At 37.0% G+C, this 72089-nt stretch overlaps 3 protein-coding genes across 3 annotated transcripts; 1 reads left to right on the top strand and 2 right to left on the bottom strand.

The window, feature by feature from the left end:
- Positions 1–31766: 31766 nt before the first annotated feature.
- Positions 31767–39750, bottom strand: LOC134651399 (uncharacterized). Its single transcript, XM_063506503.1, has 9 exons — positions 39455–39750; positions 39125–39271; positions 38741–38893; positions 37371–37533; positions 36659–36894; positions 35903–36020; positions 34714–34907; positions 32370–32499; positions 31767–32198 (listed from the first exon to the last, which is right to left on the bottom strand). The coding sequence occupies exons 1-9, from the start codon at positions 39587–39589 to the stop codon at positions 31795–31797; spliced, it is 1680 nt and encodes a 559-aa protein (XP_063362573.1). The 5' UTR covers positions 39590–39750; the 3' UTR covers positions 31767–31794.
- Positions 39751–39971: 221 nt separating this feature from the next.
- On the top strand, positions 39972–44224 carry LOC134653875 (protein YIPF6). The gene is made up of 6 exons (XM_063509239.1): positions 39972–40091; positions 40983–41102; positions 41454–41532; positions 42565–42739; positions 43593–43750; positions 43976–44224. Exons 1-6 carry the CDS (start codon positions 40065–40067, stop codon positions 44092–44094), a joined length of 678 nt encoding a protein of 225 aa, XP_063365309.1. The 5' UTR covers positions 39972–40064; the 3' UTR covers positions 44095–44224.
- A 2989-nt stretch (positions 44225–47213) lies between these two features.
- On the bottom strand, positions 47214–71217 carry LOC134651319 (uncharacterized). The gene is made up of 12 exons (XM_063506383.1): positions 70809–71217; positions 66429–66585; positions 63321–63593; positions 63066–63183; positions 62519–62966; positions 62155–62397; positions 61499–61693; positions 60826–61015; positions 50962–51099; positions 49948–50134; positions 48420–48526; positions 47214–47524 (listed from the first exon to the last, which is right to left on the bottom strand). Exons 1-12 carry the CDS (start codon positions 70934–70936, stop codon positions 47234–47236), a joined length of 2475 nt encoding a protein of 824 aa, XP_063362453.1. The 5' UTR covers positions 70937–71217; the 3' UTR covers positions 47214–47233.
- Positions 71218–72089: the final 872 nt, after the last annotated feature.

Here is a 72089-nt window from a genome sequence, read left to right as displayed (position 1 = left end):
TTGATCTCGGAAACCTTAGTATATACGATTCCGATGTCTTCGTGCGTCCCTACTTTAGGTCCAGTTCCTGAGCTGTCCTCTCTATGTGTTGTTTCTTCAGATCCAATACTTAAACTACCAGCTTCAACCTGTATCTCTCTGTCGTCAAGTTCTATTTCCATTGGAATGCTCGACAGACCCTCCCCAACCAAAAGAGAAGTGTTACTTGACGGACTGACAGGCCATTCTACTGGGTCTTTCGATAAGAACTCGGGTCCTGTCAACCATTTCTCCAGTTCCTCCCTTGGCTGTGTGGGCCTGGTAGCCACGTCCGCTGGGTTTAAATCCGTTGGAACATATCGTACTTTCAGTTCTTTATTTTTCTTCATTTCTTGTATTCTTCTTGATACGAACGGTGTTAGAAGTTTATCTGAGTAGTACCAACCGATTACAATCTGACTGTCCGTCCAGAGGATTTGTTCAGTTATTTCGCCTTGTAGTGACTTCTTAACGTACTGGATTAAACGATGACCTATAAGAGATGCGATAAGCTCTAATTTCGGGATCTTCAAATCATCTTGATCCTTAATAGGTATCAGTCTTGACTTTCCTATTAAGAAGTTTCTCTGGTTGCCCTGCACTATGTAGACAACCGCTGCATATGCTTTAGTAGAAGCATCTGTGAAGCAATGGATGGAGTAGCTCTTCTGCCGAAGGTTCTCTACACAGCACCGGGGAACACAGGTGTCCTTTAAGTTCTTAAGTTCTTTCTGTATGTCAATCCATCTCTTCGCTTCATCTCCAGTTAAAGGGTTATCCCATTTTGATTTAAGTTTCCACAAATCCTGTAGAAGAAGCTTCGCTGATAGTGTAGAGGGTGCTGCGTACCCACAAGGGTCGTACACTGACGCGATGCATTGTAGAACTCCTCTCTTTGTGCTAGGATACTCACGTTCCTTTAGTCGCAAGTGAAGTGTATCTGATTCTAAGTTCCAGTCCAGTCCGAGTACTTTAACTATTCTATCTTGACAGCTGTCTGGAACCTGTTCTATGAAGTCACGTGAGTTGGAGCTCCACTCCCTCAAGTTCATTGACATTCGTTGAAACTCTTGTTTTGTTGCGCTATATAAGTCTATAGCCTCTTCTACAGTATCTGTTCCAGTCACCATATTATCTACATAGATGTCATGAGCAACACGTTGTATACTTTCTAAACTAGATCTAGATAAATGGTATTTAATTGTGGCGTTCAGTAAGAACGGACTGCTGATCACACCGAATGGGACTCTACAGAATCTCATATGTATTAAATTGTTATTTTCTATTGGTTTATCTAGATCCTTGATCCAAAGGAATCTAGTTACGTCACGGTCTTTAACTTGTAAACCTATTTGTAGAAATGCTTTCTCGACATCTGCACAAATACCTATGTTATGTGATCTAAACTTCAACAATATTCCTGTTAACTCTTCCAGCATTAAGGGACCACAGTAAAGACACTGGTTTAAGCTCTTATTGTCCTTGATTTTAGATGACGCGTCGTATACTATGCGCGGAGGCTTATTCTTCTGTTTGACACAGTGATGTGGTAGGTAGTGAACGGGATGACTAGGGCTAATAACCTCTTCCTCCGGTACGACTTCTATTATACCTAATTTCTCTTGTTCCTTAATTAATTCGTCGTACGAAGTCAATGTGTCAGCATCTAGACGATTAATTAAACTGACAAGTCGTCCTAGTGCCAAACCGAAGTTAGGATCCAAGTCTGGAGGGTATTCTACCCATGGCCACGAGACTTGGTATCTGCCATGTTCAAACCGGGTCGTCTCGTTGAAATGACGTAAGGCTTCTTCCTCTCTGCTCTCTTTCGGAGAGTCCACGATGCCAATTGTTTCAAGATCCCATAGTTCCTTTAGGTTTACACCTTCTAATGGTAAGTCAGGTTTGTTTCTTCCTATATCCAAGTTAGTCTGACAATAGGTGATGATTTCCAAGTTATTATCTGTTTCTATCTCTGGTTTTCCACCGAAAGTCCATCCAAACTTGGTGTTAATCATGAAAAGATCTTCCTTTAATTCTATTATCTCGGGTAATAACAGAGATAGATAGTAGTCGTTACCCACTAAAAGGTCTATCCGGTCACCGAAGGATCCATCATCAGCTAACTTATATTCCGGATTCCATAATTTAAGGTCAGGTCCTAAGTATGGAACGCCTCTTGCAATCACAGGGATGACGTTGACATTAATTGAAACAATTTCACCGGTTTGTGTCACCATCTGTATCTTGACTTTGGGACTTTCCACTTCTTGAGGTGTATTGGTACCAAAAACAAATATGGTAAGATGACTATCTTCTATGGTTACCAAGTTGAGTTTCTTTGCGAAGTCCTTTGTAATGTAAGATCTCATGCTTCCTCCGTCAAGCATTACCCTACCCTTATGCCTGTTGTTATTTCCTTCAGCAGTTATCTCTATAATGGCTGTTTGCATAACGGTGGGTCGCACATCGTTCACTAAGCCTAGTCACAAAGGAATGGTAGGCCCGGAGGCTCCGTTGTTTTCCTGTTCATTTTTAGATGTTTCCGCTTTGTTCTTCTGTACTTCCGTTGTCTTTATCTGCTTATTTTCTGGAAGTAACCTTGGGCACAGAAGCAAGTGATGGTATCTGTCTCCACAGTGCGTGCAAGGTTTCCTTTCTCTGCACATTCGCCTCTGGTGCCCCCTTCTTATACATCTAAAACAACGAGTCCTAAGTCTATCCATTCTCCCTTTTATTGTCGTGTATCTGTTGCAATCTTGGGAGTTATGTTCTGCTTCACAGAAGATGCATGACTTCTTAAACCTCTTTCCAGATGGTTCCGTTGAAAATTTTCTTTCTTGATTATTTTCAAACTTCCTCTTCCGCCCCTGGTCTCTTGAAAGTGAAGTATAATTGTTTCGCTGTCTATTACCATTATTCTTAAATCTATAATTATTTCTTCCTCTTCCAAATCTAGGGTTATTAAATCTTTCACTGATGTGCAGTGTCTCAGTAGTGTAGTTGCCTGAAGTACTTTCACTTGTCTGAGACATAAATCGACTAGCATCTTCCTTGGCGGATATCAGCTTCTCTAGCTCCTTCCTTATTTCGGGTACCGAGTCATCCTGAACTCTTTTCTTCAACTCATAGACTATTTCTTCGGGGAATTTTTCCAGTATTACAAACCGAAGGTAGCTGTGTGTGTCGTCTTCGCCTAAGGAACTTAACACTCTAAGATGAGTCTCTATCTCGTTCAAAACCTTCCGGCAACTGCTAGTGGAACTGTCGGCAGGCTTGATCTTGCTTAAAGCAGAGTAATGTGCATCCTTAACAAGTTCCACGCGTCCATATCTTTCTTTCAAAGTGTTGACAGCAATGGCGTAGTTCCTGTTGGTGGTTCCTAGCCCTTCGATCAGCTTCTTGGCTTCTCCCTTAACAGCAGAATTGAGATACATGAATTTATCTACATCACTTAGTCTTCTACTATCAACTAAGGAGACGAACTGATCCCAAAACTGGTGCCAGGTTAGAATATCGCCGTGGTACTCTGGTAGATTCAATTTGGGTAACTTCCCCGAGACCGGCATGGTAGCTTCTTTTGATGTGGCTCGAGCTCTTCTAATCCGCACTTGGAGCTCACATAAATCTTCTTCAGCTGCCAGCTGGATCGTAGAAACCCTGGAGATCTCGTCGGCATCAGGCTGGTTAGCCATCTTAAAATAGTTGTTCATTTCGGCCTTTATCCTACTCAAGCTACTCTCTAGCTTGGAGATGACAATTTCTATTTCCAGAAGAAACTCGTCCGTAGGGGAACCAGGTATGATACTCAATATCTCCCTCGCCTTGACAGACAAACTTTCTAAATGGTTGGCAGTAAACCGAAGTGCAGTCTTCAAACCTTCCTCCATGTTGATTAGTAACGTAGATACCTGTAATATACACACACCAAAATAGTAGAACCACATTGCACACCGCTTAATGTACAATGTCCCAGGGAAAATAATTCGAGAAAAAGCATGAATTCTTTGGTTATTTGTAGTATAGCATCGTAGGCATATATTATTTAAAGTTATTCCATAAGCCTTGTATGTGTCCAGCATAACTCAAACTTTCACTTCATATAATTACTTAGATCTAAGGGTTCAACGTTAGTTGGTCGAGGTCGTATGCTGATAGCTCTTGGTAGGTCAATAATCGTTTCGTTTATTTTGTGTAAACAAACCTAGTTATCAATGCAAAATGGACTAAATGTTCCCAAATGTGGAATGTGTACCTATTCGAAATTAAGAAACTAATATTCTAAGGAAGTTTTAAATACTAGCAAATTTTCTAATAATTATTCATTAAGTCATCACCAAGTCTATTTGGAAATTAAAAGGCTAACTTATTAATCATGATTTGTGTATATTTTGTGTCAAAATAAATGAAGTTAAGTAATCATAGATTGAAAGTGTCTTTATGTTGTAAATGTCACTAAAGAAACCTTCCATCCAATAAAATTAATTTTGTCATTGATGTATATCTCAGGATTGGCCTTACGGGCAATAATATTGTCCACAAAGTTAGCTAACTTTCTTATGAATTTGTAATGCTGAATTAACACTGACTCTAATTTGCAATATTTATTCATTACTTAATTTGTGTATAAACTATTGATGTATAATAACTCTCAAAGAAAATCTATAATTTCAAAGTGTGTTCACTGTGTTTTAACAAAATCAAAAGTCAAGAAATATCTAACAAAGTATTTATATCACATAATGATAATCATAGTGTAATCGTTTAGTTTTAAGTTTGATATTTTATTTTAATTTTAAGTTTCACTTTATTTGTTTGTATTGTTCTTCAATTACTACAACCTACATCATGTATATATTGAAAAACACTGTCACATATAACCGCTGTAAATTAACACACAAAGCATTCACCAAATTATAAGCATGGGTAAACAGGGTATGGGGCATGGGTTTTGTAAAAAATCAACACACAAATATTTATTTAATCACACATAGCAGAAGCAGTTCTCTAAAATTTGTAAAACTCCAGGCGGCAGGCAATATAGAGAAATCTCAACGTTTGATGAAATTACTGGACTAAAGTTGAAATTCCTTTCCGTTCATATTTAATTTGTTTGAGCACATCTTTGAATTTACTTCTAAATAAGATATTATATCATGATATGAATATACTACTGATAGTCTGGAATATTATTTATTACTCTATCAAAATAATGTTGCTCCGATGATGGCTAGAATTTTACTATAAAGTTAAATTGATTATGATATTTAGTAAAAATATAGTGAAGTACTAATTTTATAAGAATTTACTTATATAATTAATCAAGTAATTAATTTGTTGGACGCATTATTAATTTTAGTTTCTAAACAAATGAAGGTAAATTAAGCAAATATATCACACAATTATATTCAAATGAATTACTCCTTTCACTAAAGTGCTCGTGAATCTCATATCAAGTATAGATAATATTTATTTAGCGGCGAAATAAGCCCCAAGCAAGGCATATAGTGTAGCAGGCACATGTCCCGGTATGCAGCAGCTTCTCGGTCTTCTCATGAACAAACGCTAGATGAATTTAGGTAGATAACATGTACTTACGGTAAAACAGATGAATCTCGCCTCAGATGACACCGGGCAGACGTCGCGCTGGCTCCGTGGGACGTAGGTTAGGTGGCAGCTATTAGCCTATGGATACCGGAATATTTTGTCAAAAAAACGCTAAAAACTAAGTTAGTCAGAGAGAGGGACCCTCCCTTTAACTAGATTTTGAAAGTTTTCTCACAAACAGGTCGAGTTCTAACTAGAAGTCTCAAAAGAGTTTGAAAAGGGAACGTGGATAATATATGGCGTCAACATTAATTGGGAAATCGCGTAAATATCTGGTGTCTACATGGTATCTTTATTTGATTCGCATTCTCTAATGAACAATCTAAAAATTTTCCTATTTTAAAATAACTAAAAGAACTTACCCCGCAACAAAAATATAATTATCAACTTTGTCACCGAGTTCTCGAAGTCGTAGTTGAACGAAAAAAGAAGATGGCTACCCACGCTGTGATGTTATGCGCTCGCTGAGTTGACAATACCAATTATACCAACACAACAAACTGAACCGCTTCCAATAATCGTAATTGTGTCGTAGTAAAATAAACCTTAGACTGATGAAAATAAAGCTCATAACGGTCTATTCTTTTAATTTACTTAAAGATGGAATAAAATATGAAAATATAATGATTATTAGGTTTTATACCTATTCAAGTTTATTAATCATTAAATTAATTAAGACGAATAAATAAATGTGTTCTAACATATTAGGTTGTGTTAAATGATTTTAAGATGAAAATAATACCAACGATTGACCAACCAAGCGCTCTACAGTTTACTTTCTCATAAACCCACGTAATTCTAACTTAAATACTATCACATCCATTTTACTCAATAATAATACATAATTAAATTTTCCACGCTATTTTTGACAATTTTCTTGAGTATATCCCTTTTTCCGAAATTAATTATATTTTTTGTACTCCGTGGTTGTTCCGGTCGTCGCTCTGTGTTGCCATTCTAAAATTTCTTCAGTATCGATGATTATGAATCGAATGAGTCAAACAACATTCGATCTCTTCATTGATCGAATCGAATGCTTATCGATTGATTATATTCGCAATTCGTCATTAAGTTTAAATCGGTTTCTTGTTGTTTCTCTTTTACACCTTAAGTAGAAATTAATACTTAGCTTATGAACTATGTATTAACCTAATCTCGTATCTGAAATGGACATTAAATAACAAACACATTATCAGTTATTCACCCGTTCTGATCAATGCGATCCTGGTATCTGAAATAAATTTCTTCTATTTCCTGAAAGCTCGAAGAACAACATCGACTATTTTTTGGCCCATATCACGAGTTTTAGGCATAGATTCATACATCTCAGCATCATTCCACCATGTCGCGACACGCCCTTGTCATTATGGGAATGTTATGTAACTACAGTGGTAGAGTGAATGAGACTTGACAAGGCGTCGCGATGGTATGAGATAAAGATGTTTGAATCTTACCTTTATCTCCTAGTATAAGCCTTGAGGTTCCCACGTCTATGCCCTCGGACAACTCGTGCTCCTCGCATGATAGGCCACGCCTGCGGGGTTCCAGCGCACCACCTAAGGGTTTTAAGTGATCTATGACATCACCGTTATCACTGAGTATCTCGGATATCTTTTGGGGTTTCACGAAGCTACTAATACAAGTTGGCATGATGAAGATATGGTGGGTACATGCGTCTAATAGAGATTCAGTCGGTCAGTAATGTCGTGGAGACTCTGCTAAGTTACTTGGTCAGTTAGTCCGTAATGTCCCGTAGATCATACACGCTGATTAGACTTCAAGGCATTAAACACCACAAGTGGTTGCCGTTACGGATAAGATACATTCGAGGCGTTAACACCACCAAATGGTCGCCGATATAGTCAAGGCGTGAACGCCGCACGGGCCGCCGTCATATAGATATGTCTCGTCAGACTTGTTCCAGGCATTAGCGCCCCCTTTACAGGCTGCCGATATTGAACCATTCTCCTCCTCCATCTCCTCGTCGACCCTATCTAAGTTGTGGTCACATCTATCCAGTTACGGGGACAAACATTATAGAAGTAATTCTCATGGAGGATCTTAGGTATCAAGAGTCAGGAAACTAGTAGTGAAACAAATTAGCTACATTATGAGTTCACATTACATGATCAGGATAGAGAGCAAAACAAATACAAACAAGTGGAGAATACTCAGCTTTAGGGGGACCAGCCCATGTGGTTCCCTGCTTCGTAGGATGAACATAACCTCTAACACACTTCACTGTTCCTCTCGGAATGGCGACAAAGTATGATATCTCATTAGCCACGTGTACGGAGACAGTGATGACCATAGAGACTTCCATAGACCATGAAGCTTGTTTACTCACCATAGATACACTACTCCCTGGTAGGGTTGCCAGCGGTGAATATTGCTGTTAAACGTCATCGCAGTGCCTGGCACTCGCGACAACCGATGCCCGGTAACACGATACATACATTTAGCGGAGGTATTCTATTTATTTATTATATATTATTATCATTCTCAAATAAGATCACACTTTTTCATTGACATGTTTATTTACATCTGCCATGACGTCAAATTATTTGAACATAGGTAGAGTCTTGAAAAGGAGTCCGCAACATAAATGTCAAATAACATTGAGTTTTTCTTTATTGATTTAAATGCCATTTAAATTATGAGTGGCCACCTTACGGGGCTTACGGTCACGTGATCGCCTTACGCCCCTTACGGTCACGTGATCGCCTTACGCTGCCTCGAGTTTATCATTTTTCCCCACCTCAAAAAGTGCCCAGCGCCGCTAAAGAAGTTTTCACTTCAAAGAAGAGTGCACAGGTTTCTGAAGTGTCGGTAACACGCATGTGGCCGGTAACAGTAGGTTACCATCATTCGACCCGTATGCTTGTATGCCAAGTAGACTTAGTGTATTGAAACGACCTTCTTTTTCAACATTCGTCTTAAGTATATCAGATGTTGCACGCTGAAGCTGATTGGTTATCGGCTTCAGCAGATACCTAATATTGCAAATTTCATATCGCACGGTGTGACAGGCTGACATTGGGTCGCGTTGTTGGAGCTATAATCCGAAACAAGTGGCTTTTTTGTCGTTCATTATGACATGGTCATAGCTTAGGTATATACCTATACAACTAAAGTACACCTAGCTGCAAAAGTGCATACCCAATTTATGGATTAACTTCATTCACTTTTGTAGCATACTTAACTTCATACAGTATTTTTACAGTAGGTACTTATACTTAACAAAGTGAAAAGGTGTCAAAAATTTCCTAGATTTTTACAACAATACAATAAGCACAATGCCTATGTGTTAAAATAGTACCTAGGTACCTATATAACATTCACTACCTACTGTGGAAAGATTAAACATGTGGATCGCGATTGCAACGAATAAACCCATGCAGTTGGGTATTTGCACCGATTTTCCATCTTAGACGAGTCGAAAGTTTTAGAGAGCGAATGCTGCTATGAACTTAATATCTATTAATCGTGGGTAATCGCAGAGCGCACATATACTAGTCTTTCGGAGCGTATGACTTGGAATAACACAATATGGCTATTAGCTCGCGTTAGTGGCCAACTAATTGGCAGATTTGAGTCAGTCAATAAAATAAATCAATAAACAAGGCGGTCGTGTTCTGAATGCTGTTCCAATCGCTTCGCAAACACTGGCGAGTCGAAAGCTCAAATGAACTATGTAGAAAAGTGTAGGTACTTGCTGTGGGTATCAAGATCGCTGGTTTTCTCGAAACCTCAATTCACCCTTGTTCGCGAAACAAACAATGCAAACACACGGTCTATCGGACACCTAAAAATTAAGAAACTATTTGCTCGATTTGTTGTAAATAGGTTGATACTAAATAGGCCACTGGGCTAAATTGATACTGCTCCTAAGTGGCGAGGCATCTGCAGTAACTACCTACTCGAATCCCATCGGAATTGTTAATAATTAAAGAATATAATTAATATGGTTAATTATTAATTATTGTACGGGTGATTGTTATGTTTTTTGTGACTTGTAAGAAATACCTACCTAGTTTACACTAAAAATATAGTAAATGACGCTATGCTTATAAAACATTTCTCCCAACGCCTAGGTAATTAATGTGTTCAGTGACCAGAGGGCTGGGGAGCATTTTTCATTTTTTGTAAAAATACTTATGTTCACTAGTCTTAAATTTTATATAATTGTTTTGTTTTTGCTGTGCCGCACCCAATTAATAAATAATTATTAAAATAGTCTTATTTAAATGAATTCTGACCATTCAAGAATCACCCACAATAAGTATATTGAATTATTGATTGTCTTGTAAAAATCCTAGTAGGTAATATGTATAGGTACACATAGTAACCGACGACGACGATCAAAAAACGACGCGAGGGTCGAGCATACAGCAGACATATGATTATCGACGTGACCAAGCAACTGTCACCTTTTAACACCGATTGATGTTATTTTCATGCTGTTACATGGATAACAGGGACCATCATATCCATACTGGCGGCCTAGCCAAGGTGACTATCGCTTGTGCTTCGCTATCGAATCGCTTTGTGTCCCTCTATCACTGTTGCGTTTCGTTCGCTACGTAGCGTTAGCGATTGGCATGTTGTCTACGAGGCCTGGACCTATTTTTTAAACTTAATAAATTAACATCTAATACCTACCTACCGGCTCACCCGTCAATATGTGGTTAAAGTATATTGGCTTATTAGGACCCACGATGTATTTATAACGCATTGTCTAAGGCAGTGGTCTTCAAACTACGGCCCGCTAACCGGATCAATTTGGCTAGTAAAAAAGCACCAATGAAACGTTGGGTGCTCGTTGATACTGATCAACGGACGTAGGCCACCATGATCTCTTACAATCGCGCGGTGTTGACACGTACTGTTGATCTGTCACGTCGATTACAGCATCCATCATATACCTAGCAATAGAAATACAGTCAGTTAGCAGTCTACTTGTATTCACAAGTATCGTGTACAACGTCACAATACATGACACAATTCGTGACTACACGACAACTCTGACAGGTAGGTGTAGTATTAAACAACTTTATTGCGGATTAGTTGGTATAAATCTGTTTCTAAACCGACATTGTGATTTACAGTCGCTGCTAATAAATATAACCTACAAGGACTTACGTCATCATTATTTTAGACTGAATTTTTTGATATTAACAAGTGTTTAAAAATATTTTATTACCTATTAAATATATAAGTACAGTCAACAGCAGAAGTTGTTAAGCGGGCTAGGTATTCAAAATTACCTTGATGCGCTCTTATTTTCTTAACAATAAAGTCGCGTCAAGATCATTTTGAACACCTCGCCCGCTTAGCAACTATTGCTGCTGACTGTACATACTATATCAAAATTTCATTGATTGTATATGTAAAGTCTAAGTAAAAGTCGTACCGACACGGGTTTGATGGCTGGCTAAAGAATTGTCAAACTTCCACTTTCGACAAGCAGAGACCAGAGTTACCGCGTAATGTATGGAGCCGTATAGCACCATCTAAATTAGCTGTCAAAAGTTCGTGCTTCAACGAACTTGTCTTAGAAATTAAATTTTGACCCCTGTACAATTAAAGAAAAAACTTAAATCTTAAACTCTCTATACGTTGCAGATATAGAGAAAAGATCCATCGAACCAGCATGGCTTCTTATCCTAGCCCCCGGGGCCCCAATTTAATAAGTTATAATTAAACTGTTAAAATTAATCCTATTCGCACTTGACCAATAAAGACCAGCCGATGTTGATTTAGACTTGTACAATTGTAATTTGTTGTTTCATCGAACTACACATCTTTGGACCTACCTTTATACTTTGATAAGTGCTGAGCTACATGAACATGACAAAGCATAGACGCCATAGGTGTGTCCATTGCCTCACAATTAATAATAGAATCGGAATCGCCACAGCTAATTACCCGGCGCTACTTCCTCGTTAGTCATGTCCATGTCACGAGGAATACCAAATAATATATATAGGTACCTAACAAACACCCAAAAGAAAAAAGCGGCCAAGTGCGAGTCGGACTCGCCCATGAAGGGTTCCGTATTTAGGGTATTTATGACGTATTAAAAAAAACTACTAACTAGATCTCGTTCAAACCAATTTTCGGTGGAAGTTTGCATGGTAATGTACAATATATTTTTTATTTAGTTTTATCATTCTCTTATTTTAGAAGTTACACGGGGGGGACACACACATTTTACCACTTTGGAAGTGTCTCTCGCGCAAACTATTCAGTTTAGAAAAAAATGATATTAGAAACCTCAATATCATTTTTGAAGACCTATCCATAGATAACGTATGGGTTTGATGAAAAAAACTTTTTGAGTTTCAGTTCTAAGTATGGGGAACCCCCAAAATTTACTGTTTTTTTCTATTTTTGTGTGAAAATCTTAATGCGGTTCACAGAATACATCTACTTACCAAGTTTCAACAGTATAGTTCTTATAATTTCGGAAAAAAGTGGCTGTGACATACGGACGGACAGACAGACGGACAGACAGACAGACAGACAGACATGACGAATCCATAAGGGTTCCGTTTTTTGCCATTTGGCTACGGAACCCTAAAAACCGGCCAAATGCGAGTCGGACTCGCGTTCCAAGGGTTCCGTACATTAAGTCCGACTCACGCTTGACTGTACATTTCTAATAGGTTTTCCTGTCATCTATAGGTAAAGAACTATTTTGTGTATTTTTTCAAAATTTTAGGCCCAGTCGTTTCGGAGATAAAGTGAGGGGAATGGTCGGACAAACAGACAGACGAACGAGTGATCCTATAAAGGTTCCGCTTTTTCCTTTTTATTATGGTATAGAACCCTAAAAACGTAATTTATACTTTGGTTAATACAAGAGCTGCTACATACGTTCAGATCACCAGATGCACATATCTTTATAACATGGTAGTCTATAAAGATATGTAATCTATGCAAATCACAGCGCGTGGCGTAGCATAGGTACATTGTATATATGACTAGACATGCAAAACTTCGAAATCTTTTTTCTGACGCACCCAGTAAATTTTAGTAATTTAGTTTTGGGCCTCTGGTTAACTACACTCTGTAAATTGGAATCCAAACCTGACCTATTATCTGCTCAAAACTTCAAAATCTAAAATAAGGCATTTTTTATTAGTTTTAACGAGACCCCAAGAAATATTTTATGAAGGTATATTTCTAAGTGTACATTATATTTTAAAAATACTCGGGAAATACACGGAAAAATATTCCACAAATTATGCTATGAGAACTTCAAAGTATCTCAAATACAAATTAAAACTCTATAAAAATCTATAATAGTGAGAACTTGCATAAGTTATGAGTGTGATGACACTTTTGTGTTGGTAAATTTTATAGTCTCTCTGGGGTTTTCTCGAGGCTAAATCACATTTCTGAAATCTAAAAATAATTCGCAGAAAAGTAACTGTAACATAAATAAATATGGAAAACTCAGTATTAGATTTACAATAAAACTTGAAAATCCAAATTAACTCTATAACAAATCATAATCATTTACGATTACTAACTAGAGATCATTTTAGGAAACATAACTTTTTACCAATCATCATAAGTTGTTTACCAATAAAACAAGAACGAAATGTTTGCAATTTAATAAGCCGTCTCAAAATAATTCCCGTCGCCTAGGCCTATTTCGGACTCGTATAAATTGTAGGACCGTATGACGCGTATAGTTGTTATTTGGTCACTCAGACGGCCGTAAACCGTTCGCGTAACTTCCTTGGCGCCATCCTACAATGTGTCTTTACGACGTTATAACCTATAACTATGCCTACTTATTATTGTCTCATTTCAATAAACATAAGTACTAATTAGAGATATCTGTGATAGCACAATCTCGGCAAACGGTTTCGCCTTGATAATTGCTCCTGATGGTTTTATGTGTTCTTAATTGGGAATGGTAGTATGTGTTCTACGCGGCATAGATACAATATTGCCTAAAATAATACATGGTATACCTGGTTGTGAATTTTAAAAGAAATGGAATATCATAGTGCCTCAAAATCTGATAAGGCGTCCGTTAATAAAGGCTTGCGTGTTTGGTCGATTCTGAAAGCACTTTTCTCCCTCTCTCTCTCTCTCTTTCTCTCTCGCTCTTAGTTAGATTTAAGAATTAATTTTGTGCGGAAAGAGAAGTGTCGTGAATGTATGGGGCCCAATACATTCCACGACTCGGTTTTTAATTTTTACTTCGTTGTGGTCGTATCCGACATACGATAACGGATTGGATAATGTCAAAACGCTCTAAGACTAGATTCTAGCGTTTGATTTATGATAATTGATCACAAGATCACTTAAAATTTACGAGGCGTAGTTACAGTTATAAAGTCCGTCAACCAAATCTTGTCAGTAGTAAAAGGCGGCAAATTTGAAAAATCGCGGGTTAGCAACACTGTGTTCGAATAATTCCAAAATGCGTGTCATCTGTGTTTTATCTGTGGAATGTGGATCGTGAAATTCGTGAACGACAGCCGTCACCTTATTTGTTTTCATTTGGTTTTCATTCTGATTTCTGTTTCAAGAGATATTTCTGCTGTCACCATTAAATACCAATACATTAAATGAGAATAAGCAAAGCTAAGGGGCCTACAATGTACAATCATGCTCGTTGATGGTAAACATTACTAAAAATTGAGGTTATGACAAATACATGGAAGAACTCTTTCGAACTTTTAAGATTATGTTCAGTTTTTTGTTTTAGGGTTAAAAGGCATAAATAAAATTAAAACGTATGCCTAAATCTATCCAACAAGACCATAAATTGTGTCCTGGAAACCGTCCATAGGCCCACCTGTCTAATATTTTCAGCAATCAGTTGTGACTATTTACAAAGATGCAATGCAACAGAGTATTATGCTTGGTTGAAGTGACCCGGTAACATTGGTAACTTCATTATATTTTTTCAAATAATGACCTGAATTATAGTGTAAACTAAAGTGACCCTTAGCTTATTTACCTTTAAATTAAATAAACACCCAAATATCAGTTGTTTTATTTTCAATATGTAATCCTATTTTACAATATATACCAATCAAAAAAATTACACAGGTATGTCATATTCATCCAGAAGAGTACACTAATTTACATTAACAAGTGGCATATTATATTAACAAATATATGCACCATCTAATTATCTGCATTTTGATATGATTTTATTTTAGTAAACTTAGAAGACATAGATAGGGAACAAAGAGAATATAAGCACTACGACAGGGAGTTGTTTTTGATATCTTCAAATTTGTTCATCATTTTGATTAACATTGATTTAACATCGCTTTTAAATTGTCCGTCCGTTTCAAATTTTTTCAATAAACCGCAAGTGACAATTTGAATTGACGTACGCAGGGCGCGCTCAGCGGAAAAAAAAATTCTTTTGGTTCGACGTACATTGCTGCTTTTCTTAGCGCAATACTGCTCTTTGAGTGTTGCCCTACTTTAGTTTGCTTTACATTGCTACTGACAAGATTTGGTTGACGGACTATATATATAAGTTTTATTTTTCAAAGCAGGAATAAAACAAATAGGTAATAAAGCATTTATCAGTTGTATGTTTGTCTGTATAATGTCTTCTTATTTTTATGAATTATGATGCATTTGAAATAAATAATTTTCAGTTTGATTGATACATCTGTAACAATCAATTGAATCAATGGCAACTAATTATACGAGTATGTATGGAAAAATTACAAAAATAAAATAAAATAACATTTGACTACAGAAAGTAACAGAAGGTGTGTGTCATAAATGGCTACATCTATGGTTGTAAAGAAAGATACAATGTCACGGCCGACGTGTCGTACAAGCATTCCCACTCATCTAAAGTTAATGACTACATACTTACAAGTGCTAATAAATTCATTGAACTTGAATACATTTCATGTTATACTTAATGCATGAAAACAATAATGTAAGCAATATTTCAACCGAGAAGATTAAGACGATTTACCTAACGAGCCGCGACGACAGGTAAGTAATACGTTTATTATTTAGTTACATGAATTGATTAGACTTATATGGTTAATTAATGGGGTAACTTAAATAACCTATATAAGAACCTACCTACTTTTAACTTGTGATAAGTTTCTGCTGAACTAGAAAGAAGACTGTTTAGTTGAGACCATCATATCTCACTCGGATCTTATGATAGGATTTATATATGTAGTAGGTAATGAACCCAAAAATTTAAATTGTATTAATCAGCACGTACCTATTATTGGGTTATGCTATATGGACTTCTGAAGCAAATATACCAAAAATGTATCTTTAAAAAAAATACAACTTAATCTTAAAATGTTAACCAATATCTCACGAGTAATAAGATTTCCATGATAATTAAGTGCTTTTTAAGATGAAACCGGAGCTGAGATTTAAATATTTTAGGTAAATATACCCGTCTCGCTAACGGAAGTGGCTCCTAAAACTAGTGTGATAAGGACAAGGCGAAAAATCCGGCGTAAAAATCTCAATAATCGAGGTTTCGTACTCGACTGTTTCCTCCTCCAAAACTTAACCAATCATAACCAAATTTGGAAATCTAAATGATTATGAAATTATCTGTGTCGGACCGTTTTGCTTTTTTGGCTAATTGATATCAGTTTTGAATACCACGCCTCTCATTGCGGCATAGTCAATTAGGCCATTTTGGCCATTTTTGAAGGGCTCAGATAGCGCCTTAAAAAACAAAAATATCAAAAAGCAAAACGGTCCGACACAGATATTGACAATATTAATATGTGTTGAAAAAATCATTGCTCTAGCTTCAAAACCCACGGAGGAAACAGTCGAGTAGGTACGTTTGTATGGAGAAATAACCACTCCTGTTGGCTCTTAAGTAGTCTTTATTAAAAGTTAAGTGACAGAAAAAATACCTTTCATGAACAGTGGATCATTTTTCAACAAGCGTCACTACAAGCGGGACAGGCAGACGACCGGTTTGGGCAATGGATGAACTGAACACTATGCCGGGTACTACGGACGGACTCCGAGTGGTTTTGGCACACTTGATAAACTGTATTTTACCATAGAGAAATAAAGACAAGAGTGCTCACTCCATACATCAGTTCAGACTATTAATTTCAGTGTCTACATCTAGCATCGAGTAGCGGAACTATTAGTACTGCTACTTGACAACAGATGTAGCACCGACCGGAAAGTCTTATGCTGTTGAGATAAGACTTTCCGGTCGGTGCTACATCTATTGTCAAGTAGCAGTACTGATAGTTCCGCTACTCGATGCTAGATGCTAATAGTCTTTTTGGTACTAAAACTGATGTATGGAGTGAGCACTCTATGTATTTTTTTCTCTATGATTTTACTAAAGCACCTAGGTTCTAGGTACTGTTTAAGGATATCATTTATGTAGATGCAAACACGAGGTTACGAGTAGTTTAAATTTTTTTTATGTAAATACGTGTATATAGGTAGATAGTTTTCGTTAATTTTAATTTTGTAGGTATTATTTCTGTTTTTATATGTTTAATTGTTAGTAGAAATAAGTTAAGAAAATGTAAGTTAATCAAATTTAAAATTAGGAATACATAGTTTTAATGTTCATAAATTACCTAGATTTAAGATTTATTTGCAATGCCCTAACAGGGTGCCATGTGTTCTCACAACCATTGACTGTAACAACTATATGTACCATGGTTACGCAATAAATAATTCTATTCTAAAGAATTCTATTCCGGTACGAATTTGAATTGAGTACTAAATTGACGTATTATGATTATTGCACTTGTAGAAGGTGCTGAGAGCGTATAAGATCTTACCTGTTTATTTTTCAACATTCTAACTCGCGTTAACAAGTAGCTTGCCTTATACTCCATGAATATACGTAGGTAGAAGGTACAGTCAGCATCAAAAATAACATATTAGACTATGCGTCAAAAGTACCATTACTAATAGCTTAACATTAAGAAGTATGACTCTATAGGTCCGTAGAACAATTAGACTACGTCAGATAATGTTGAACGCGAACCGTAGAGATCTATTTGGCAAAGTATTCAAGAAGGAGTACCTATATACGTATCTGCCGATACTTTTGGCCCGTAGCTTCTTCCGACACTGACTGTATACTTGTATCTACCTACGCCTGCATGTGTGAGAGTAAAAATAAATGTAACCGCAAAACTTGATTGATCTGTGATGTCAATGGAAATACAGTGTATTTGTGGTAGCGCCGTTCAACAGATTCCAATTTTATTCAATTTAATGAAAGGCGAATTCGACTTAATTTAATGGCAGATCGTGACATGGTCTCTACATTGTGTTATAGATGAGCTTACAGTAGACAAGCAACGCGTTATTGCGTTGCGTTGTTATTAACCGTAAGTTAAATTGGAAAATAGTTTGGTGCTTTATTGTTACGCGTGGTGGAGCAGAATAAGGGAAGTAATGTATTTTTACAATGATACTAGCGACCGGCCCCGGCTTCGCACGGGTTACACAAAACCTTAACAAATTATACACCTAATCCTTCCTCAAGAAGCACTCTATTGATAGGTGAAAACCGCATGAAAATCCGTTCAGTGGTTTTTGAGTTTATCGCGAACATACATTATACGTATAAACAGACAGACGCGGCGGTTTGTTTTATAAGATGTAAGTGATTCCTCAAAGGGTAACATGCAAAACCCTATTAGTAATCCTCCGCTTTCCGTCCGTCAATATAACCGTCAGTCTATCAGCGGGTTATCTCAAAAACTTTTTTAATTATGTGCAGAAACAGAGCTGCCCACAAACAATATCGCTTTTATTTCGATATCGATGAACCTGGCTGATTGAGTAATATGTTCCGCGGCGCCGGCGCCGGCGGCCCACGTGGCGATGACGCCACGTAGGTGCTGATGAACTGCGGAAATTAGACATTCGACACGTGTGTGCGGTGATAGCCCTTTGTCAGGTGGGCGTGTTGTTTTTGTCATTGACCTCGATCAACTGCGTTTATCATATAAGCCGAAATTGGAGCCGAAGAACTGCTGGATTCAAGGATTGCCCTAAGCCCGGGGTTACCAAACTGGGCGCCGCGGCGCGCTGGTGTGCAATGGACAGTAAAGAGGGGCGCCGTGAGGCAATCGTCCTCACCATGTTACTTACCTATCTATTTCGAATAGCCTAACTAGGTTCAGGCGCCGAGATTAACTTTAAAACTTGCAAGTACCTACGCCTCGGACTGAAAAAGATTGGGAATCCCTGCCCTAAGCATTTCCACGACCACTACAAGCAGTCGTGCGCTACCCTCAGCCAATGGTTACCCGCTATATAGGTACCGTTACTGGTTGGTACCTATTGCCTTGGGTAGGTATCTCTGGCGAGCTCTCCGGTTCACGGTCACTGTTCTATAACCTTTCTGCCCAACGGCGGCGGGTTCTACAAGCAATGTAACCCGCCCACTGGCATTAAAAGTATAGCAACTGAATCCACTGTGTTAAGGACGTTAAGGTTTGCTTAAAGCTGGAGCAGTCATATTTACAATGAGTATCTCTCTAAATTTCTCACATTTTTTTAGATATACCGTTTCTACTCGACGCAGATCCCTGAGGATATTCTGAAAGTGTATAATTGTATATTTCAACACGAGCTTATTCCCAGTCAGTACCATTAGTAATCAATCAACGCAATGCGTGCATCGGGCATCGATGCCGTGTGTGTGAGCGGCAGGCGCTGTTCGCACGGTGCTTTCTCTATTTTTACTCTGACCGCAAAATATCATCTCCTTCGGCTAGCGTCTCGGCGGCGAGATAGCTTTATCCCTAAAGGAGCCATGTCGATTCAAAAGTAAAACTATCGAGTACCTACATACCTATATTATTACAACCTAATAACTGGGAAAAACTCTTTGAGTTATAGAGAGTGCTAAAAAATGGACATACAATCTCGGACACAAACCCCCGAAATCCATAATCCGAATTACATAACCCGCTTAATCCCTCATTGATCCTGTTCATGCTAGACCTTAAGAAATAGATTTATTTTAAATACCTACTTAACTATAATTTTACCAAATTTTATAAAAAAATTAGGAAAACTGACGTGCTATTTGCTGACAATGCATTCTGAGTTGAATGGAACTTCATTTCGCTTCGCTCACTCGTTCGATATAAAAAACATTAAAATTAATAATACTGGCGACCCGCCACTGCTTCGCACGGGTTAACAAATTATACATAATCCTTCCTCTTGAAACACTCTATCTATTAAAAAACACCGCATCAAGATCCGTGACGTAGTTTTAAAGATCTAAGCATACGGGGACTACAGACTAAGGGACAGACAGACAGCGGGAAGCGACTTTGTTTTATACTATGTAGTGATAAGGTCGGCTTCGGCGAGGTTTTGTTCCTTGGCGGAAAATTTTACAATACCTATTTCTTTGATAGGTAATCTGAAGACACGATAGGTTGCGTCAGTCTACTAATTAATATAAGTAATTCATGATTTCGTTAAATATGTTGTATTCTGAACCACCGTGATGTAAGCCTAAGCACCTATAGCACCCAAGGTAGTCAGTATGTGGTCAGGTGAAGCAGCACTCATGACTCATGAGCAGAGCTGATGCGGTTTCCTTATTTCGAGACACTTTCGCAGTCTCCAGAGGTTCTCTTTTGAACTAAAGTTGCACACGACTCTTCGTACACCTTCTTAAAATGTAAACACTCAAGCGGAGCACTAGAATATTCCGTGGCGTACAAATATGGCTTTCATATATTCTATGGAAACTGGTTACATATTACATAACGTTGTTCCCGTCTGATATGAGGGAACAGTATTAAATGGTTTGCGGTATGCAAGTATGACGCACGCTTGCGAATACGAGTACGCACCGCAATATATGAAAACTCCAGGGCGACCAACCAGTAATGATGATTTAATATAAAAACGTTTTTTTATTTTATTTCATTGAAAGCCCTAGTCTATTATCTCATCTCTGTTATCCTTTCAGCCTTGTAAGTTGTACAAAAAACACATCAGCGTGGCGATATTAATATTAGTTTAGTATCCATTAAGTTTATTTGATATATAGATAATAAGTATACTTAATCTAATTGATATTGATGCTTTGTTAATTTTGCCCGAATAAATGTTAGTGGTGGGTTTGAATTTATGTCATTTATAATGTCTACCCTACCCCCTACTTTTTAAAATTATGATTTAATAAGCTACTTAATCCGATTTTTTTCTAGGTGACTGATTAACCGCGTGTTGTAGATTAAGATTTAAATTCGCATATTTTATGGGTTTCCTCAGTCAAAGAATCTTGAGTTTTACCAATCTTACGCTCAATATTTTGCAATTCATCGATTTCTACCTCTCTCCTAATTTTTTGATGCTTTCTATAAACCAAACATAATATATAGGTATACGCTACAAATGCCGCTTCGTGATTCGCTGTTGCGACGATGAACGTCTGCCGTGTAATAATAGTATAGGAAAGAAATGCAACTATAGTTCGTTTTTTTAGCATCAGAAAAAGACTACGCGATCTTGACGTGTTTTTTAATTGAAAAACGCTTTTTAAAAATCAGTAACTATTACTTATGAAAGCAAAATAATGTAAATAATCGTATATGATTTATAATTGTTACATATTTGCCGTGACTTATTTTTCAAAAGCGTTTTTCAATAAAAAGACACGTTAAGATCGCGTAGTCTTTTTCTAATGCTAAAAAAACTAACTATAGTAGCGTAACTCGATAGTATATAGGTATAAACCGCGAAGTATATTGTACCTACATATATCTAAATTCTAAAGGGGGTGACATACGTACCTGCTTTAAAATTTCTCATTTTAGATTCGCGAACTTACTCGGCTTTATGATGTCAGTCACGCTCCGTGATTGTTGAGCCATTTAGGGTTCTAGCTAAATTGGTTGTTCAATAAGTACTACGCTATGGAATGTCTAATTTCAAAAATCACGGAGCATGAATTAATAAATTCGCGTTCGTAAACAAAACAACCGAAATAATCTCAAACGTCAAATGTCACGAGATTCGAATCGCGTACGTCACGTAACGCTATCGAATGAAATTTACACTAGGTCACGCAAAGCTTCTATGAACTTATGACGTATAATAACACTTGCACAGACCGGGCTATCAAAATCGCTGCCAGCTTAGCTTGGCCTAACTCTGCGAGCCACGGCGGGCTACGCTAAAATTTCTATCATACTGGGTCGTCGACAAACTATTATAATACTAACGACAGGCTATAAAGTCCGCGAACTTACTCGCCCGTCTGTCATCCCCTTAAAGCTTATCGTTTGCCAATAAATGCGCATCAATAAATAATTCACTATGTATTAATTATTCAGTGATTAGTAAAGGATATTTATAAACAATTACTCGCGCCCAATGGCCCTGGCTATACACCGTGACTTGAAATATGCATTATGAATTATGTAGGGGATATTTGCACATCCGCTTGTAATGTAAGTTACCTACTTGCGACACATGACCCCAAAGGCACGTTACTAAAGCAGACTAAAGATACAATAGTTATTTGTTTTACAAACACAAAATTTTTCACGACACCAACCCGAAGCAAATATTAAATGTAAAATATCAAAGAAAATCAAACCAAATCAAATCCAAATTAATGTTATTAAGTATTTATCATCCAAAATCATCATTTAAAAGTTAATTCTACCAGCAAACATAAAGGGGCCCACTGATTAACAGTCCGCCGGCCGGTATCGGCCTGTCAGTTGTTCGGAACTGTCAACTTTTTGTTGTAACTGACAAGCCGACACCGTCCGGCGGACTGTTAATCAGTGGGCCCCTTAAGAAAACAACTCAAAATTTGCATTTGATTACTTTGCCTCACATGTGAATAAAATGCAACTTTGCTATCAGTTTTTGAAGTGCAAAGTAAGCCTTTCCGAGCTGGTGTGGTGAAAAAATCATTACGTGCTGATGCTAACTTGACGAGATATCTTACTTATAGTGAAGGCACCCATTTCTGACGAGGTATTTCGGCGCTAGAACGGAATTTGAAATGTGCTTTCCACTCGAATGAAAACACTTCTTTTCGAATACCTAGGTATCTACGAGGAAAGTAAAATACATGTCACTAATAAAGACCTAATAAAACAAAGTCCGCCGCCGCGTCTGTCTGTAGGTATGTATGCTCGCGATAATTCAAAAACTACTGAACGGAATTTCATGCGATTTTCACCTATCAATAGAGTGATTCTTGAAGAAGGTTTAGGTGTATAATTTGTCAAGGTTTTGTGTAACCCCTGCGAAACCGGGGCGGGTCGCTAGTTTATTTTACAAATAAGTATCTATACACTTTTATAGGGTATTTAAGGGTAGGTACTTTCAACATTTTCATTATTTACGGGATCGGAAGTTAAATATCAGAATGAAAATTATACAATAAATCCATTAAGAACCGAGTTTTCATTGCTTATCTTAATAAAATGAAAAAAAAGTAAAACGCTCTACGGCAGAAACGTATAAATTTTAGAGCATGAAAACTTAAAATAATTAATAAGAGTACTATAACGGACTACTTATACCAGTAAATCCAATTTTTGTTTGTGCTTTACTTTGGTGACTCCATCCGCCTTATTTTCATTCAGTATTTTGTTCACTGGGGAGCAGGGACCGGAACCGGTTACCTTAACCGAGGTTTTTCATAGGGTTATTTTAGAAGTGGTTATAAAAACCCCTACCATAACGGTAACCGTCTGATAAGGTAACACTTTGATTCGGTAACCGTATCAGATCGAGTTAACCCCTGTTACCGGTAACCGAAATAAAAACCCAGACTATTCTGTTACCTCATAATAAGGTTTTGAACCAGTTCAAACGATTGTAATCTTTACGCAGACTTAAATTCAACTTATTATTGAATAACCGTGGTTAGCATGGGCGGTCTATGAAGCCTCCAGCACAAACAAGTTTTTTTGCCGGTAACTTCGCTTATTGTCAATTCAAACAATATTGTACTTTGAGTCCTTAAGCTAAAATTGAAAACATAAGTGAGCGACAGCCGCAGCGCGGCCATTCCTTTGTTTATTTTTATACCTGTGTGTTCCTTGTTTTTGTTAATTTCGGAGCAATTCTAGTTTAGAAATTTTTAGAAAAGGGGTTGCAAGTAAACAACATCATATCCTAGTAATATCTGCTATTATTTAGTTATATTTTATGCTACTTAGATTATTATTTTTATTTTCGGGTTCACACTTGGTACCTACAGATTAAAGACTGATTTAAAGAAAATTTTCACCTAACTAGTAATTTTACTGGTACCTAGTTAGGTATAATTTATCTTAAGTGATTTAAAAAAAATCACTTTGTGATAAAGATACATGCGCTAGCGGATTGTGGTAGATATTTTACCATTGTTAACAAATGACATATGTACTAGTTATTATGAGCTTATTTTATAATAAGCAATTAAAGTCTATTTTTTTATTCGGTAGACTAAAATGACATTTCATAGTATGAAATGAAATGACACATGATGTTCATACTATGAAATGTCATTTTAGTCTACCGAATAAAAAATAGACTTTAGTTTAAAATGTTTTCAGATGCGGTGAGTTGTATGAGCTAAAAGTCGTAATTTACCTTGTACCGCTTAATGCAGCGATCAGAAAATATATATCTATAGCAGTTATAAACTTATTTTAATACTACAAATCTTTCATTAATACCAGAATTCATTATACATATTCATTGGGTATCTATAACATTGGTAGGTGAAATAGTTTTGATTAAATTAAATAGATACATACATACTTAGTAAGCAGTGTTGGGCATTCAAGAATAAAGTCATTATTTAAATAAGAATTCCTAAGAATAAAATCATGTTGATTTTATTCCCGTCAAAATTATTCAAATAATTTTGATCGGAAATAATTCGTATGTGAAAAAATTGAATAAGAATAATCTCATTCTTAATCAAATAAATATAATCATGATTTTATATTCTAAATAATATTCCTGGATTAAACATGTAGTCTGGGTGCCGTATAGGCGTTACGTATAGATAGGAGTAAATTAGACAAGAAACTACTATGTTTCTTGACTAATTTATACCTGATTTTATGCAATAAAATCTTACAAATTTAATTTACTGCCGCATAGTCTTGGTATTGGACGATACCCGTATTTATTTTAATGTGATAACTAAATCATCAGGTACAATTCAGCTGCTCTGAACGGATGGTGGATAGCGAAACTCTTCAATGGCTCACTGTGCCTAAATTAATGTAAAAAATAAAAAACCGGCCAAGTGCGAGTCTGACTCGCGCAGGAAGGGTTCCGCACCATTACGCAAAAACCAGCAAATAAATCACGTTTGTTGTATGGGAGCCCCACTTAGATATTTATTATATGCTGTTTTTAGTATTTGTTGTAATAGCAGCAACAGAAATTAATTATTTGTGAAAATTTCAACTGCCTAGCTATCACGGTTCATGAGATACAGCCTGGTGACAGACAGACGGACAGAGGAGTCTTAGTAATAGGGTCCCGCTTATACCCTTTGGGTACGGAACCCTAAAAAAGATGTTTTTAAAGGTAGGATAAGGAATGGCTCGATATGGTGTATTCCTATTTCTCCCCGTCGGGCACAGATGGGAATAGGCGCTTCATTTGAATCATTCCCATATGTCCCCGCCTCATGTATCGCGGCGATCACGTTGGGCAGGAACAAATGGGGAAAATACTCATGATTTTTTTCTGTTTTCGAATTATGTTTATAGTTCGTTTTTTTTAGCATTAGAAAGAACTTGAAAGAAGGTAAGCGATTTTGACATGTCTTTTAATTGAAAAACACTTTTTAAAAACCATAACTATTACTTATGAAAGCAGAAGACTATAAAAGATCGTATTAGATTCCAGAGAATTGTTACATATTTATCGTAACTTATTTTTAAAATGTGCTTTTCAATTAAAAAAGAGACATCAAGATTGTTTACCTTATTTCTAATGCTAAAAAAAATGAACTATAGTATGTGGTTTCAGTATCCGAGTTACTACCAAGACTTATGGTGTTTTTAAAAGCTCTTCTGATATTTAAAATTTGCATTTATTATTTAGACGGAAATTAACAGGTATTAATATCGTTTGTCACAACGCTTGCCGTACGTGTTTAGCAAATGCTGACAAAGAATTCACCACGCCACGACTTAATCCTATTGTTATTGCCAATGAGTAATAAATGACGGTCTCAAGTGGAAACACGCCTGCAACTTTCTGCAAATCTATTTAATTATAGTGATAAGCGTAGGACTCTTTTCTTACCTGCAGTAATTTACTATCTCATTCACTTTCCGTAGGTGTGAAAGAGATAGCATACGAAAGACCTCAAGGCTGATAGGAATAATAAACAAAATACATACTTAATACGCAAAGAAATATACATTGAACCATCATAATTATAATTTCGCAGTTTACTTTCTATGTAGCTTCATTATGAAATTATCATCACTGTTTCGAAGGCTTCAAAAAATTCAAATCAATCCGACCATTGAAAAGAGGGGTGAAATTCATTTTACTATCTATATACATTGTACTGCATATAATATGACGTATAATATGACCAAATAAATGCCATTTAACCTTGTTACCACTAACTCATGTATCTACAATTACATCAATTAGTCATGACACGGCAGAGCACTGATAACAATACTGTAGTGTAGTACAATAATAAGGCTTTATTGTTGTCACTATGACTCTCACCGCATTCTGCTTAATCCTAAATATCCTAATACAATAGAAAACATTTAAACATTCGGTGCACTTGCGTTGTAGCGCGCGTGCCAGCGGAGCGCAGCGTTTCGATTTAAATACGCATGTTGCTTCGCTTGTGTAGGTATATTTATTATCTTCATGTTATTAGGTACTAGGAAGTGCAAATAATTGACTTCATACATGAAATATATTTTGCAGATTTTACAAACACGAGAGTAATCTAGAGCAGAGTTGGGCAAAAAATAACTTGAATAAGAATAAGAATAAAAACAGAAATTTCATTCTTATTCCAATCGATTTGAATAAGAATAATTCTTGCACTCGTTATTTTAGAATAACATGAAAGTGAATAAATCATGACACTTTTATTTTAAATGAAAAAGACAAAACGGAATATTTATTCCAGATGTAGGATTATACTAAATAACGTTTTATTCAATTAGAATGTTATTCTGAATTAATTTAACTTTTGTAGTTACTACTACTTTTAATTTTGTAAGTTTCTAAAATAAATAAAACAAATAAAATAGATAAAACAAATAAAATAAATGAAATAAATAAAATAAATTATATTATTTTCATCTATTTTATTAGTATTGCATTTTAGTTTTTATATAATATTATAAGTATTAGTTTAATTTTTAAGTAGGTTTATTTTCATTTTAGTTTAGGTTTTAAATTTTTAATACATAGTTAGTTGTAATGTTTTTTTATTATTACCTTTTAAGTTAAATAAATGAACTTTATCCTAATAAAATAAATAAGATAAATAAAATAAACAAAATAAATAAATAAAATAAACAAAATAAACAAAATAAACAAAATAAACGAAATAAACGAAATAAACGAAATAAACGAAATAAACGAAATAAACGAAATAAATTAAATAAATTAAATAAATGAAATAAATAAAATAAACAAAATAAACAAAATAAACAAAATAAACAAAATAAACGAAATAAATAAATAAACGAAATAAATAAATAAACGAAATAAATAATAAACGAAATAAACGAAATATATAAAATATATAAAAAAAAATAAAAAAAAATAAAAAAAAAATCAAAATAAATTATATAAATAAAATTAACAAAATTAATAACAAATAAAATAAATGAAATAAGTAAAATAAACAAAATAAAAAAATGAACAAAATAAACAAAATAAACAAAATAAGTAAAATAAACAAAAACATTAAAATAAACAAAACCATTAAAATAAGCAAAATTAAAAAAAAAATTGTCAAAAATAACAAAATAAACTATTAGTTCTATTAATAAATTAACTATTTCTTTTAGTAGGTATTTGACTGACGGGACATCACTAAATACGAATGTAGCAAACCAATAAGCAACCGATAATAAAGGTTACCATAACTGAATAAAAACCGGTTAAAAACCCCTAACAAAAACCCTAACGCGATGGGGTTTTGAGATTAACTCGGTTAAAGGTTAAGGTTACCGTTTCAATAAGCTTACCGTTACAATCAGGTAACAGTATGATAGGGTTACCGAATGATACGGTAACCGAATTGATTGGGTTACCGAATGGATAGGATTAAGCGTAAAGAGGGGTTTTCCGGTCCTTGCTGGGGAGACCACAATAAAAGTGTAACCGTATGTGGGTACCCACTTAGTTTTGTCAGCAAAACCCACGCGACAAAAGTATCGTCGAAGACAATATCTCCCTCCATCATCACATATCATTTTAAAATGCAAGAATATTTTTTGTCCGTGGTACCTACATCTTGCAATTTGTCACATTAGCATGAATTATTATTTGGTCGGCTACAACGAATTGTAGGTGTAATGCTTATTTTTGACTGAATAATGAAGTGTTATACAGTAAGTAGGTACAGTACAGTAAATTTAAAATATTTTTATATACTCTACGTAGTAACTCTCCCCGACGACATCTCAGATCTACAATGTAAGGGATCGTCCTAAAACAACGCGACTATCGCAATGTCACGCGCATTTTACTCGTGCGGACGCCCGATCAAACATATTTAACTCGAATACGTGTCTAATTCTTAATTGATAATCGCACGACTCGCGCGATAAAACTCTTTCATTCACCGATTACAGAGGCATAATTTGCGCAAAATTTTCGTCACAGCAAATTATTGCCTAGGTAGGTAGAGCCATAGAGAAATAAGTAAACTCAGGGACCTCTACATATTTCTCTATGGTAGAGCTCATCAGCTCATCACGTAGGTAACTACGGTTAAACGTAAGTATATGTTATCTAGATTGTTATCCGTTTCGTTTCCGTACCTAAAACCAGTGGTGCTGTGCTACCTTGGAAATATATATCGAAGTAGGTAATTAATAATGTATTTATATTGTACACAGGTAAAAAACATGGCTTTGGCAAATAATCCAAAAGCATTTTAGGATATAGGAAGTACACGGTGCGAGGAAGACGCCCGACTGTCGGCCGCCAAGATTTTTATTCACAACTCGCCCACCGTCTTCGAGACCAGCTAAGCCTGACCCTCAAAGACGCTGAATTGTTACAAATCTTGAAGTCAACGTAGGATTTAGGCCGCGGTCTAGACAAAATGTTTAGTGAACTCAGCAGACCGTAGTTGCGACGGCGGCGGCATATTTTCGTAAACAAAGTAATGATTATAATCACTTGGGAGAGTTGATCGCTTTAAGGAACTAGTATAATGTGGTATTAGTCGTAACAACAATGAAATCAATTTAACGTTACCGATAGGCTCAGGTCATGAGGTCAGATAGGAGCAGCTATGTGATTAGGTAATCCAATTGTAATATAAATATACAAACTGCGGATTATTTATGTGATTCATTCGGATCATTAGGTATTATTTAGGAAGATATAGATATACATATTACGGGTAGGTCTGCAAGACTGACCTACGGTTAAACCTGGTACATACTCGTAGGAACCTAATCACGGTCCGGATTGCTATAAATACCTAATAGTAAAACACTTATGTAAGTGCATTAAGTGTTTTTCACTCCGGATCACGATACATCTGACCGCTCAAGCATTTGACTCGCGCGACTATGGACTCATGGAGAATAACAGGACCTGTTTGGTTATTTCGCGACTTGCAAACTTCCGAATTTGGTTTAAAAACATTTGTCGATTTTAATCTGTTTACGTTTCTCAAGGATTATACAGTTTTGTTAAAAAAAACTCTTGTCCACGGACAGTCCGCGGCAGAAGTTACTAAGCGGACTATTTGCGTGTTTAAAAAGATATCACACGCTGTTCTTTGGGTTCCGTAGACAATTTGGCAAAAACGGAACCCTTATTAGTTTCGTCACGTCCGTTATGTCACAGACGTTTTACTCGAAAACTATAAGTTATACCTATTTTAATGAAATTTGAAACGTACCTATGTATGTGTATTTTGTGAGGCGCTATAGCATACAATAAGTACAATACACAATTACACATGTGTAAGTACTCTTCATTGCATACCTCAATAAAATAAAACATCAACACAAGCCGAGGTAAACTACAGGCGGTCTTATCGCTAAAAAGCAATCTCTCCCAGACAACCTTTAGTTCCTAAATTCAAATTTAAAACGATACCTATATATTATTTAGAGTGCACTCTATACATGTGCTAAATAACTAAAAGCAAATAAAACATATTTATAAAACTCAAAAAGCGGAACCAGGGTTTTTAAAAGTTAGATGGCGTTGCACGGTGCATTACGTTCTGTGATAAATGTTTTATTATTCCAGAAAGGGTATAGCCGGGTAAGCATGGCCAAACTGCCCTTAGCGAAAAAAACAATTTCCTTTTACTGGATTATTAACCTATATATAAGTAGAGCTTTCACCAAATATTAAGCCTCAAATGCTTCAGATTTCAAAAAAAAATGCAAAAAAAGAAAAATCATTTTTATTTTATTACAGCCAAAGTACTAATCCGATTTCTTTGTAATTTGGGTATGTTGTATATACAATTAAGGTCGCTTTCTGAAAACAAATATATTGAATTATCTCTTAAAATAATAGTAAAAAATTGAGATGAAAATTTTCAGAAAAATAAAAAATATACGTGCGAGATAGCGACAGTTATCAAATTTACATATTTTATGTAGAATTTAATAATGTTTAACATATATTTTTTTCAAAAATTAAAATCGGGATTAACAGTGTGAAAAACTCGAATTTGTAACATCCCATAATACTCTCTCTACATACAAGCAAAGCTACGTAAGTAGTCATAAACGAATGAAGTATAATATTGTGAACGCAGTCTTTACGAATTTGAATTTAGAATGTGACGTATTTTATTCATCAAAGGAACAGACATTTTTCAATCGTTAACGCTCTGTATAAAATTCGTGCCTATTTTCCTGTTCCCGCGCTTTTTAGGGTTCCGTACCCAAAGGGTAAAAACGGGACCCTATTACTAAGACTCCGCTGTCCGTCCGTCCGTCCGTCCGTCCGTCCGTCTGTCACCAGGCTGTATCTCACGAACCGTGATAGCTAGACAGTTGAAATTTTCACAGATTATGTATTTCTGTTGCCGCTATAACAACAAATACTAAAAACAGAATAAAATAAAGATTTAAGTGGGGCTCCCATACAACAAACGTGATCTTTGACCGAAGTTAAGCAACGTCGGGCGGGGTCAGTACTTGGATGGGTGACCGTTTTTTTGCTTGTTTTGCTCTATTTTTTGTTGATGGTGCGGAACCCTCCGTGCGCGAGTCCGACTCGCACTTGGCCGGTTTTTTTTTTTTATCTCTGAATGCCGTTCGCCCTAGCCGCATACAGCCACGGAGTTTAAGGTCCGCGCTCAGCAAAATAAGTCGCGTTCTAAATTCAAATTGCGTTGGGAATATAACTTTCTGGTATAACGTACTTACAAGTTATTTTGTATGAAGAGAAGGTATTATGGGATGTTACAAATTCGAGTTTTTCACACTGTTAATCCCGATTTTAATTTTTGAAAAAAATATATGTTAAACATTATTAAATTCTACATGAAATATGTAAATTTAATAACTGTCGCTATCTCGCATGTATTTTTTTTATTTTTCTGAAAATTTTCATTTCAATTTTTTACTATTATTTTAAGAGATAATTCAATATAATTTTTTTCAGAAAGCGACCTTAATTGTATATACAACATACCCAAATTACAAAGAAATCGGATTAGTACTTTGGCTGTAATAAAATAAAAAATATTTTTCTTTTTTTGCATTTTTTTTTTAAATCTGAAGCATTTGTGGCTTAATATTTGGTGAAAGCACTACTTATATATAGGTTAATAATCCAGTAAAAGGAAATTGTTTTTTTCGCTCAGGGCAGTTTGGCCATGCTTACCCGGCTATACCCTTTACTGGGGTTTGATTTCGAGGAACCTGGTTCAGCTATCAATATCCAATGAAAATGAAATGCAGTTTATAGTGAATAATTTATTTACTTAACCTACAATGTTAAAGCTCCAAACATTGGAAATGTATCACTATTACTGAGTTTATACTTATACTTAAACCTAGTCAAGCGCCCGCAGGCCACCACCACGTCGCGGCTCGGCGCTCTGATCACACACGACGCACTTGTGTTCATGTTCATTTGGGCCCTAGTTATTTGCACTCTAGTTAACTTCAGCGGGATTTCTCTCGTCCGGCAACTTTTTAACTTTATGTGTATACTTTTTGTGGAGTATTTGTTGGGTTCGAAGACTGCTTCTCTGTGGATACCGTGGAGTCGCTTCATGAAGGGTATGGATCGTATTCTAGGACGCCGCGCAACAGGTCGAACGGGTAGTACGTATGGGAATTCTTCTTCCGATGTTTTGTCTGGATTCGTTGTATGTACCGGCTGTTCATCTAGCAAAGAACAGGATATTCATTATTAAATGTATTCAGTAAGCAAATCTTAAAATCAAGCGTTGGTGGCCCAGAACTCTCTAGTTTCCCCTCTAAGTGAAAAGGTAAGGTAAGGTTCTAGGACGCCACAAGAGTAGGCGTACAATTATAAAGGGAACTTTTTGATCTTACCTTTATAATGAAACAGTGTCCGTCGCGGCAAGATCGAGTCGCCCAGCATCTCGTACAGGGTGTAGTCAGTCATGACGAAGTCTTCCAAGAACGTCGTCCGCTCGGACCTGAGCAGGCACGTCGACACGTCCTGTACGAGAAATACCATGTAGTTGTAAAAGGGGTGAACTGGCAAATTGACTGAGACATGATAATTCAATATTACAATGCAAAACAATGCTTCCCAAACTCAATATCCCGGAGGCCGACCCCCGCGTGGTCCTTTCTCGGCGCGTGGACCCTCTTGTCCAGGTGGTCGAGGTGGTCGCCGAGCCCTGCAGCAGCTGTAGCTAGAGTATGGTCCAGTATACGCACCAGCAGAGCCTCCCGGAGGCCGACCCCGGCGTGGTCTTTCCTCTGCGCGTGGATCCTCTTGTCCAGGTGGTTGCCGAGACCTGCAGCAGCTGTAGCTAGAGTATGGTCCAGTATACGCACCAGCAGAGCCTCCCGGAGGCCGACCCCGGCGTGGTCCTTCCTCGGCGCGTGGACCCTCTTGTCCAGGTGGTTGCCGAGACCTGCAGCAGCTGTAGCTAGAGTATGGTCCAGTATACGCACCAGCAGAGCCTCCCGGAGGCCGACCCCGGCGTGGTCCTTCCTCGGCGCGTGGACCCTCTTGTCCAGGTGGTTGCCGAGACCTGCAGCAGCTGTAGCTAGAGTATGGTCCAGTATACGCACCAGCAGAGCCTCCCGGAGGCCGACCCCGGCGTGGTCCTTCCTCGGCGCGTAGACCCTCTTGTCCAGGTGGTCGAGGTGGTCGCCGAGACCTGCAGCAACTGTAGCTAGAGTATGGTCCAGTATACGCACCAGCAGAGCCTCCCGGAGGCCGACCCCGGCGTGGTCCTTCCTCGGCGCGTAGACCCTCTTGTCCAGGTGGTCGAGGTGGTCGCCGAGACCTGCAGCAACTGTAGCTAGAGTATGGTCCAGTATACGCACCAGCAGAGCCTCCCGGAGGCCGACCCCAGTGTGGTGTTTCCTCGGAGCGTGGACCCTCTTGTCCAGGTGGTAGAGGTGGTCGCCGAGACCTGCAGCAGCTGTAGCTAGAGTTTGGTCCAGTATACGCACCAGCAGAGCCTCCCGGAGGCCGACCCCGGCGTGGTCCTTCCTCGGCGCGTTGACCCTCTTGTCCAGGTGGTCGAGGTGGTTGCCAAGACCTGCAGCAGCTGTAGCTATAGTTCGTTTTTTTAGCATTAGAAATAAGGTAAACAATCTTGATGTGTCTTTTAATTGAAAAACACATTTTAAAAATAAGTTACGGTAAATATGTAACAATTATGAATCTAATACGATCTTTTATAGTCTTCTGCTTTCATAAGTAATAGTTATTGATTTTTCAAAAGTGTTTTTCAATTAAAAGACATATCAAAATCGCTTACCTTCTTTCAAGTTCTTTCTAATGCTAAAAAAAACGAACTATAGAGTACGGTACAGTATACCCAACAGCAAAGCCTCCCGGAGGCCGACCCCGGCGTGGTCCTTCCTCGGCGCGTGGACCCTCTTGTCCAGGTGGTCGCCGAGACCTGCAGCAGCTGTAGCTAGAGTACGGTCCAGTATACGCACCAGCAGAGCCTCCCGGAGGCCGACACCGGTGTGGTCCTTCCTCGGCGCATGGACCCTCTTGTCCAGGTGGTCGAGGTGGTCGCCGAAACCTGCAGCAACTGTAGCTAGAGTATGGTCCAGTATACGCACCAGCAGAGCCTCCCGGAGGCCGACACCGGTGTGGTCTTTCCTCGGCGCGTGGACCCTCTTGTCCAGGTGGTCGAGGTGGTCGTCGAGACCTGCAGCAGCTGTAGCTAGAGTATGGTCCAGTATACGCACCAGCAGAGCCTCCCGGAGGCCGACCCCGGCTTGGTCCTTCCTCGGCGCGTGGACCCTCTTGTCCAGGTGGTTGAGGTGGTCGTCGAGACCTGCAGCAGCTGTAGCTAGAGCACAGTATAATAAAGAGTACTAGCATACAGTATGGACGCTCCCTGCCTCCCGTTGAAAGTGCCGCCCACCCGCTGAGACCCGCTGTCGGTTACCTCACAGTTACCCTACAATGTCTTATCTCACTCACACAAGCATGGTACGCGTTCACCTACACGAGCTTAGGCTGCGTGCGTAGGAACGCGTTTGTTTCATACATTTGATCGCCAGTGTCCGAGGTGTGGCTAGAGTATGGTCCAGTATAGGTACGCACCAGCAGAGCCTCCCGGAGGCCGACCCCGGTGTGGTCCTTCCTCGGCGCGTGGACCCTTTTGTCCAGGTGGTCGAGGTGGTCGCCGAGACCTGCAGCAACTGTAGCTAGAGTATGGTCCAGTATACGCACCAGCAGAGCCTCCCGGAGGCCGACACCGGTGTGGTCTTTCCTCGGCGCGTGGACCCTCTTGTCCAGGTGGTCGAGGTGGTCGCCGAGGCACTGCACGAGCGCGCGGCGGCCCAGCGCCACGACGCAGCGGATCATCGGCGCCGTCAGTCTCTCGCACGTGCCTTGGGAGAGGTAGTCGAACAGGATGCCTTTGCCTGAAATGATTGTATACCTAATAGTCAAGTGTGTACGCCTTTTTAAACCTGCCAGCTAAACTATGGAAAGAGAAGTATGTAGTTACAGTTGTTTTTATACTGGATCAACCAAATCTTGTCAGTAGTAAAAGGCGGCAAATTTGAAAAATCGCGGGTTAGCAACACTGTGTTCGAATAATTCCAAAATCACGTGTCATCTGTGTGTTATCTGTGGAATGTGGATCGTGAATGACAGCCATCATCTTATTGTTTACATTCTGAATCGTTTCTATTTCAAGAGAAATTTCTGCTGTCACCATTAAATACCAAGATTATGCATGACCTCAAGCAAAGCTAAGGTGCCTACAATGTACAATCATGCTCGTTGACGGTAAAGATTACTAAAATTTGAGGTTATGATAATTCACTCGAACTGACGTATGAAGGGCGGAAAAATAAACACGTTTTGGTACGATGTACATTGCTGCTTTTCTTAGCGCAATTCTGCTCTTTGAGTGTTACATGGTGTTACCCTACTTTAATTTGCAGTACATTGCTACTGACAAGATTTGCTTGACGCACTATATGTTTAAGTACCTAGTTTTAAATTAGCACATCGTTTTGGCGGTTCAAGTAATAGATTTGACTAGTAAGGATAATGTAAGATTCTTTTCGGAAGCATAAGTCTAAGGTTATTAATATTATTGTGTGTCATATAAGAGACATGGAGGTGATAATCTGAGATGTTCTACGAGACTGACAATCTTATTTATGCATTACCTACTAAAGTAATATATATGTATGTACATTTATGAAAAATCAAAAATCACCACTCACCAAAATAAATAAAGATTAAAATGTTCTAAGGTAGTTTGGCTATTATTGGTAGCTGCTGCTCACACACATGTTCTCACTCACTTATTTTTTTAAGAATGACGTAGGTAATATTTGACGTAAAAAGAAGCATGCTAGACTTTAAAAGCAGATACGTGAAATAAAGAAAACGCAGTACATACCTATTGTGATAAAGGAAGGCCATGTCCTTGTGATTTTGGTGAGTATTAAAACCATCTTGTCTGCTAGAGAGCCGTTGCCGAGGATGTTGGATACCATCACAGGAAACAATCGCTGAAACTGAAACACGATAGGAGGGCGTTTTTACTTTTATCAGGAAATTTAAAGTGGATTGTGAATACTTCAGCTCCAAAAACTCAGTGTTTGTGTCAGTGATATGTCTAATTGTCTATTTAATTTAGTCTGCCCCTCCATTGAGGCGGAGGGGAGCGGAGATGACAGGAAACGTACGGGAATGAACCAATACTATTGGTTGATTCTCAGCGGAGCGGATCCCCGCCTCAATGGAGTGGCAGCCTAAGATAGTGTATTAAACCTTAACTAACCTGCTGCTGTATGTTGGTATCCAAACTGCAAGGATTAGAACACAGCGCGTCAAGGAGTGACAGCCTAAGATAGTGTATTAAACCTTAACTAACCTGCTGCTGTATGTTGGTATCCAAACTGCAAGGATTAGAACACAGCGCGTCAAGGAGTGACAGCCTAAGATAGTGTATTAAACCTTAACTAACCTGCTGCTGTATGTTGGTATCCAAACTGCAAGGATTAGAACACAGCGCGTCAAGGAGTGACAGCCTAAGATAGTGTATTAAACCTTAACTAACCTGCTGCTGTATGTTGGTATCCAAACTGCAAGGATTAGAACACAGCGCGTCAAGGAGTGACAGCCTAAGATAAAGTATTAAACCTTAACTAACCTGCTGCTGTATGTTGGTATCCAAACTGCAAGGATTAGAGCACAGCGCGTCAACCATATCAAGCACATTGGCCTGCAACGGCTTCTTGGCCGGCACATTGAGCGCGTTCAAGTTGTCGTCGTTCAGCACCAGCACCGCCAGGTTGAACAGGTTCGGGAATATCGGCCCGATGCGGGTGTTCGTTGTGAGATCTTCCACTGCTAATTCTTTAGGTTTCTTTCTGAGGTTCAATATGGCTGAAATTTTATTATTATTATTATTTATAAAGCAGGCAGGCAGTTGAAATAACTGATAATGCCTGTATCCAGAGTCATCAACAGAGTTTTCCGTGCTGAGTAGAATTTGCGTTGTGCTTATCTAATTTGTTCTTGAACAATTTGTTTTATATAACATCACCAAAAAACATAAATTGAACGATGTCGATATTTGTCTATCAATTAAATTGTTTGGCAAGGGTCGTTATAGGCTACTAAGGAAAAAATACAAAAGTATTGGGTACTGACATTATCATAGTGTGTCATCATGACTCATTAAAGCTTAATAAAATTTGATGGTTTATCTTTAAAACCTTAAAAAAATCTTTAAGAGATGGAGATTTTTTTTTTTCACAAAATGAATGAATATTATTGATAATGATAATTTAATTTATGATTAATAATCTGAAGACTATCTTTGACATTATAGGCAGTTGATGATGGTGGATATTGTTTACCTCTTGCTACTTTAGTGTAATAGTTCTGTAAAGCAGCACTGATGTTTGTGTTGTTGTTTAAGCTCTTCTCGTCTGTGATCCATTCCACGGACACGGTGGGCGTTGTGGAATACACATAGCTCTGTGACGTCATCGCATATTCAGTCACATTCATCACAGGCTCCTACAAATACGTATACAAATATTAATCATAAATCTTCCGAGATAAAAAATTACCTTAGGAACATAGAATAAGACACTGACATTATTTTCAAGAAATATGTGATTAAATATTTTTTCTCGCATGCCTCAAGAGGCATTATTTAATATTTAAGGCAAGCCTTTTGTGAATCCTATGTGGGACTCGGCAGGACATGGACAGCCTAGTGTCAGCGTCACAGTAAAAAAACCTACTTAAAAAACACATTTCTATTAAACTAGAACTGTGACAAATGTATTATCTAGAACAAGAATAAATTATGATAATAATGTTATACCATTGTGAAATTATTATTATATCTAAACAAAATGGTTATAAAATATGTAACATAGTAATTTCATGCATTATTAAACATACAAAATCAATTTCTAAATATAAAATGGCCCTTTAGCACTGATATAAAAACCTCCGGCTTCGCAAAAATACACGAATACATTTAAGCTGAAGAAATCAAAAATAACAATGAAAATCTTCAAAACACTTTTAATACTGTGTTTAGCAGGTTTTGGTATGTCAGCACCTCAGTTTGAAGCACTAATGGGTATTTTGAACCCACAAAGGATATTCGGTTTAGGCAGTAGTTTCATGGGAATGGGGAAAAATTTGATAGGTTCTCTGCCTCAGCCACTGTTGGGACGTGCTGAACAAAAGAAAGCCATAACTGAAGAACCAGAAGAAAGCGATAACTGAAGAACCGTGACGGGTGTGACAGATAGTCAAAAATATTAAAAGGCAGTACAATTTTTTTTTCATGTTTGATATCATTGTTTGTGTTTCCGTAACTATCCTTAGAAGATGCTGAAGGCAGTGTAAAATAATGCTTTTTAGTGGCATTTAATTTTCATTAATTCCGATTCTGTTTTATTATCAAATTATTTTTATCTTGTTCATGTTATTTCTTGTTCCAGTCTGTTTTTATGTAAAGAAAATAATAAAAATATATAAAATAGCACACTTTCCAGGCTAGCCTGATTGTTTTAGTATTTCCCCTTTAAATAATCATTTTGTCTTACTAGAATATGTGTGAGCATGAGAAATGGTTAATATTAATATAGTAGTAGTATAGAGAAATAATAAACCTTAGTGTGCTCACTCCATAAATGGATAATATAATAACTTTTAAATTAAAAATGTTTAAAATCAAAGAATCTAGGCTTAGGCTTTTACTCACGAGAGCACAGCAGATCTTTCCCTCCCCAACGGTGGCATACTTCACAGTGTTTGCTCCCACCACGGGGCTTGTGTCGGAAAGTGTCAGCACTGTGTTCACATCCCATGTGTCCACTCGGGACTTCTTCATCATCTCACTGTGTAAAGCAATGGCCTGGAACATGTGGAAAATAAAATGAAGGATGGCAATTTTGTTTTTAAGTTTCCATAGTAAAATTTCATTAAATACTTCAACATTTTGATTTGATAAATGTTTTACAGCATAGTTTGAGCGTACTTAGGATGAGAACAGCATAATTATTTTTATTAATTTAAATCTATACAGTTTATTAAATGACACACACCTATTATTATATGACCTGCAAATAATAATATATGAACTTACACATATAGTCTGCCGCAACTTGTAACTGACATCTTCCGCCAAGTTTGTGGCGGCCTCAACATTGATTTCAGCACCAACTTGGTCAGCCATGCATTGCACAGAGTCGGCACTGACTCCAGCAAACTTGCCCTGAGATGTGGTACTGTCCTAAATCATAAAAGCCATTTTGTTGTACACACTAAGCAATATTCATTTTTTTTATCCATAACCGTGAAAAATAATTAATATGTAGTTTTTATTTATTTTTAAATCAAAAAACAACGCAACATTGGATGCAATACGATTAATGCCGCGAAGCGGCGTGGGATGTCAGAAAGCATGTTTACTTGCCTTTTCATTGAGTGGGGGAGTATCACACTGACTCGAGCCTCCTGATTCTGACGCCACGGATTTATTTCTGTCCCGATCTCTGCTGCTACTTGCTTTCTTCGTGTGGTTTTTCATACTTGTTGGTGCATTTGACATTTTCTGGCTGTGGTAAGCAATATCTTTGAGATATTTTATGAGTTACACTAAGAATTTACTCTTATTGCCATTCTACTTGTTTTTATATAGAAGCAACATATTTTAAGTTAAAAACAAACACATCACTTTCTAAAAAGTTACGTTTTCTGTGATTTGATGTGATTTTGTGATCGTTCTGTCTGATTGACACCGTTTGACAGTTTCTTTATTTTTTTTAAATATTTTATTGCTTTTGTCTGATTTGGATACTAGTTTATTTGGCTAAAATGAATGCCATTCAGATAAAGATATTGTTTAAATGTTACGAATGGAATTCTTTCTTTTGATTGAACCTTTTTAAAGCTGCTTCAAACAGTTTTACTAGAAAGAAATGTCATGTCAATATGAGGAATGAATAGTTTGATGTGTTGGAATTCCAATATTTTTATTTCACGTTTATATCATTGTAAATAATACGTGACTCTTAAATACAAATATGACATCGTTTGAAGCAAAATTCGATGTGAGTACTTTGAATATTTCACTACAAGCTTATTGCTGGTTTCTTTTCCTGAAAGGACTTTTCAGTATGTTCTGTAGCTCAAAGGATACAAACCTACATTTTCAGATGTAAGTACTTAAAATGTGCAAATCCGATTAGAAATTCAGAGGCCTTCCAGTTAAATTATTTGGATAGTTCTGATTGTTAAATGGCTTTATGTCATATTATTATTACTTTTATTAATAGGAAATAAATGAGTCATAAAATGTTATTGCTGCACTTATTTATTTTGTATCGCATGAAATTGCAATTTGTTTCGTTATTTAAGAATGTTAATTTAGTTCAATGTTTTATAATTATAAAATTGCCCTTTGAATTCAAGGCACCTTAATGCAATTGCTATTAATAGGTACTTTTATTTGTTCTATGGTTGCAAGCAAATTAATTAACTGATCAGTCTTTTGTGCCAGTAGAAAAAATATGTGTATGAAATATAAAATCATTGTAATTTGTGACTAGATCCCCAGGCAGCAAGTAGCCTATAGAGGTCTGAGGCAGTGAAAAATGTGTTTTTTTTTATTTGCCTCTGTCACTTGAATATGCAAGAGTGATAAAGTGGCAGATAACGAATTTACATTTCTCGTGGTGGCCCTCTGTTAAAATTAATCAAATTGGGAATTTTGTGAGTTTATTGTTATTCCAACAACTAAAACTGATGTCTATCGACAGGGGGGGTTGGTAAAATACATTGAATATCACCACGTACGTTTACTTTTTTTTTTATTAGCCTATATGAGTGTCCCACTGCTGGGCAAAGGCCTCTCCCCTTGATTTCCACGACTCCCGATTTGGTGTTTCCTTTAATATGCAATAATAATTAAACTTCATAAATCATTGTGACTAAAATTTCAGATGTATCCAGCTGGAGATGTGGGAGTGGTGGAGGGGGAAATGAATGTTCCGACACGGGGAGTTCCCTCCGGGGACAGCATGGAATTCAACACCCTAGACGAGCCTATTAAAGAAACATTTGTAAGTTTCATATGTTTTGCTTTTTCTACATTTATCTTGATTTATTTGTATTTAATATTTTTTATTTCTGTTAAATTTTATTTATCTGATATAAGAAAAATACAAAAACAAAGGCAACAAAAATATTTCCAATTTAATCTTGGCCACTAATAATTTGTATTGTTTTTATATTTTTAATGTTTTATATTTTTAATGAAAAATGAAAAAGTTTATTGTATAAATTTAGACATACAGTAAATCACGTCCCTGTGTCCTGATCTAGGAAACCCTGTGTTACAGGACCCAGTTTCGTTACTTATACTAGTTTCTTAATCTAAATATTGTACAAAGAGTTACTGTTTTATATTTCAGCTCCGTGACCTTAGAGCTGTTGGTAACAAATTCTATCATGTCCTTATCCCCAGAGAAAAGACCAGTTTGTTAAAAGAATGTAAGTACTGTTTTTTTAGTAATTATATTTATTATCTAACTGTCTGATAGTCTTTATAATCAGAAGTTTCACTTCCTATTGTACCCTACTGGTGCAGAAGTCCCTCAGGAACACCCTTAGCAACACTACCTCAAGACTCTCAATCAGGGCCCTAGCCTACCAATACGAAAAGAGCCAAATCAACCCAGCCCGTAAAAAGGAAACAAAAGCCTTGATGTCTACATCACACAAAAAATAATCAAACAGTTTGCTTTTAGTTTCTCATCAATGGAATGGAACAGTCACACTTTTGACTAACTAATGACTACCAATAAAGTGCCCAGTGTAATTCCACTAGAGACATGACATGCTTCTTTGCCTATGTTTTATCCTCATAACATGAGGAATATGGTGATAAGACACTCTTCAAGCCTCAAATGTTATTTAATGCAGCCATTCAGAAAACATGGGATATTGACCGAAGCGTAGCGAAGGTCTACGTTTTGACTCGGGCATTTTGCTTTTGTATGTCCAGATGTTCTCCTCTACAGGTCACAATTCTCAACCGATTCTTGTGAAATTTTGTGACCAGATTCTATGAGTAAATAAAATTTTTTTGTCGATCCCGTTTTTGGAAATTATCAATAATGGAGGAGTTGTGATACCTCGCGCTTAAACAAATAGTCGTATCGATATCATAAGAGTATTTTCTTTTTGAGACATATTTACATAGTAAATGGCAAAAAATGCAGAAAAATTGTATTGCTGGTTTAGGCGGTATTTAGATTTCGTCAGCTTAGCTAAGAACTATCATGGCGCATTTTGTAAACAATCAGTCTGCAACAAACAAGCACACAAAAAGTCTGGGTTCGATCCCCAGTAAGATATAACTTTTTGTATTTTTTTTTTCACTTTTTAATAAATTAAAATCTTTGTATTGTTGATTGATCAAACCGCTGTGTGGCGCTGTCATCGTGCACGGTCCCAATAAGCTATGCTCGCGAGGTCTACAGCTCACAGAGCCACTAGTTATAAAGTTAAATAAATTTCCAGGGGACTTGTGGGGCCCGCTGCTGCTGTGCACGCTGATGGCCACGTTTCTGCAGGGCTCCGCCGAGCGCGCCGACGATTCCAACGACGGCGGACCCGAGTTTGCTGAGGTGTTCGTACTGGTTTGGATAGGCGCCGCCGTTGTAACCATCAACTCCAAACTATTGGGTGGAAATATGTAAGTACGCAATTGTATTTTTACTCATTACTTACTCATTGACTTAAAATAAGTCAACACCAATAATGCCAAACAAAAATAACAGTAAAATTTAAATTGTTTCCACAATTTTAATACCAAAATCACTTATTTCATAACTACTTAATCAATGTACAAAATATTTATAGGTAATACTAAATTTTTGCACTGTGATTGGTCTAAAGATTTATAAACCCAATATACTTCATTAGTTTATTCATATGTTAGCATGACTCTTTATTATTTGACTTATACCAGTTATACCTTTAGGACCCCAAGGACGTTCATTTGCAACGAAAACTGCTAACCTCTACATTGAAGCTTAGGGATCATCCATTAATTACGTCACACGAATTTCTAGGTTTTTTTACCCCTCCCCCCTCCCTCCTTGTCACACTTGGTAACATTTTGCAAACCCCTCCCCCCCTTATGTGACGTCACATTTTAGGCAATTTTGTTTTCAACGAAATCGACAATATTAACTCGGCATTATTTAAAAAATATATATATATTTTTGATATATAAATATTAGTAATTTTATAACACAACGAAAGTTACATCCAAAATCTCATTATTTAACTGTAACAGCGAATAAAAAAATATAAATAAATTTTCGGTTACTGATGAAGTTAAAGTGACATCACAATGTTTGTGACTCCCCCCTCCCCCATGTCACAACATGTCACATTTTCTTGACCCCCTCCCTCCCCCTAAACGTGTGACGTAATTAATGGATGACCCCTTATGTAGCTGGGACGGTTACTTTTCTCTACATTTGTCCATACAAGCATAGCTTGGTGAATTAGTTAGATGTTTCCCAATTGTTTTGTTCCAGCTCATTCTTCCAGTCTGTGTGCGTACTGGGCTACTGCCTGTTCCCAGTAGCGCTAGCACTGGTCATCTGCCGGATAATACTGTTCTCCACGCAGAACACCTTCTTATTCTTCCTGCGCTTTGTCATATCCATGATTGGGTTTATGTGGGCGACTTTTGGTGAGTTATTGCACAGATAATATGGTAACCAGTAATAATTTTGACCAGTTAGTGCCAGTGGCAGTGCCTGTTTCAAGTGGGGAAGGCACTGATTACCTTTTGAAGAATGATGTTCACCAATCTCTTATTCAAAGAGCCACTCCGTGAGCCTATCTTGATCGCGTTGATAACTGCGGCTTAACATTATTTTTTGTAGAGATGTTAGTTTTTTATGTATATTTTCAGCGGCCACAAAATTCCTAGGCGACAGCCAACCAGAAGGCAAGAAGGCCCTCGCAGTGTACCCCATCTGCCTGTTCTATTTCATCCTGTCGTGGCTCGTCCTATCCCACAGCAATGTCTAAGCGCACACTAAGATAAGTGAATTTGTGTATTTATTATTGTGATACGGACAATTTACTAGGTTAATTATGTGAATAATTGATGTAAATTAAGTCATAGTTATTGACTGTTAATATAATGCTATCGGATCAATTCTAATCCGTCTTATTTACTTTTATGTAACAATAACCCTGACAAGTTTATGTTGTCGAGCCAACTATGTTGATATATCTAATGATTTTGGGTGTGTAAGGTACTCTGCTTCTCGATGCAATGTTTTTCAGTATTGAACATATCTGTTAGATAGGTCAACGTATTTACTATGATAATAGAAATAAAGCATTACTTCTTTTGCACAACGTAATTGTAATTAATTGTTGAATGTATTGTGATATTATGCTGACAGATATAACGTTATAACAGTCCCAATGATAAATTGTATCCCTATAGTCCGCTAATGGTTAACCTTTTCGACGCCGTGTCAAACACAAAAGCTGTCACTCGGACGCCACGTCATTGAAATGTCTAAACTGAAATTGAACTTTATGCATATGCACGTAGGTCTATGTTGCTCTGTGGTCTGTGAATCGGTCTTTGGCGTTGAACCTACGGTGCGGATATATCGGTCATTGGCGTCCAAAAGGTTAATATAATACCTTCATGTAAGCCACGGGAGCGGGCCGCGCTGCTAGTCAAGTAATCATCATCAGAGTTACATGATGACTTCACTTGTCCTATTATACTTTCAGTGGAATGCCTTAAAGCCACTTTAGCATTTGGTGCAATTTAGTTTTAAATAAGTAAATATAATATGGATCTTGGCACGATGACAATGACTAAGTCGGTTGTATATTATTTTTGATGAAATGTAAACTATTTAAACACCTACATTCCAAACTTACTGTAGTCGATGTATTTCCGAATTAACTTACTCCGCTGCCGAACGGCGGTTTTTGTACACCTATAAATTAAAAGGCTATTTTCCGTCAAATGTAGTTTTTATTGAAATCCTGTAAAACATTAAAATGGTTCTAAAAAATACATAGGTATATGGAATTCGAGATTTTCAGTTCTTTGTATTAGGTTTGCCGCAGCATTGTTCAGGTAGGTGCTATCTGCTATATATACTAGTCTATAGACTAGTTTCCTCACAACATACAATAAGATGACACAAAGTATAACACTAAGTACTAATCACATTGTTGCCTGTATTGCATGCACTATTAGGAACCCTCTAAGTGCGTAAATAGTATAATATTTGTTGATCAAATCAATTATATTGTATATATCTTTGTCATTATATGTGAATTTCTTATTTTAGGACATTTACACATTACATCAATACCAGGCTCAATAAATACCTAGTCTACCATATATCAACTATTATAGACAAAAGAAATTTAGCCATAACTGTAAGGCTACAATTGTGCAGTGGGTAAATAGACTAAACCATTTTATTGCAGTAATTTCTTTTGACTACATTGTTTTTCCTAAACCTATTTATCACTATCCTATCAGTTATCACATATAGAAATATTATGCGAAAATTACGAAGAACTTGTAGTAAGACGCAATTAAGCACATCTATAGATATGGCTTATACTTTTTCATATTATCATATAATTTTTATAAAATTTTTCGTGACACATAAATAGTCATTATATTATTTAAAAAAAAATTGGACTGAACTTAACTGAACAACAATATACTTAAATACTGGTAAACATTTTTTACGCATTTGAATCATTAAATAAATCAATCTCTACATCTACACAACATACTTAAAATGCTAAGTGCAGAAACGGGCCAGTATTTAAAAATACAAATATAACCTTTTGATCACCGATCCAAGAATCGATCTTTGATAAAAAAATATTCCATTTTAATAGCAATACTCTTAAATTACAGACCGAGCTTTGCTCGGAAAACATATTAAAACTCAAAAATGCGCGTTTTCCCAGAGACAAGACCTAGCTAGATCGATTTTTCGCCCCCGAAAACCCCCATATAGCAAATTTCATCGAAAGGGGTCATCCATTTATTACATCACACGTTTAGTGGCTGGGAGGGGGTCAAGAAAATGTGACATATTGTGACATGGGGGAGGGGGGAGACACAAACTTTGTGACGTCACTTTAACTTCATCAGTAACCGAAAATGTATTTAAATTATTCTTTTCGCTGTACATTTAAATAACAAGTTTTTATAAAAGATAATCGTTTTTATTCGTTTAATTTTCTTTCCTAAGCAGTTTGGGTTATAAAATTACTAATATTTATATCGTCAAAAATATTTTGATAAAATATTAATAATACTTAGGTACTTACTTAATTCGATTTAGCGATTTCGTAGAAAAAATGTGACGTCACACTAGGGGGGAGGGTTTGCCAAATGTGCCCAAGTGTGACAAGGAGGGGGGGGGGGGGGTAAAAACCTAGAAATTCGTGTGACGTAATTAATGGATGACCCCAAATCATTAGAGCCGTTTCCGAGATCCCCGAAATATTATAAATAAATAAGCAAGAATTGCTCGTTTAAAGGTATAACATTACTGCAACATTACCTTTTAACCACTGACTTTTTGTCAAAATAAAAACTGATATTTGCAAAAGTACCTATTTGTTGTAACAGTGGAACATAACTTTGTGGAGGAGGTCGCTTTCACATTGGACGATAGGTGTTAGTGGTGGTCAAAGGATTACAGATAATTGTATGAAGTGACTTTCTCGAGCAAAAGCTTCCTGTCAGTTGTTAGTTCAACAGTGTTTTGGTAGAGAACGTCAACTACGTATATAGTTTGTAGGTTTCTAATAGACCCCGAAGGCTAATCCTATTGTCTATTGTTAAGAAAAACCGCTCGTGCCACGTGCCACAACCACCTGCATAAAAATCGGTACTTCGGTTACTGAGTGCCGGCGAGTCGAACGCTACAGAACCAGTCTAAAATGTGTCATCGAGATGCGTAACAAAGGCGCGTTATCGGAGAGCGCACCTACACTGGTTTTTTGAGCGTTGGACTAGCCCGCGCTAAGGTGCCAAATAGAATAATTAGGACCCTTTTTTGCAGGTAAGTAGCACGTGCGGTTTTACTGAACAATAGACAATAGGATAAGCCTTCGGGGTCTACTAGAAAGCTACAAACTATAACTAAACTGAGTATAATTAACTAGAATCCGTTCCGCTGGAGTTTTTGTCCGGGCTATGCGGCGGGGAGGGCTTCGGCGAAGTCTTGGGCGGGATCTGGTACGTCATGTGCATGTGGAAGGAGTCTCGCGCCTTCCTGGCGTTCTTGTAGGTGAGCGAGTTGGCGCGCGGCTTGCGGCGGGAGAAGTGCCGCTCCACCCACTTGAGCATCGCCAGCACCGAGTCCGTAGACGACAGGCGCCGCTCGGCCGACGTCTTGGTGATGTGCGAGGACGCGATGCGGAACGTGGCTGCCATACCTTTCAGGGCCTGCAATAGAGATGATGACACATGTTGAATTTTATAACAAAATCTAGTAAAATAGATAGCAAACGAGCAATTTATCACAATAATGTGGATATTAAAATAAAATATTGAAAAATTACAAAAATACAGGACCTGAAAGTTTCAAAATTTAAGTTTTTTTTAACTTCCAAAAACGATAAAAGTAAGGGTACCATTCGATTCCTTACATTTCCTACAAAAAAATATTATATAGCAACTACATAAACGCAATTTTCTTGTTTTATCCATACTACAAGATGGGCTCGCAGAGACCTTGACGTCACGTTCCCTTACCGTTTTCTTTAGGCCGTTTCGCGAGTGAAGTGCGACTGTCGGCCTTTGACTACAATTTCTGACTTTTGTGTTACTTTAATGCAATGGGTCCCATATAGACATTTGATCCTAAAAACAAACCCGATCGATTGATACCATAAATGAAAATTAGTCATGTAGCCTATTTATACTGTGGTTAGGCATTAACATCATACTCGTTCATAATAGATACGAGTCATTTTACAAGCCACTTCGAGATGTGTGAATAGGCCCAAACCGAAATTGCCGGAAAAAAAATGTTCTAAAGTAGGTATTTTAGTAAGTAAACAATAGTGTTAAGTATATCGTCAGGTGACAAGCAAAAGTCACTAAGTACCTCCACAAGTTCATAGCCATAGTGAACCATATGAAAGAAGGTTGGTTTTTGTTTAAATATTTTATAGTAATTAGTGACTTTTGCTTGTCACCTGACGATATTTTCTTTGACAATAGAAGCATTTTCCTACCGAGATAGTGGCTTAGATGAAAAACTAATGCAAACTCGTTTAAAATGACTTTGTACTCTTGTGCTACGGCTCAAAATCAAATGGCATAAAAGTGTACTAACCAGCATAGCGTCTTCATCGGTGTTGTCGTCACCGGCGTAGATGATACGGATGCGTTCGCTCCAGTCGAGCCCGAACGCCGTCCTCAGGATATAGATGGACGCACGACCTGTTTACAACACATAACTATTATAAAATATTCAGATTTAGGTACTACATGACGATCTGAGTATAGCATTATGTATGTTTATAAACTTGATTTATTAGCATTATAAGTTCAGGACACGATACTAAGTTTTACATGATATTATAAACGCATAACTATTACCAGGCTTCAAATCAAGAGACCACTAACGACATCTAGTGGCGAGTAGCGAGAATTGTTAACAAAGTTTGCCTACGTCTGTGTATTAATTAGGCGCTGAAATAAAATCAATATTTGTTTATATTTAATATAAATACCTAATAACACCTAATTATAAGTAACTCTGACGCATCCCTGCTATGAGCAAAAACAAAATTGGAGATAATTAAAGACCGGTCCTAATGTACCTGGTAAATATTTATTTTGTTTATCAAATATATGTACCTACTCGGTTTCGGTAATATCACTGGACGTTGTTTACGGTGGACCGCAAGTTTCTATGGAAATTCAGACAGCGCGAATAGATTGTTATCGTTAAAACGATTTGTATATTGGTTTCGCTTCGTTTTTATCGGATAAATTTCTAGGCTACCGGACCGGGATCCCCAGATCGGAACCGTATTAGATCCTCGTAGATATTGGATACTGTTTTGGAGACCTCGATTAGGAAGCCGAAGGGACGGAAAACCACGAGCCAGATAGTCGGACGACATGAGAAAGACGACAGGGTCGACCTGACATTGAACCGCCACATACAGAACAACATGGAAATGCATGAAAGAGGCATAGTTAGGTATATATTCAGCAGTGGACGCAAATATGCTAAGAAGAAGATATTGGACAACATTAAAACTTGTATACATTCTGGGGAGTGCGCACAAGAACTGCATGACCTGATCCCACTTTCCCCTTTCCATCATCGGACGTCCCAGGCGCGGGGAGCTAATGCACCCGTTCGTTGTTAATATTCAATTTGTCCGCACAAAACGATTCGCCTCGTCTTTTTTGGTAAGGACGGCTAGGGAATGGAATGCGCTCCCGTCATCTATATTCCCTGAGAAATATGACCTCGATCTCTTTAAAGCTAGAGTGAATAGGCTATTACTGAACCGATGAGCTCCATCTTAGACTCTGTCTTCACTTTCCATCAGGTGTAACTAGAGCCAATCGCCGATCAGTTTATTATTATTAAAAAAAAACTTGTGTCACAGAATACATAATAGTACTAAGAACAGAAGACTCACTCTCTAACAAAACGCGTCTGTTACGATCAGCACAGATATGGCCGCTAGGTGGCGACAGCGCCACGCGCGGCTTATGGCTTTCCCCAAAATCGGGGCCGGAACGGATGTACTTTTAGCTACCTGTAGCAAAGCGACGAAATCGCGAAGTGAGACACGCCTGCTTGTGTCAGCACCGGCAGACGGCAGCCGAGCAGTACTCACCCTTGTTCCAGGGCACGGGCGGCTTGGCCTCGATGGCGCAGTGCGCGTCGTGCGCGTTGAAGCCGGCCGCCGTGATGAGCGCCCGCGCGCGCTCCGCCAGCGCCGCGCGCTTGTTCACCGGCGTCTCGCGGAAGTGGAACGTCAGCAGGGCACCCTTGTTCTCCACCCAGGCGCCGTCTTTGCACACCTGTCGACGGGGAATATTATAGTTTGTCAAAGGACTGTCTTATTTCAAATATAGACAGAGCGGATCATACTATCTCTGTTTTACACTAGACACCCAAAAGAAAAGGATGAGTATTTGTTTATTGTGTTCCTATTTACCTACTGACAAATTGGTTTGATCAACTATATATTGCGGGACTTTACACTTTAACCTCGTCCTAAGGGCTCATTTATTAGACGATGGGAGGAGAACCTTTGCATTACATTGCGGGCTTTGATCGGTCGGTTAAATTGGACGTAACCAACAGTCCGCAATGTAACTAAAATCGCATACGAGTTCGCGCGCCGCCTAATTCAGCCCTAAGGCACAAAGGATATTTCTAACAGAATATGTAATTCTATTTTCTCCCATCTAACCGGCGATGTAAGGTTTTGTTAAAATTATGGACAGAGCACGAAGTACACATGTAGTGCATAATTGTATTCCTTCGTATTTTCTCGGAAACGTTCGTATGTATTTGTCGTCCTACTTCAATCAACCTCAGTCAGGCGTGTCTCACTCCGCGATTTCGTCGCTTTGCTACAGGTAGCTAAAAGTACATCCGTTCCGGCCCCAATTTTGGGGAAAGCCATAAGCCGCGCGTGGCGCTGTCGCCACCTAGCTGATTGTAACAGACGCGTTTTGTTAGAGAGCGAGTCTTCTGTACTTAGTACTATTATTTATTCTGTGCCTCAGTACTTTTTGTATCGAGACCGGCTGAAATAGCAAGACACGTTCGTACGTTTCCGCAAAAATACGAAGGAAAATAATTATACACTATCTGTAAGTGTTTTTTAGTTCCAAATTACCTGTTCCTGTAGAGACTTGAGCAGGTCGACGACCTTGCCCTGCATCTCCGTGGGCATGGGGTGCACGAACTTGCTGCCGTCGGGGTGCAGGATCTCCAGCCCATGGTTACCCGCGTACGTGATGCCTTCGATACCCACCTGGAACGCCATACAATTTAGGTAAGTAAATGTTGATATACTGTTAAAACTAACTTATGATCTCTTATTGTAACTTATTTTTACTCACAAGATCAATATCAATATCACAATTTCGCATTTTCTCAAAGGTTAGCTGGAAGAGATCCCTTTTAGGGATAAGTTCGCCTTTGTACATAACATTCTTATTTTTGTTTTGTTTTTGTCCGTTTTATGTAAACCTGTTTATGTGCAATAAAGTGACTTAATGTGTGCAATAAAGATACATACATACAATGGAATTAACATAGTTCAATATCGAACATATTAAAATGGACTCGGTTTTAACAGAATCGAAATACTTAGGTACTAAATTATGGAAAGTCTACTATCTACTATAAATTATTCTACTCCTTATTAGGTGGAAACAAATAATAATAATATGTATAGAATTTTATTCAGCTCACTGTGGGACTAGGTCGATTTGCGTAAGATTGTCCCATAAATTTATCCTTATTTTTTTGTACAAAAACTCGTATAAACTACACGTTTATCTAATAAAAAGCATACAGAATTCGTGTTTAGGTACATGATCAACAGGAAAATAAACATCCTTAATAGCCAAAATAGTTATCACCATCATAATCGAATTCTTAATCATCGTTCTAATTCATTAGTTGCAAGCGTTACTAATTTACCTACCGTCATATTGACTATTAGGCAATCGCTTCGAATATTAGAAAACAAACATGCTATCGGTGACCGGCCCCTTTTCATTGACTATTGACTACGCAAATATTACGTAACGTGTAACGTTGATACGCTTAACCAGGTTATAGTGTAAATCATTTGAACTGAGCTAGTTTACTCAAAGAGTCTTAAGAATACAATACTTACCATTAAGTGGTAAATCACAAATTAGTAACGTAGTAAAAACAGATTATAACCGCCATGAAAAGTTAGTGTAGATTAACGAATCTATTTCTTTAAACAATAGATTACAAAATACACTAACTAAATAATGGCTAAAATAACTTTTTTTGCATTTTACAACCCTTGACGCTCAAAAAGAATGCACTCTGTAGAAAAACGGCTATGGGATACCATACAATTTCATTATATTATCGGCTCTATAGTCTTATCATAAGAATAAAAATGCTTTGAGGGAAAAAATAACACTTCACACATTTTGCATTTAGAGATAGCAGATATGCCGCCAGGGTCGTACTCGCATTGTTACATTTGATAAGTGGTAAGATATTATCTTTTTAGACCATTTTAACCCTATTCAACAAGGAATAAGGTCAAAAATTCAATATACATGCAATGTAGGTATAGTACGGCCCTTCTGAGGTGAACTTTTCGCTTCAAACCTTAATCTTTCAAACAAAGGCCATTGTCTCTATTATCGCAAAACCGCTAGCTCCAGACTTAGCACGTGCCAGTACAACATTCATTTTGAAAAACAACCGGTATCGTCATAGTATTAAGGTTCAAATTTAATGTCACTGATATTCTAGATATTACGTTTTGGTAGTGTAGGACGATAGACCGCCCCGAAGCGATACGGCACTCATATTATTTTGATACTTAGTGTGGTGTTAAAAATGAAACGTGGTTATTTATGATAAAGCGTTGTATATTTGTTATATAGTAACAGCACCAGTCATGGGACATTTAAGAGGAAATTTGGAGTATTTGTGATATTTCCCTGATACCGGCAAAAGTTCTACCGCTTAGCGTGTTTAAAGATGAAAATCCTATCCATCTTTTATGTTTCAGGCGTGTTATATCAAAGATACTGCAATTAGTTTCCACATAATTTACAAATTAAAACTATGCCTTTTTTCTCCAGTCATGGACACCAAAGCTCCAGTAATGGTACCCCGGTAATAGACGTGGATCCAGTAATGGGCCCCCTATAATGGACATACCCTATCAGTATAAGATATTGGAACAGGGAATAAATTTTTGGCAAAAAACTAGTTATTAGTCATATTTGGTATAAGCTTTTATGTAAGAATGTATTTTTCTTTTCACAGCCAACTAATACTCATCAAGACAATTCTAACAAACCCAAACACAATAAGGTTGCGTTTATTACAGAGTTCCCATGGCCACCTCCTGTCTCCATCATGAGATCAGGTCCATGTTATCATAATATTGCATTGTCATCCGATTTGCTTACGTATCCAAAATTTCAACTCAATCGGAAATCCGAAAGTGGCTCAAATTCAACTTCCAAGATTTGAACCACACTAACTAACAGGCATGTTAAATAAATTTTTGTAAAAACGATATTAATTTTTTCTACTCCCGTACTTTTATTTGTCATTTAAAGGGTCGTGCACACACCTTTAAACCCCTCTCTTATAGTTGTCAAGACAAGTCTTTAGTCTATTCCCCAAAAAAGTATTTGTGCATACACGCAGTATCTTTTTGGCACTTTTACGATACTTCGTGTAATCACCACTTAAAAAATATTGTATGGAATACATTGTTGCCAACCTAATTTTAATTGTCATTTCTGCCAGATGAGTGAACCATAGACATGTTTTGGTCACATCATCATCATCATCATCAGTTTTCATCTTTATAGGGCTGTATCTCCTAAACCGTGCGTCGTAGCGCAAAAATAATCAAATTTTCGTTCCCCTTTGAATCCCGTAAGTAATATTTAAAAAACACGAAAAACAAAAAAAAAATTATAAAAAAGAAAGAAAAATGTTTATGGGTTGTATCTCCTAAACCGTGCGTAGTAGCGCAAAAATATTAAAATGTTCATTCCTCTGTAAGAAGCCCCTAATTACGAGTAATATAAAAAAAACACAAAAGAGAAATAATAAAAAAAAAACAAAAAAAAAATTATAATGCTGTATCTCCTAAACCGTGCGTCGTAGCGCAAAAATAATAAAATGTTCATTCCTCTGTAAGAAACTCCTAATTAATATTAAAAAAAAACACAAAAGAGAAATAAATAAAAAACAAAAAAAAACTTTATAATGCTGTATCTCCTAAACCGTGCGTCGTAGCGCAAAAATAATAAAATGTTCATTCCTCTGTAAGAAACCCCTAATTAATATTATAAAAAAAATAAAAAAAACAAAACAAAACTTTATAATACTGTATCTCCTAAACCGTGCGTCGTAGCGCAAAAATAATCAAATTTTCGTTTCCCTTTGAAACCCCAAAGTAATATTTAAAAAAACACGAAAAACAAAACAAAATAAAAAAAAAAGAAAGAAAAATGTTTATGGGTTACATCTCCTAAACCGTGCGTCGTAGCGCAAAAATAATAAAATGTTCATTCCTCTGTAAGAAACCCCTAATTAATATTAAAAAAAACAAAAAATATATATATATATATTTATAAGGCTGTATCTCCTAAACCGTGCGTCGTGGCGCAAAAATAATAAAATTTTCGTTCCCCTTAAGAATCCCACGCACTGAACAACCTATCACATTAGGACATTAAACAATCATCATCATCTATTCTTATTATTATTTCATTGCATTTCAAAGTAAGTGCTTGGTCGTAGAAAAAGTATTGTATGCAACGTTGTTTAACTGAGTCAAAAAATACTCGTGGCGTCTTTATTAACAATTTTCGGCTTCACGCCACTCGCCTTTTTTGACCCCTCTTAAACAACGGTTGCATAAAATACTATATCCGAAGTCCGAGAAGACTTCCTGACATAGTTCGTAACTACATTATACCTACTTCTGTATTATTTAAACATGAAATTACGCCATGGCAAGCATCATTATGTAAATTGTAAGTTATCCCATCATAGGAGGTATGCAGTTTTAGAGCTCCTATAATGGGATTGGGCAAAATACCATTATTTTTTATACATCTCTAGAGACACAAAATAGTGTGTTGTATACCTTATTTCATGGTAAATGCAATTAACAAAACACATTCTAGTTTACACCAAGTTATAATTAATTACAATTTAATATATGAACTCACCTCTCTTAGCGAAGTTGTTAAGAATTCTTACTAGTTATATTTTTCGGTGACACGACAACTTTTGGGTTGACGCCAATTTCTTAAAAAGTAACCGAAATTAATAAAAATTCAAACTTAAACAGCTCTATGACTCTTATTTATGGTAAAATATTGCCAGTGTTCATAAACTACTTTTAGATACTTATTTTAGAGGATTTGTGATTTTATGTCCCATTACCGGTTCCACGTCCATTATAGGGTCCATTACATTATAACAAAATCTAAGGTAATAATGTAAATTTAACACTACACTAAGTATCAAAATAATATGAGTGCCGTATCGCTTCGGGGCGGTCTATCGTCCTACACTACCAAAACGTAATATCTAGAATATCAGTGACATTAAATTTGAACCTTAATACTATGACGATACCGGTTGTTTTTCAATATGAATGTTGTACTGGCGCGTGCTAAGTCTGGAGTAGTGGCTTTGCGATAATAGAGACAATGGCCTTTGTTTGGAAGATTAAGGTTTGAAGCGAAAAGTTCACCTCAGAAGGGCCGTACTATACTTACTTCTAACTTATTTTGTAAGTAACTATTTGGCGGCTACGAAAACAAAAGCAGATAATAACATTGTTATAATACAATGCCATTATTAGTGCAGATAAGTGAACAACCTCAGTTCAAAAGATTTTTACATACCACTGTATGCGGTAGTATAATACAAGCGAGAACACATAAAGAACAAATATTTTTGTTAAAGTAGTACGTGATAAAGCGAGTCAAAGTTCGCCTGATATCTAATTGAGACCTTGCGGATTCTTAAGTGTAAGGCCTGAGTGGACGCTCGAGTTGGGCGTGTAGCGGGGCGGGGCGTGCGGCGTGCATGTTAAACAAATGCAAACGTATAGGAGCGGCCTTAGTGCACGCTGCTCAAATCACTTGGGAGCTCGACGCCACGCTGCACGCCCTGCCGAACGCTCCACTTCGAGCGTTCACTCGGGCCTTACACTAAGGCGTTCGTATATTCGCACCCACCGAGATGATTTTATTTGTTATTCCGTATCTCCAATCTCCAAAGCTGTTTGCTTTCCTTTGATGCTTTGCACGGGTAAACAATTTATTTAAGCACTTAATTTTTGCTCGCGTCAGGCGTGTCTCACACCGCGATTTCGTCGCTTTGCTACAGGTAGCTAAAAGTACATCCGTTCTGGCCCCAATTTGGGGAAAGCCATAAGCCGCGCGTGGCGCTGTCGCCACCTAGCCGCCATATCTGTGCTGATCGTAACAGACGCGTTTTGTTAGAGAGTGAGTCTTCTGTATACTAAGTACTACATATTATTTATTCTGTGCTCGCGTCGAGTCGCAGCTTCTTCCTATTTCCTGACCCCTGTTTCTCCACGCTAACAAGTATCTCTTGGCAATGTAATTTATCGTACTTTCTGATCCAAGAAGTATACATTAATTACCTTTTACTTATTTATTAACCCAGAAATGTACACGAAATTATATTATTGTCAGCTCTGAGTAGGTATAATGAAACGATATTTTTTTATTGATCTCTTTGTGAGTCGTGTGACAAATATTTAAAACTTAAGACGTCCGTTTCAGCGTATTTCGCGTGTTATTCAGATGTTTGTGCAAAGCAATAGAAAATACCAAAATAACTGTTCAAAATGATGATCGCTGTATTGTTAAAGTTACTCAATACCTAGCTTTAAAAAAATTTAAAGTCCTACTTGACAAGTATTTTTTCTTTTTAACTTTTCTTATTAAATAAGCTAGATGGCGAGTTTTTATTGATATTATAAGTCGGTAAAATGTCTATATGGGACACGTTTTATTAAAGTAACACCTACAAAATAATGAAATACAGTCAAAGCCTGACAATCGTGATATATGACGTGATAACAGCTTTTTAGTATGAAAACCAGAGTCGCCGACAAACTGGAACCTTTATATTTAATTTAGAAGTCATAAAAATAGTTTTAGTTCTGATTCTTTGAGGTTTTGTATTTTTTAAATCATTTCCATATTTTTCTGTCTAATTTGCGCGAGAGGGCTTGGGTTATAGTCGTCACGCTGGCCCAATGCGGGTTGAGGACTTCAAATACATCGTTGAATTTCTTCGCGGATGTATGCGCTATGCAGGTTTCCTCACGATGTTTTCCTTCACCGAAAAGCTAGTGGCGAATATCAAATGGTATTCCCTACCGTACGTAAGTTCCGAAAAACTCATTCTTGGTGCCAGGATTTGAACCCGCGACCTCCGGATTGAAAGTCGGACGTCATATCCACTAGGCCACCACCACACATATATATATTCTGTATAATCTGTCCAATTTATTATGATAAGGTTAAATTGCTCATTTTGTTATAATTCAACATGTGTCATCATTCCTATTAATAAGCAAACAGAAGTCAGTGAAATTGAACTACTTCATCATAAAAAGACATAATTCCAAAATTAACACCAGCACCGAACTTGTCGATTATGTATCTACTTGGATAACAATATTGGGGTCATTCTCTCATTTCGTGCAAATCGGTGAGATTCTCTCGATTTGTAATTTTTGTTTTAAATGGTAAACTTTTGAGTTTCGTCAATTTGTGGATTCATTTATTAACATTTTTCTGCTAAAGGCACCTTTGTAACGTTATTACTTTTCATTTAATAAGGCTACTGGTAATGAACTACGCGCTGGTAATGAATTCGGCCGAGATGGTAATTTTATCAGTGGACGGTAATGAAACAAACTTATGAAATCGAACATATTCTATGTATATAAGTATGTATTTATCTATATACGTATGTATATCGTCGCCTAACACCCATAGTACAAGCTTTGCTTAGTTTGGGGCTAGGTTGATCTGTGTAAGATGTCCCCCAATATTTATTTATTTATTTATTTATTTATTATTTATATAAAAAACCGTATTTCAAGAAAATTAACACCAATTAAAATCAACAATATTAAAAACATGTGTCTTAAGCACTGCGGAGATGATCAAACCGACTTGACATACACTTGGAGTTGACAATCTCAACTTATAATGTTCAAGCTAGATGGTACATTCACCATTTACTTATCATCATTATAAGTCGAGATTGTTAACCCCAAGTGTTTGTTAAGTCGGTTTGATCATCTGCGCACCATATCACATTAAACATAGTTTTCAAATTTTCAAAAATTAGCATAGACAAAATATATTTAAATCATTCGCGTTTTGTACCTATGTAATTTTTTTTTATCGTTTTAACCCTATAGTGTGGGGTGTCGTCGGATAGGTCTTTAAAAATAAATAGGAGTTTGCAAACAACATTTTTTGATAAAGTCAATCAATTCGGAAATAATAATTTAGAAAGAATAAAAAACGGTTATTCCTTCTAACTTTTGAAAAATCGATCCAAAAAATATGGAAAAAAATCATAAAAATAGTGCTTAATAAACTCATTCAAACAAAATTAAAGCGAACTTGATAAGTTAAGCCGTTTATGAGTTATCGCTAAAAGTCTTCCCTTCTTATTTTATTTAAAAGCCTGGCAAACCTTATTTGTGACCGGATTTTCGCAAGCAACCCTATAACCACATAATAGTGACCGGAAAAAGATAGGCAACCTAGTTGATTTATATTGTACAAGTTGTATACTTTCCATTGGAACTTATTTCGTTTGTCAGACAGATCGGTGAAATTTAAAGAAAAAATATTTTTTTTTCAAAAAATAATTAAACATAGTTTTGACCATATTTCTTTAAGCAACCCTATTTATTTATGTTCAGGAATATATTTTCTTTCATAATATGTAAGTTTCATCCGTCAGACATATCGGTGAAGGTCGACCATCTTAAACTACAAAGGCTCCCCGGTTGGGCTCCCCTATTATCATATACAGTTTTAAATGTTTATAACAACGTAATATTTATAATAACTAAGCCTCTTTCCATTAAATGCACTGCCTCGAATATATTATCATTACCTTCTTAAGTCATTCATTACCTTTCCCAGTAAAATTAGAAGGAAAAGAAGTGAATGAAACCGATATGAATGAAGTTTTGGAAGTTTTTGTCGCCTACATCAGTTGGCATCAGACCTTAATTTTGCAGAATAAACCATCTGAAAGGGGACACTAAAACACTTCATTACGTATAATTATAATAATGTACACTTGCTACTTACTGTATAAATCACGCGATGGCGATGAAGACTAACGAGAACCACACTCCTTCCCGACCCGAGAGATCGTATATATTTTCGCTAACAGCGGCACACGGGCGTCCGCTACGAGATCACGCGGCCAACTGACTGACGAACAATGTGTTGCATCGGCGGTAGGCGCTATATACCCTCGCTATATAGCAAAATATAGCTAATCTATTTCTCGCGTCGGTAATGAAGAAATTACTTGAACCATACACTTATAAGGCTGTATAGTTTTTATTATTTATTTCTAGCTTCTAATATTATACGATTTAAAACATAACTAAATAAGTCATTTATTGAACAAACAACGAATTTTCTATTTGTAGTATCTTAAGGTTAAAATGTAGGTCAAAGTTATATCTTCACGCGTTACATGTAGAGATGAATGAAAAATTTGGGTGTTAATTGTACATATAAAGAAAATACATATCTTTTTAGAATTGTTCATTGGAGAGACATATACTTTAGGCCCTATGTTACAACCTTGCATTAACAGATATTTGAAAACGCCACCACATTTTTGGTAAATTTCCGAAAACACCGATTTGCACGAAATGCGAGAACGACCCATTGGCTGTTTGTAATGCTTAAATTATTAAAACAAACTGTGTGTTTAGGTATTCATCAAGGTTATCCAACAGTTTTTGCACTTGCAACAATGGTTGATATTTTGATTTGTTTATGGGTTTGACAGCATAAGCCGCGATAACTTAGTGTTATGCAAAACTATATAAAATTTATAAACACGATCAGCCATGATCTATAAATTGACTTGTGCATTAAGTTGCATCGTGGTATCACTCTCCGTGGACATGGCATTTACGTCATAAAATAGTTCATATTTATTACACGAGTTAATTATTGCGATTAATTGGTAATTAAGTAGGCCGACACTTTTGTTTGCTCGGTACGATCGAATATGTGGGTTCTGAGAAAGATAAACTGTGACCTCTATCCTCAGTAGTACGATAGATAATTGTTCGATTTTATTTTCAATATTGTTCGAACATTAACTCGTACCTATGCCACTGTCATTCTTAAGTGTTTACCGCCGCCTTTATTATCCAGCCAAACTTAATTACCTACTGTTAGTTACTACTCATAACGATTACCTATTGAACTGTTTAATCCGCAAACTATTTTAGTTTACGTGAAAAAAACAAGGCAATTATTCAGTTTACTTTATAGTCATTTAGTCTCGAACTTAAATGAGTACCCACCTATTGGACTTAATTTAGTCAGATCTGACCAAACTCAGGATAGTCAGGATACACAAAAAGCTACCAATTTAGTCTATATATCTATCAATTTAATCTCTAACAATTTAGAAATTACTGAGTTCGAACGAGCGAGGAAGGAACTAGGTAATAAGTGTTGTTGTAATTTGACGACAAGTATATATCTTAACAGTTACAGCATATTGATAGCGATCTAGCGAATTCAAAACAGTGGCAGTCATCTGATTTTGTATTCATTATTCCAAATATGTGGTACGTCAAAAAAATCGATTCTGTTTCTAAAGGTGTTGCCGTCATGTCAGTCTAAGTGCCGGGTGGGCGTCGTAGATAGGAAACCCAGTATCTTCTAATCACCATATTTTTAACGTTATCCACGTTTCTGCCAGAGACGATGGCGATGTAGACGTCGGACATGTTAGACAGTCTCTGCAGCACGTGTTTCGTTTCTAACGGAAGGGTCGCGAGGTCTGGATGCGGCGCGATAGGCGCCAGCGTTCCGTCGTAATCCAGAAGAAGGGCAAGTTTTTGAGTGTAGCCGATGTATCTGTAAAAAAAGACATTGTCATATAGAAATCCATCTTAGGCTCTGTCTTCACTTTCCATCTGGCGGTGTAGCATGAGTTGCGTTCTCGCGCGCGAGTCCATACTTGAAGTCGCGCTAGCTAGATGTATGGAGTCGCGCGCGAGAACGCAACTGATGCTAGACCGCCAGGCGTGACTAGAGCCAATCGCCGATCAGTTTATTATAAAAAAAAATGAAAAATATATTCTTGGTAAGTAAACAACTACGAAAGCAGTACAATCTAACAGTCTAGATTGTCTAGAAGTGTGCTTTTATCAAATCAAAGCTCACGTTGAATTAAAGTACCGTTTCAGACGTCGAGAAAAGTCATTATAAAACATCGAAGAGATCTTATGGCATCAGAGCAAATGCCCAACTTTATCTGTAGGTTGAGACAACAGGAAGCAGGAGTAAAAAATAGGAGTAAGTTCATTCAGCTGTGTACTTACGTATGAAAGTACTTACTTGGAGAGGTATTCGTCGAAGTCGTCAATGGAGAGCGGTTGCATGGAGGTTGCTCCGATGTCATCAGCTTCTTCCTCGAGCGAGTCCATGGCTTTGAGGAAGTTCTTCATCCAGTTGTCGACATCATTTAGCTGTTCGCGATGCCGCAGGTGGTTCATGCGGACTGTACGCTCGTCCTCGTCCATTATTAACGCTCTGTAAGTAATAGTATGTCCAACCTTTATTACTTATAATACAATGTATTTTAACTTTGAAGCGAACACTGGAATTCGGAAATTGTAATTTAATTCATGCAAAAAATATTATATTTATAGCTAAACTAGCTTCTGCCTGCCACTTTGTCTTCATGTACCTAATGATGATGATTGATAAACACTATTAACCTATATCCTTCCCCGGGATTCGGGAAGTTCTCCAGCGATAATGCATTGTCCATCTTAAATCCATGATACTCATATGATATTGATCTGTTTACCTATATAATACCTACCGTTAGCACAGAAGTTATTTTGAAAACTTAAACATCAAACATAAATAAAGTAAAGGTGAAGGCCATATCCGGCAGTGGAGCCATATCATGATGACAAAAGGAAAACCGTTTAAAAACACAAACCGGTTATACATTTTGGCTTTATCAATAAATTAACAATGTTTACCTGTGAATAACCTCGGCGGCGTCATCCAACTCGTAAGGATTGCAGATCAGCGCCTCGTGCATCATCTCCCCGGCGCCGGCGAACGGCGACACGATCAGCACTCCTGGGGGCTTCTTGATCTGGCAGGCCACGAACTCCTTGGCCACCAGGTTCATGCCGTCGCGCAAGGGGGTGACGAGGGCGACCGCGGCGTCGCGGTAGAAGGCCGCAAGCTCATCTTGACCGACGCAGCCGTAAATATATCTGATAATAAAAAAAACTCAAGAGTTAATTTAGTTTAAAAACTTGGCTCGTGATAAATACAAGTAGGTACAACAGGATAAGCAGATGTATTCAGGTTCCGACAGACTATAGAAAAACTTACCTAATAGGGGACCAGTTAGGCGTGGTAAATCTGCCGTTGATTCTACCAACTAATTGATCCATTTCTTCTTTTAAATCTTGATATTCCTTTACATCAGTCCTTGAAGGAACTGAGATTTGGAGCAACACCACCTTTTCGATGTGTTCGGGATGCTTCTCTAGTAACCTTTCAAAAGCTTTGAGTCTGTGCACTAATCCTTTGGTATAATCCAGTCTATCGACTCCTAATATAACTTTTTGGCTTGTAGAGAGCACTGCTTTTGCGTTTTGGGCCAACTGAACGAATCTGTCGAATGGCACGCCAATGGGTAGAGGGCGAACGCAAATGGTACGGCCTCCCAATTCGACCAGCAGATTTTTTCTGTCTACACGACAACCCAAATTCCTTTGACAACAGTCTATGAAATTTAAACAGTAGTCTGTTATATGGAATCCCACCATATCGCAACCTGTCAACAAACATGACATCACGTAAGTTTCATCATCACATCAGTATGCACTCCGGAGATTATCTGAATGTGTAAATATCGGAAGTTCTTCACACTTACCCAAGATGCCCTGTAAAACTTCATCAGACCACGGGAACAGCCTGAAGATATCCCATGGAGGGAAAGGTATGTGTAAGAAAAATGCTAACTTGCAGGGGAGATCATTTTCTTCGGCTAGCTGTAAAGAAACAAATAATTACTTAACACCCAAGGCCACAGTATATTGAGGACAGTGTAATGTACCTACATACAAGTCAAAGTGGTAAATAGTAAAAAATAACATCAAGGTATGATATGGACGTTAGGTGTACCAACCTGTCTAATCCAATTAGCAGCCAACATGAGATGGTAGTCATGAACCCACACAATGGGCGGAGAACCATTCTTCTCATTGCTCTGCTTCAGCAGCCGCAGCGCATGAACGGTCTTCTCGGCGAATTCTTCGTTGCACTTGATGTAAGCCTTCCAGTGGTCTGCGATGAAGGTGGCACGGTCCGGCATGGAGTGGAACAAGGGCCAGAAGGTGCCGTTGCAGCAGCCATTGTAGTAGCTGTCGAAGAGCTTCGGCTCCGCGCGGATGGGTACGATCTGAGAATAACGTTGTGGGTGGGTTAAGGCTATTAAAAGGTTTCTCCTATTACGTAGCTTAGCTTTAGTGGTGTCACTTGGCGCCTTTCAGGAACCATTGGTTGTAGGACAAGGTCTTGGACAGATCATAAGGCATATTATGAAATTTGTTTCGGCGTAGGTACCTACATATTTACGCAACCTCGTTGCTATGATCGGTTTAAACTAGTTTAAAGGATCAGGCACTTTTCCAGTACCGAAAGCATAATATATTAAATATTAGGTGTGTTACCTATACTAACCGTACATACTATTCCTTTAGTTTGCATAGGTATCTACAAATCGGGTAAATTTTTGAAGAGGGTGTTTTTTCGACATTTGTATGGCAATTTTTTATTTTTGGAAAATTAAATTTATAATCATCGTTTTAGCAAGGATTCTTAAGAACAAAAAATATGGACGTTTAAAGATCTACATTTGTATGGCACTATTTAGCAATTTTTAAGGCGCTTTTGACATGTATATGGCATTTTTTCGACATTGTATGGCAGTATCAACATTTTTATGTCATTATTTATTAATTTTGTGGCATTTGTAAGACCCTGATGACATTTGTATGACGCCTTTTCGACATTTGTATGGCACTATGTCGACATTTGTACGGTCAAAATAGCCGTACAAATGTCACCATATGAATGTCGCCAATAATATTTTTTGGCCAAATTTCTTACACAATATAACCGATTCACTTATTTATTTTACTATATATTTTATAACTACATTTGCAACCATTATTATGAAATACACATTTTTATTTCGACTGTGTATCAACATATGAAGCGTCCATACAAATGTCATTGTAGTCGTAGCAAAATATATCGAAAGAGATTCTTACCTGTTTTTACATAAATAAAACTGTTTCCGCGTGCATAAGTACTTAATGGTGATCGACGCCCAACTAACCGCACTATTGCGTCGTAAATTTAATCTCGTTATTCAATAGACAAAGAAGATTTTGGGGGGTATCTTTAGGTCATAACAAAACAAGTGCCGCGCGGGACAACGATAAAAAGGCTTCCCTTGTTTTATTAAATAACGCATTAAATTATCGAAGTGATTAAATAAATTCTCTAGAAAATGCTCTTTATAAAAATATAAAGCTACTAATAATACGTTGCCTACATCCAAAGTTATGATTTTTATTATTGGGCTATGCCGCCACTGGGACACGCGAAAAACGGCAAAATTCGCCGTTTTTGGACCTTCGAATGCGATTTTCTCAGAAACAAATAATATTTAAGGTACAGTAGACATTATTTTTAAAGTTTATAATACACTGAATGAAAATATATACATATCTAGTGTTTAAGTCCTATGGACTTCGAGTTTTAGCTGTGGGACAGCAACAAATGCCTATTTTAAAATTGACCCACTTACTAGAATACTCGTAAAGTAAATGGCACAGATATTCGTACGATAAAGGGCATTGTGTTAATTATAAGTACCTATCACCTCGGTTCAGTTCACAAGTTTGCATCCATTCATCAAGTTTTAGTGCCTTTGAGGCTTATTTGAACGTATAAAATAATAAAACACTCAATTACAATAACGACGTTTAGTTGCTATCACCTATGAGCGAGCGTGTAATAAAATAGAAAGATAGCACTTAATTAAACAATAATATTATATCGAGAGTTATAAAAGTTTATTTTTGTAGATTAATAGGAACCTATCTACTTTTTTCCGCTACATCATTGTTTACAATGGAAACGTATGGATGTGTAAAATTTCTTTTGGACGTTGGTATGCTCTCGTTTGAAATAGTTATTTACGATACAGGTGCGGAAAGTAACAATTTTTTAATCGGATTCAAGACGCAGTACTTATATTTTCTAGAATTCTAGCAATTCGTTTCGTTCCTTCCTCTAAGAAAACATTGTTTAAGCAATATCAGTAATTAGCAGGACGCCATCAGTGACATTTTAAAATAATTACCTACAATTTTGTAAAAATTATTAGAAGCAATAGAAAAATGCATCACGTCATTTACGACAACGACGTAGGTTTAAAACAATGACAGTAAAATCTAAAAATAGAAATCACATTAAGTACTTAATGTTAATCTAGTCTGGCCATATTGAGAAAAATAGAAAATATATAGGTAGGTAGGTATTTAGAAAGACCGAGTGTAGGTAGAGCTGTAGAATTAGGATAAGACATCGTTATGATGATGACTACCATACGATTGTTCAACAAGTGTATCGACTTCCGCCGGTCCATCAAAAGGAGTGAGGTAATAAAGTCAGCCCGATCATGAAATTGGCAGGTGATTTTGATTTGGCAGGCCACGGACGCCGCACGTGATTCAAGGCCAGTTGAATCACTAAGCTGATTGCGTTTTAACCAGACTTGTGCATGTTTACTTTAATTAAACAGTACTTATCCTTAAATTAAAAACAGATAGAGTTAGTTACTTCTCCAATACACAATAATCATCAAAGATTTAAATCACACCTACCTATCTATATTTATTTATTATTATATTTTGAATAATTCAACTTACCAAGCTAAGTTGGCAGCGATTTTGATATCCCAGACTGTGCAAATGTTATTTTAAACGTCAAATTTCTATGAAATTATGACGTCTAAATAACTAGGTAGGTACTTATATCATATTTCTGAATAGCTTAACAAACGTTTAAATCCTACTTAAATGTGTTGAAAATAAGGGTTTGGAAAAGGTATTAGAAAATAGTATTTTCGGAGGAATGGCACCTACTTTCGTTCCGAATCAATTCAACCAAAGACTAAAAGCCCCTATGTACAATTTTAAATATCATGAATTCCAAAATTTACCTTTTTTGAAAGCAATCCAGCGGTAGGAGTCTTGTCATTGGGATCCGACTCGGGGATCTTCTCGTTGGGATCCTCTAGATGGATGCCAGGCCAGCCCACCCACAGGCCGCTGCAACGGATCACCACCGGAGCCACCGCAGTCACCAGCCCTCCCGCACTGTGAACCAAAATTAATTATTAAAAAAAGGAAAAAAAGTAATTTAACCACATTAAATAAATACTTAGGTACCTAAAATAACTATTATTTAAGACAACGTATTTCGTAAAACAATGATTCGTTAGCCCAGGTTAGGGTTGCCAACTGTACTACATTATATAGTATTGTACTTACTATATTTTGGCTCTCTGTACTATATAATTTTGGAAAAATATATAGTACGCTAAAATACTATATTTCCGATTAAACGTATTTTACGCTTATGTTTAGTATTTTATCTAAAAGTACTATATTTTTTTGAAATTACTATATTTTGGATGCCTTATTCTGGAAAATACTATATTCCACCAAAAAATTGTTGGCAACCCTAGCCCAGGTCCAGGTCGATAGTCAGCTGTTATTTAATTTCAACATGACATAATACCTACTTACATATCGAGTTCGTCTTTAGTACATTAAGTAAGTTATTATTTTGTGCAATAAAAATGTAAATAAATAAATAAAATAAGTGCCGAATAACTGGGTAATTTACCCTACAATTGCATACATAGGTACCTATTTACGATTTTTTATGTGAACTTAACGTCATGAAGTAATTATTCGGAATTAGGTAGGTAGTCCTCTTGATAATAATTGTTTAATCTTTACATTTCTTAAGAGCCCATCAACGTGCACACTAGCGCCACTGCTAAATAATCGTGATTATTTAAATTTTAAATTCAACGAAATAATTATATTTAAAAAAGGGGGCCGCTACGTACTGTGTCTTGTATTAAAGTACCTTTTGAATACATCAAACTAGTTTCTATGATGCTGGATTCGTCAATCTATTCGTCCAAAGTTAAAACAATAACAAAAGATTAGATAAATTCATAATAAAAGTTTAGCAGGAACGTTACAGCGAACCCCGCACTAGGCATGGCCTGTATCGCGGGGGTCATGATCATCACGACTTACCAAAAATAAAATTTATAATTATACTAAACATAAGAATAGGAATTATTTAGGAAAGAGAGAGGAGTGTGTACTTGCTTAAATGTGTAAGCTTGTTGTGAGGAGGGAGTGAAAAGTGTGTGAATGAAAACTAAGAATGTGATGAGTGTAAAAGTTTGTTAGATTTAAGTGTGTTCGAGCGTTATGTAAAACTGAAACTGAACTCGAGGAGGAATGAAGAAGTAATCCTATGAGAACGTGGAGTTAGGAGTCACTTGGGAAGGATTCAGAATTTCTTCTGATTCGTCGAAGTTCCAAGACTTTAGCAGGTTTAGTATACGAATTTTTGCCTCATTTACGTTACAGTGCCTAATGTCACAAATTTTAACTACTTTATTGTAAATGTGCGGGAAGAGAAATGCCGAGAAGCGCTGCGCAAAAGAAGTGAGAACACGAGGTTTAGGGATACTGTAAACTCTACTTGAAGTGAGCGATTGATGTTCCGGCAGACGACTGGCCGTTTTTGTTTTGAGTTTATAGAGTGACGAATTCAGCAACATAGAAACTAGTTTGATGTATTCAAAAGGTACTTTAATACAAGATACAGTACGTAGCGGCCCCCTTTTTTAAATATATTTCGTTGAATTTAAATAATCACGATTATTTAGCAGTGGCGCTAGTGTGCACGTTGATGGGCTCTTAATGGAGAGAGGCCAGCTTATACTTATACCTATAGTTGTCTATTAAGAGCAATAAGGCTTATCATTATATAAACAAATTAAAATAAATCTGTTATTTGACGCACACAGTGATGCAAGGATTAGTCATTATTACAAATTGTAAACATAGAAGATGATTATAAATTATTTACACATCCAATCGAAACAAAGTTGAAAGAACCTTAATAGCCTAAATATTCAAGGAATATTCTCAAATGAATCAGATAATATTTGAAGGATATTTGACCTACGTTCATAAATAAATAAATAAATGTTTATATGTTGTTTTTCTTTAGGTACCAAATTAAATTGAGTAAGTCATGACAGGATAATTATCACGCATTTTATTTATTTATTTTATTAGTCAAGTAAGTAACAGCATTAAAGTAAAACCAAGGCACTGTGAAACTACAAAATAAAATACAATACAAAGAAACAATACATATACACGAAAAATTAATTGATATAATCATTAATGTTATCATTGCATAAATAATAAATAAACTGACGTAATAGTTAAAACTGGAATGAAAATGCTATTTAGGAGCACGGCAGTGCTTCCGCCAAGTCAAACAAAAACAAACATAAAAAGGGATAACTTAGATATGTTATGCCTTTTTATGTTTGTTTTGTCCCTATACGATGCTAAGTATCCGAATAAAAAAAACTTCAATCATAATATCAACTTTCGGGAAGAATTTTTTTGTTTTTCTAATAAGACCTAGACCTGACATAAACAAGTATTTTAAGACGAAACAGGAGCTGAGATTTAAAATATTTTAGGTAAATATACCCGTCTCGCTAACGGAAGCGGTTCCTAAAACTAGTGCGATAAGGACAAGGCGAAAAATCCTGCGTAAAAATCTCAAAAATCGAGGTTTCGTACTCGACTGTTTCCTCCTCCAAAACTTAACCAATCGTAACCAAATTTGGAAATCTAAATGGTTATGAAATTATCTGTGTCGGACCGTTTTGCTTTTTTGGCTAATTGATATCAGTTTTTAATGCCACGCCTCTCATTGCGGCATAGTCAATTAGGCCATTTTGGCCATTTTTGAAGGGCTCTAGCGCCTTAAAAAACAAAAATATCAAAAAAAGCAATATTGACAATATTAATCTGTGTTGAAAAAATCATTGCTCTAGCTTCAAACCCCACGGAGGAAACAGTCGAGTACGTTTGTATGGAGAAATGACCACTCCTGTTGCCTCTTAAAACACTCCCTTTTTATCTTATTTTAGCTGTAACGACACGTTAATTAGGTCACGGTCTTACGATCAAAACGACGATTTCTGAACTGCACACGATATAAATACTTAGGAGAAAAGTCAATGATCCGTGAGATATAAAATAGTTGCAAGTTGCGAGGACAAGGCCAGCTAGTTATTAATGTGTAGTGTAAACGAAGTTGTTGAACTGATGATACGGGTGACACGGGTCCAAGAACTTTTCAGGTACTTATACGGATTTTTTAATCCGGCACTTTAATTTTAATAACGCAGCGTAATTTTGATTAATTTTAATTTTATTGCCATATGGTTATTTAAATATTTAAATATATAGGTAGCGTTGCACAGCACCAAACAGTAAGTACTCTCTCACCAATAGATATTCATTTGGCAAAATGTGGATATGTATATATGACTATAGGTATGCATAGGTATAATACTTATAGGTATACTGCAACCATCTATACCTATTATAATATTTATAATTATCTAGGTAGTAGATACAGTAAAGAAAAACATTACATATTATTTCAGTTGTATTGTATCCAGGTGCCATGGATGTGGCGACCTTGTTCAAGTACAAGGTTGCCGCCATTATTTCCAAATGACAACAAAAGTCGACTTTTTACTGAGCAACTAACCCAGTATTACGTATCGCAAACGAGCAACCTTCTGAATTTAGCCGGGTTACACGGTACTTATCGAAATGCCGGCTCCCTCCGTAACAGCTGACTATGTTGTTATACAAACATGTAAAAATTACGTAATAAAGTACTATTCAACTATATTCGAGAGGTATGTCACCATAATTCCCTGCGTAATTCCGTGAAGTATTCGGGAAAAGTCGAGAACAAAATATTGCGGGGATATACATATAAGGGGCCATGGAAACGACCGAGCGTTCTAGAATGACCCCCTACCCCTGCGAGACTCCCTGCCGCACGTTGTATAAGTTCTTGTGTGTAAATTGTAAACTTATGGTAAATTAAATTCCATAACTGAATTATTTTAATAATAGGTACTTTATTTTAAGGTTATCGTTGCTACCCATAGGTTATTTATTAACTAATAATATAATATAATTTGCTTTGTTAAGCAGAGTAGGAATATTTAATGAGTCGAGCGATTAAAACCGGTCTTAATTTATTTCTAGAAACATACTTGTAGGTCGGCCCTTTGACAGCGGAAGGTGTTTATTTTTTTTTGTTCAATAATAAGTATAACTTAGCGGTGAGTTAACATACAATTGCGAATTGATAAATATTGGGTAAGTACGTAATAGATAACATCAATATACATGTATATCACACTAAGGAGTAATTATCGGTTTCATAGTTTATTTACCTGGCTTTCCTTTCCAATTCACCGGTTTTCTCATTTCTCTTCAAAATAAATGGCAATCTGTTTGACACGACGATCATACTGCCTTTGCTGTTGCACGCCGACCGACTGACACTGTTTGTTCCACTCATATTGCTTTCGGAAGTCCCTGTTCACGACCAATCACAGAAAGGCGTGTAATACGCACGCGCCACCGAAACGGAGCGATATTCAAATGCAAAACTGTACACTATTCGATCATTTCGCTAAACATCTGGAATGATAAGAAAATGCGTCCCGCGTTGATGTTTTGAGTTAAATATACATCATCGACGGTGACCGGAGGCAGACTGTTTCTTTTGTGTGCGTCAGTGGCCTTTATAGACTTGGCGCGTCGCATCTCGTAGGGCGAAGTTCTGCGACGGAGGTCCGGCAGCAGTCGAGGGGTTATCGGTCTGACCTGGTCGCCGGGACGAGGGCTGTCTCAACTCTTCTCAACGCAATACTTGATATATAGTTGATATATGTAAATTCTTTACATTTTTGCGCTGGTTTAAAATTTGTTGGAAAAACTGTAGACGCACGTTCCTTCTGCCTCCTTTGTTTATGTAAAGTTCAGAATACGTCATGATGACCACCCACGATGTAACCAGTAGTTCATTTTATTAAATTTATGAATATTTCATGCATTTAAAGAAGACTAGTTGTTTTAGTTAGGTACCTACTTTGTTTTGTATGCGTGCCAAAAGGTATTATAGGTACATAATATATAACTACCTATTTTCTATTTTTCATTTAAAAAAAAAAGAGTAAATAAGTGCCTTAGTTTCAAGAGACCGATAACATGGACATCAGCGATGTTACGTATTTCTTGCACATTAAATTTTAAATTGTAACCCATTACACCCCGTTACAATGTAAACCTGTGTTGTGTACAATAAAGTGATTACTACTACTACTACTACTACTACAATCCTATATCCATTCTAACTGTATTGATTGGATTCATCTTTCATTCTTTCAGTCTCAATTTAATCCCATTTCAGTCGAATCATTGCAAAAATCGGTAGGTATTTTTTGGAACTTCTCGGTGTTCCTATTTTATTTATTTGTCAAGCTTTTAATTTTTCTAACGTGCGATAACCACATACTTAGTTATATAACTTAAAATATAGGTTGATAAACCAACGACGTCGCGACCGGCATTGATAGGTCCGCAGATGTTTGTCTCTCTTTCTGTATGTCACGGCCGTCGGTACAATATACAACAGGCAGATACCTAACACATCGTCTAATAATTAATAT

The sequence above is a fragment of the Cydia amplana genome, chromosome 1 (assembly GCF_948474715.1).
Source record: "Cydia amplana chromosome 1, ilCydAmpl1.1, whole genome shotgun sequence".
NCBI lineage: Eukaryota > Metazoa > Arthropoda > Insecta > Lepidoptera > Tortricidae > Cydia > Cydia amplana.
The sequence above is the reverse complement of the archived record's forward strand: the minus strand, read 5'-3'. Positions and strand labels throughout refer to the sequence as shown.

Coding starts and splice junctions, on each gene's coding strand:
- LOC134651399 (XM_063506503.1), bottom strand. CDS start 39,589: ATGTCAAATGCACCAACAAGTATGAAAAACCACACGAAGAAAGCAAGT. Junction 34,908..35,902: donor GCCTTCCTTTATCACAATAG/GTATGTACTGCG, acceptor CAATCATTTCAG/GCAAAGGCATCCTGTTCGAC. Junction 32,199..32,369: donor GACACTGTTTCATTATAAAG/GTAAGATCAAAA, acceptor GTTCTTTGCTAG/ATGAACAGCCGGTACATACA.
- LOC134653875 (XM_063509239.1), top strand. CDS start 40,065: ATGACATCGTTTGAAGCAAAATTCGAT. Junction 41,533..42,564: donor GACCAGTTTGTTAAAAGAAT/GTAAGTACTGTT, acceptor ATAAATTTCCAG/GGGACTTGTGGGGCCCGCTG. Junction 43,751..43,975: donor GTTTATGTGGGCGACTTTTG/GTGAGTTATTGC, acceptor GTATATTTTCAG/CGGCCACAAAATTCCTAGGC.
- LOC134651319 (XM_063506383.1), bottom strand. CDS start 70,936: ATGAGTGGAACAAACAGTGTCAGTCGGTCGGCGTGCAACAGCAAAGGC. Junction 63,594..66,428: donor CTGGATTGCTTTCAAAAAAG/GTAAATTTTGGA, acceptor CGTTATTCTCAG/ATCGTACCCATCCGCGCGGA. Junction 61,016..61,498: donor TTCGACGAATACCTCTCCAA/GTAAGTACTTTC, acceptor CTTTTTTTACAG/ATACATCGGCTACACTCAAA.